The sequence below is a fragment of the Hakea prostrata genome, chromosome 8 (genome assembly GCF_041222555.1).
Source record: "Hakea prostrata isolate BN-2017 chromosome 8, UWA_Hpros_2, whole genome shotgun sequence".
Lineage (NCBI taxonomy): Eukaryota > Viridiplantae > Streptophyta > Magnoliopsida > Proteales > Proteaceae > Hakea > Hakea prostrata.
In genome coordinates, this window is record NC_142607.1 from 19,220,707 (window position 1) to 19,292,795 (window position 72,089).

The window sequence follows — 72,089 nt, forward strand, 5'->3', positions numbered from 1 at the left end:
ATAATAGTCTTTCGAATGGATAAGGAATCACTCAAACATGGAGTCAGCCACGTATGAGAACTCAGACTGTGCATTTGGTGGATCTTCCCATGAATGCAAAAGCAACAACTCTCGGGATGGCATGTCCAGAAACAAAGTATCGTATCAGATACATGTGAAAAATCAGATATCCATCCATGTTTGCGAAAGCAATAACTCTTAGCACAGCATGTTTGCTGTGTTAATCTCATTATTTTGGTGTCGCATATCAGTTTTTATGCTTGAGATGTTTAGTCCAAATTCCATGTATGCAAAAGCAGTAATTCTCAGTGTGGCATGTCCTAGGAAGGGGAAACGGAGATATTTCGCGGTTTTGGAGCTTAGTAATACAAAATGGAACAAGGATACGAGATTTACCCAAAATTGGCAATAAATCGCCGATAACTTCAAATATCGTGAGATTTTCTAAAAATATCAAATGTTTTAAAGTCCAAATTTGCGAATTGCTTCTCTTGCATTCTGTCTTTGGGTGACAAAATCACGTATGTGGTTGGAGATGGAAGAAATCACGAAGGAGGGTTTTTGGGGAGACACTTTTGCAGGGATGAATCACTGGGAATCTCAAGATCTGGCAGTCTGGATCTTCAGATTGTTGGATCATCAAAGTGAAGATAAAACAGATAGAGAAGAAATGATTGAACCGTTTTGAATTTTGTAGAATTGCAGATTACAAATTTACATTTAAGGTAAGGTTTGCCTTTCTTCATAGAGAGGATAACAAGTTGAGAAATGGGAAAGAACATGAAACTTTCGACGATTTTTCCTTCCAAGCTCTACACCCTTTTATCTTTCTCCCAATGTTTACATAATCTTCTCTCTTTCCCTCTCGATCTCTACCTCTTTGTCTCTCTTGTCTTTTTGCTTCTCAAATTCACACCTGCAAAAGCAACTCCAGCAAACTCCATTTAGATGTCGGCAAAATTTTGGAGTTACGGTGGTTTTGCCAGCCACCAACACCCCTTTTCGGCAAAATTTCGTACCTTCTGCTGTGTGAATCTCATTACCTTGTATTGCATATCATAAAATATGTGTAGTCGAAATTCCATGTACGTTGACCCTTCTCCAATAGTCAACTATACAATCATTCCTTTTACTTGTAAAAACAAGCGAAACTGAATGAAATGCAATCCATCACTCATCCATGAACGAAATGCTCAAATTTATGCGCAGGTAACAATTTTTCTTTAATTTCTTACGAGTCTTTCTCAACTATTGTGAAACTCTAGGCTATGTTTAGTATGAGTTCTTGGGGTAGGATTTTGGTTTAGAATAATAATTAAATAAAAACCAGGTTTGTAAATGTGAATCGAATCTAGACTAAATGGAAGAAAAACCTATCATCGATCAATTGCAGGATTGGGATAAAGAGGCTCAAGAAGGTTTCAAGCACCCTGATTTGGCAAAGAAATGCGCATATAGGCAGGGGCAGACCTATGTAGGGGCCGAGGGGGGCCATGGACCCCCGGATTTTTAAAATTTTTATATAAATTCCCTTAATTCTCTTGTTTTTTCCACTTTTTTCTCTTCCTATATGTGAATGTCGCTATTTGGCCCCCCAATATTGAGCACAATTTTTAAAGGTAAAATAATAGGCACATATGTCATTTCTAATTAAAAACTAATTTCTCAATATCTATTTATTCTCCCTACTATTCTCTTTTATCTTTTCTTCCTATTTATTCTCTTCTGTTTCTATAAACCTAGTTAAAGGAAATTTTTGAAAAAACATCTTATTAGGCATTCAAAATCAAAATGTCATTTATAATTAGAAAGTAACTCTTCAATCCTATTTATTCTCTTATATATCCTCTCTCCTCTCTCCTCTCTCCTCTCTCCTCTTGTCTTCTTATTTATTCTCTTCTTTTTCTTTCTTTCTATTTATTCTCTTCGCTTTCTATAAGCGTGGGTTAAGAAAATTTGGAAAAAAAATTTACTCCACAATTAGGTACTCTTTCTCTTTCTCAATTTATTTATCGTTTCTCTTTTTCTCCTTTTCTTAATTCTTTTTATTTGATTTTATATTCTATGTTTCGCAATTTTTGTTATTTGATTTTGAATTATGAATAAAATATTTATAGTTAGTAAGTAACAAATTGCTATTGGTTTGCATTTCTTACCTAAAAAAAATTTGGTTTACATATCCTACCAAAGAAGATATTGGCTTGCATCTAACTTTTTAGGGTTGAAGTCATGTATATATATATTTTCTATATTATTGTTTTAATTTTACCTAAATTTTGTTGGAAAAAAAAATCATTATCAATAATTTACCTTTTTTTTTTCAAATATGTGTGGTCCCACAAAATATATGTGGGTCTATTCTTTAATATAATAAAATCATTTAAAGGTGGGACCTCAAATGAATCTTATAAAGGCCCACATAATATGTGAGACAAAAAAGCATTAGTGTTTCCCTAACGAGAAGGTTATCTGGCTTTCATTCTTCGTCCCCCCTCCCCAATATTTCATCCTGGGTCCGCCCCTGCATATAGGCAGGTTTGATTAACTATTGGAGTTCATCCCTTAAATGCTATTTGCCATTTCTAAGTTTTAAAATTCTTGTATTTCTAAGCTTATCCTTTACAAGATTCATGTGGAAGGCAGAGGTTGGTCTGTTAGTGAGAAACACATTTTTGTCTGCAATTAAATGACATTGGTAGTGAAGCCTCGATACTACAATATTGAATAAACGGTTTAACCCTTTATGCATTAGAGAAAATTTATCATTCTTCAACCCTAGGTCTAGCATGAAATTTCCACTATTATATGTACGAAAGCATGCCAAAATTCATGAATTTGATCAAGCATCCAGATATTAAGAACAAAATTGCAAAAAAGTAAAGAGTAGATATTGTACTGCATGAAAAGAGAAAAATCAATACTTTAATTCATGTAAGAATCCATCTACACTCTAGTAGCAGATTTAGAATATGATAAAAGAAGAAGAAATCAAATATGAAGACATCACTCTAGACTGAATGGTTGAAGAAGAACTCCAGCTTGCCTCCAAGCTCCAGTGTCCCCAAGTAGTGCTCCCTCTGAAATTCGACCCCCTTGGTGTTGTTATGTCGCCCTGTTATAAAATTACTTAGGACTTCCTAGATTAATTAGGACAGGATTCCTTGAACTAATCAAATGCAAATAATCTCTTTCCTAATTTTATTAACCAAGGAAACTTCTTATAAACATAGTTCAATGATCTAGTGGTCAACACATTGGACTCTAAATTTAGTTTTCCGAGTTCAAATCTTGGTAGAAACTCTTTTTTGGGTTTCTTGCATAAAATGTCTCCAAAAATGCCCCTACAACTTGTTTATTCCTCCACTGATTTTCTTCCATAATTAACAAATTGAGACGAAGGGTATGACATGCATCAAAATAGTCAATAATGACCCAAAATAATACTCATAAAATACACCTATCAAATTACCCCCAACTTAAGAATTTGGTAGTCCTCGAGCAAACATCTAAATCAAGACAACTCTCATCTAAATTCTATATCCAATCTCAGCCAAGTTTAACCATTAAAAAGGTATAAAATAAACTAATCAAAAGATGAGTAACTAGAGCATCAAATCCTTAGACTTTGATCCATGTGGTAGTCCCTAACCAATCATGTGAAAAAACGTTGAGACCCCAAATTCAACCTACAACTCCCTAGTGCAAAATCAATTCTATGTCCAACCTATCATCCCTCCTCCCTAGTACAAAATCAATTCTATGTCTAGCCTATCATCCCTCTCTCCCCTAATGAAGAGCAACCACTTATCCAAGGTTAAGAGAACTAGTGAAGATGGAAATAATGTCGAAAAGGACTACTAGGATAACATAAATACATGGAGATGACAACATTAAGTAGGATAACATAAATACATGGAGATGACAACATTAAGGCACATTTTTTTTTCTTTTTCTTCTGTTGTTTTTCTTTTGAAGGACTAGTAAATATGCATGTGGGCTTTTTGCTTATATTCTCTTTAGATTGAAGATTAGGAAGTATAGATTTTCAATGGTAATGCATGATTTGGCATAAATAATCTTTAATTCTAGTCTATTTTCGTTTTCCAATAGAAATTCTTGTTTCTAGTGGAATGTGGGAGAATTTATGCAAAGATAATTCTGATTTAATTAAATTGAATTTCTTTATTTATTTGCTTATAGTTAGTTTAAAAACTGTGAGTTTCTTGGCAAAATATGTCACTTTCATTCCACCCAAAAAAAAAAAATGTTAATTCAATTACCTTGGTGTATAGTGCCAATATCTGACAAAACAACAGACAATAGGAGATTCTTTTTAAAAGAAAACTGACAGTAGGATATTGAATGTAGCATAATTTTAAGATATAGCGATATAGGAGGAACTTACCAAATTACACTTGCAGATTTTAGTGGGAACAAAGTATCTCCATTCAATTCTGCCTAAAAGACTAATCATACACTTGACATTTTTTGTCACTTCAAAGCTTAATTAAATGTCCAGATGTACAGAAAAAGCTATCTTCAACAACCAATGAAAGCCCTCCAAAAATAATTAATATAGTTCTAATTCTGTAGTTTGAAAATGTGGCTTTGTTCTTTCTTTGTTTACCTCTTTCTCCTTTTGAAAATCCCTTTTTATCTACAATTGATATTGCTTTATTTTGTCCACACCCCTCTTATACTTTCTTTTTTTTGAGAAAGGTAGCTTGTTACTATGGGGTGGGAACTAAATTACTAATATACGCCACCGAGTGGGTGCGAACCCAGAACCTCCCTGTGGGAGGGCTGGTCTTTAACCGCTTGACTAACCCATCCACCCCTCTTATACTTCCAAGCAAAAAACTTGATGATATCCACCCCGATGCTTGATTTAGAATGGGATTTAATAACATGAAATAATGAAATTCCAATAGTTGGAACTACTTGCTATTTGGAGTTGCTATAACCAGCTGCACCCCCACGAATGCTAGTTGAGTTCGCCATCATTATTGTCATATCCATCACTGTAATCTCCATTTTTAAAATAGTAATATGATTCTTTTTCCTTCAGGCTTCTCTTGGTATGGCCGTTAGTGCTAATTGTGGAACATAAGCAATTGTGAGACTTCTGGAAATTTTAGGGCTTTGAAAAAGATGTCGTTGTTTAGACTTCCACACATGTATAAAAATCTAAATTTAAGTTGTTTGACCTTCAAGGCCTTCCCAAATTGTTAAGAGAAACTTAATATATCATCAATCCTCAATGTGAGTGCTTTTGTTTGGGGGGGGGGGGGGTGGTGTGAAATCCAGCCCTAACCCTAACCAGGAAAACCTTTTGTTTGTAGGTCCGAAGACCGAAGTGATGATAGAAGGTAATTATGGGCCATCTCAATGGAAGATAGGGTGGTTGACCCAAAACCCAAGGAGATTGATAATGGAGTCCCATACTTGGAAACCTTGTCAGAGTTGGAGAAGAATCTGCTCCTTGAAGAAGAAGAGCTTGGTTGATCGGCTTGAAGCCTAATTGGACATGGTTTGAAGGCATCCCTCAATGCTAGGTGAGTTGCTTGATGAGTTGGGAGAAGCCCCATTGAAAATTTTGAGGTTTGGAACTTCAATTCCCTGATCTAAGCTTGCTGTCAGCCAGGGTCGACTAGGCCAATCGACCCACAGTGACAAGGGCTTAGTTGTGAACATCTGATTTTTAGGGTTTTGATGCTCTATTTAATGGGACTACGTGGTTTTCAGCAACAATTGTTTCTAAAGCCTCTGGTGAACGTGGGTAGCCTCTCTCAAGTCTATTCCTTCAAGTTGTGGAAGATCCTTTGCGAGTTCTCAAGTCTTTTGGCGATCATTCTTCATTAAGATTAGTAATGCTCATACTATTCATTGATCTAATCTCATATTGATTTCTTCTCATCTCTATGATTATAAAGATGGTTTTGTAAACTTGCAAACACCTCTTCTTCAATCTCTGTAGTTGTGAGTGAATCTCCATTCACTCCAATGCTTCTATGATCTACACAACATGATTTTAAGAAGAGATCTTGTGAAATCTTCATGAATGTGTGATCATTCTATTGTTTTGATTTCTAAAGCATTTTAGATTCATTCTTATGTTAGTTTCTAATTATGATCTACTATTGGTATTCTTCTAGAGTGAATTCTCATTCTCTCTAGCCTCTCCATAGAATTCACGGACTGTTTTCTCTGAAAACCTAGTTTTTGATTAAATTAGAATTCTATTCTTTTGATCAATGTTGATGTTTAATCTATGCTAGTTAGTCTTAGACTACTGTTCTTACGTTTCCCTTAAATTTTTGGAGTGTTTTGAATCCCATAAGTTGAGTTTCAGATCAAAATTAAGTTTTCTGCATCCGTAATGTTCATTGGGTTGACTGTCTGGGTCGAATGGACCAATCGACCCAGCCAATCAGCCCAAGCTGACAGTAGCTATGAAACCCAACCCTGACCTTGACCTGGAACCCCTGTTGTTTGTAGATTCGACCCGAAGTAAAGGAAGAAGCCAACTATGGGCCATCTCAATGGAAGACATGGTGTTTGACCCAGAACCCATGGAAGTTGATGATTGTGTTTCATACTTGGAAGCTTTGATAGATTTGGAAATGAAACTGCACCTTGATGATGTTGAGACTAGTTGATGGACTTAAAGTGTAGTTGGACATGATTTGAAGGCATTCCTCTATACTAGGTAAGTCACATGTTGTGTTGGGAGAAGCTCATTGGATTTGGATTTGATTTAGGACCTCATTTCCCTGTTTTGGCCTTACTGTCATGCTTGGTCGACTGGGTGGTCAATTGGGCCAATCGACCAACAAGGTTAGAATCTGCCAAAGATCCTCTGTTAGGTCTTTTGGTGCTCTATATAATAGAAGTATGTGTTTCTTAGCCTCCTTTGTTTCTAAAACCCTCAGAGAACGTGGAAAGCCTCTCTCAAAGCCTCTCCTTGGTGTTTGTAAAGAACTCTTGCAAGATCTCAAGTTCTTCATCTCTTGTTCATCTTCAAGGTTAGTAATCTCTTACTTTCTTATTGATTTACTCTTGCATGATCTAATCTCTGTACTATGATCATGAAGAAGGTATTGCATACTTGCAAACACCTCTTTTTACAGTATTCAAGATTGGGAATGAATCTCCATTCATTTCAATGATCTTCATACTTGATCATAGCTATGAATCTTGTGATTTCTTCATGAAGCCATGATCATTCTTTCGATTTGATTTCTCTAGCATACTAGATCTATTTTTCATGTTAGATTCATGTATGAACTACTGTTATGTTCTACTAGAATGAGATCTTATTATCTCTAGTTCTTCTCTTGAGTTCATAGCTTGTTTTCATCAAAGACTATGATTTTTACCGAATTAGAAAGTCATGTTTCCAAATTAGTAAGTATTGTTTTTTTATCATTGTTAGTGTCTAATCTATGCTAATTAGTATGAGATTACTGTTTTAGCGGTTTCCTCCAAGTTTCGTAGTGTTTTGGATCTTGTAGAATGAGTTTCGGATAAAAAATCAGATTTCTGTTGTGTACTGTTCAGGTGGTCGATTGCTTGGTCGATTGGACCAAGCTACTACCCAATCAACCAAGGCTGACAGTAGCTGTGTTCTTCATCCAATTTGATTTGTTTGACCACTGATCTTCTAGGCCTCTTTCCTAATGTTGTATTCATATTTGTTTAGGGTTTATTTGCTAAGTTTGGAACCATTCTCTTTGATCTTCGAATATTCATCGAAGCTATTTAAGGTAAGGACAGTTGTTTCCATATTAACATAGATTGCGTGAATCTTAGTTTCTATTTTGGGAATTTCATAGATGCACTACCATTCTTATACTTTCATAGTATGATGCTACTACCGTAAGTACTTCAAGTACAGTAGTACCTCGTTCATGTATTTCTTCATTACTTGAACCATGTATGATTATTTATCATTGTCATTTACATATGCAATTGATCATGTTTATATGTATCTTTCTGTATGATGAGATATCAGTTGTGTATGTTATGATTGAATTGGGAATGTGATTGATTAGGTATGATTTGGGATTGAGGAATGTCATTTTGACATTTCTATCCTTGGACATCAGTGGGAATAGTATAGGATATTTCCGATGGTGCCCTTTGACGCTTTCCCGGATTATTGGTTGTCATACCTAGGGCTTGTCTAGCGGTGTTTGACTAGGATATCCCTATTATATCACACCTGATTCGGAAGGGTATTAAGACCGAGTAACCCGTGATAGTAATGGGGATTTATGGGTGCTCAAGACTGGTAGCCAACCCGTGAGAGGACATGAATCACATTGTGGGGGTCATTTATTGGTAGGTTGCAAATAGTAGACTTGGGCTCATGGGCGCTCAAGACCGGTAGCCAACCCGTGAGAGGACATGAGAGCTTCCATTTTAATATTTGTGGATGACCAATAGGATTGATGAGTCCGTAGTCCGAGTTGGTTGTAGCCATAGGATACGCTGACTCTAGTGAGAAGGATACCAAAAAGGATCGCCCGGGGCGAGGAATGAATGTATCTAACTCTGACTTGATATAACCAAGTAGATGACTTGCATTTGGGTAGGCTTTACCTTGACATGTGCCAATACTTAGACCAATGGTGATGTGAGAAAGTGGTGACCTAAACCCCAACGATGGAATGTCCCGAAGGATGCAAGACCCAACTACCACCGGCAGAACCAAAGATACCTAAATGGTTGAGGGAGAATGACTTGACCTACCCAAAAGAAGTATGGTTCTATGACTTAAAGCATGTCTGCCTATAGAGACCAGCATACATAGAGTTAGATTCATACGTGCATTGTCTGTCTCATACCATATTGCATCTACTATGTTTTGCAATCATGTTATTTATCAAAGTTATGGAATAACTTGCCTTGCTGAGTTCTTTTGAACTCACTCCTTTTTGTGCAAATATCTTTGTTAGATTATCCTGTAGGTATTGAAGAATATGAAGGCCAGTACTACGAGGCGCAAACCGATGAAGCATACTTCACTCAAGGTGCTGGCGGTACGAAGATTACATTGAAGATCCCTCAAGTGATCATGTTGCGTACCAAGATTAGCCCTACTTTGGAATGGAAGTGGCATTGTTTAGTTTCTTTTGTTTATGTTTATGAAGACATTCTTTATAAGACAGAAGAGACCTTAGTTTAGTTTGATTATTTCTTTTCTTTCTCTCTTTTGAGAATCAGTTGTAATCTTTCCTTTTTAGTTTTCAAGCTACATTTCGATGTAATATGTGGTGTGATTTTTCATGCACTCTACATTTTGATATATTAGTATCTTTATTATGCACTCTGATTATATTGTCATTCTTTCTTATTATCTTGATCTCTTGTTTATATTATTACACATTGATTATATCTTGTTCATGATTATGCTATTGTGTATGTGGGAGGATGATTTCCTCGATACTTGTTCTTCGGGGCTATGGATCACACACTCGGGTATGCCACGTAGGGTACCAGCTAGGTGGATGTGACAGTGGTTGTTTTTCTTGTTTGTCTTGATCTGTTTGACTTCCGATCTTCAAGGGTTTGTCCCTAAGGATTGAACTATGCTTGTTTAGGGTTTATTTGCTAACCTTGGACCTATCCTCTTTGTTCCTCCGGAATTCTTTGAAGTTAATTAAGGTAAGGATGGTTGATTCTCTAATAACCTAAAATGCATGATCTATTGTTTATGATTTGGATTTGCATGATCTTACTACTGTTTATATAATTCTTTATAATTTAATTACTGTTGTAAGTACTGTAATTATAGTAGGTCTTGTTCATGTAATTCTTTTATTAAATTGAACATGTATGAATGATTATCTTTCTATGTATTGGATTATCAGTTGTGTATGTGAATGACTGATTTGGGAATGTGATTGCTTAAGTAAAATTTGGTAATGGGGAATGTCCTTTTGACATTTTTGTCTTTGGACATCAGTGGAAGTGATATGGGACATTTCCTATGGTGCCCCTTGACTCTCTCCCAGATTATTGGTTGACATACCTAGATCTTGTCTAGCAATGTTTGGCTAGGATGTTCCTGTTATATCAAATCTGATTCAGAAGGGTATTGAGACCGAGTAACCCGTAGCAGCAATAGGGGATTGTGGGCACTCAAGACCGGTAACCAACCCATGGAAGGACATGAATCACATTGTGGGGGTCATTCATTCGTAGGGTTGAAGTAGTAAACTTGGGCTCATGGGCGCTCAAGACCGATAACCAACCTGTGAAAGGACATGAGAGCTTCTCATTTATTATTTGTAGATAACTAATAGGATTGATGAGTCCGTAGTCCGAGTTGGTCGTAGCCATAGGATACGCTGACTCTAGTGAGAAGGACACCGGAAGGATTACGAGAACCGAGGAATGGAAGTATCTAACTCTGAGTTGATATAACTAAGTTTAACCTTGACATGCACCAATACTCAGAACAATGGTGATGTGAGAGAGCGGTGACCTAAACCCCAGCCATGGAATGTCTGAGAGGGATGCAGGACCCAATTACCACCGGAGAACCCAAGATACCGAGATGGTTGAGGGAGAGTGATTTGAGACCTACCCAGAGGAGTATGGTGCTATGACTTAAAGCATGTCTGCCAATAGAGACCAGCATACATAGAGTTAGAATCATACATGCATGTCTGTTTTATATCATCTTGCATCCTTTATGTTTTGCTATCATGTTTTACTATGTTATTATGGAATAAACTGCTTTGTTGTGTTCTTTTGAACTCACTTCTTTTTGCAAACATCTTTGTTAGATCTATATGCAAGTGTTGACGATTATGACGGAGCAACGTATGAGTTTGCATTGGATGACTCATACGACACCCAAGGTGCTGGCTACAATGACTACGACGGTGAAGAATATCACGGTGATGGAGGAGCATATCAGGATTAGTCATACTCATGTGTTAGTACAACATTATCTGGATATAGAGACCTTAACCTTTAGAAGTGTTCTCTACAGATTTGAAGAGACATTAGTTTAGATTTTGATTACCTCTTTTCTATTACTTTTATTTTGGGAATCGGTTGTAGTCTTTCTGTTTAGTTTCAATCTACATTTCCGCTGCTACTGTAGATTGATTTTCCGCTACACTCTACATTTGATTATACTATTGGTATCATTCTTTTTCTACACTCTGATTATGTTATTTATTCTTTTGAATCTTATCTTGATCTTTCACTTAATGTAGTTTAACGATGATTTAGTCTTGTTCTTGATTATATTATAGTAATTGTGGGAGTTTGATTTCCTCAATACTAATCTTTGGGGTTGTGGATCAAACACTTGGGTATGCCAGATAGGGTATTGGCTGGGTGGATGTGACAGAGTGCTAAGTGACTCGAGTTTTCTTAGAAGTGAATGGTAGAGCACTTTGGACTAGAAACATAAATAATGAAGCATAATATGTTGATTGAATAATGCACAATAATTATGAGTTAACAACTATAACTTAATGCAATAAAAGAAAAGGCATAATACGCAATAAGAAAAGTGAAACAAAATGAACTTCATTAATTTCTAGGATGGTTTTACAAAGATTTACATCAGTAAAAGCATAAATAGAAAATCCTAGTACAATTTATCTAGGAGACTGTCTTTGCTCTCTGAGTACTCTAACACCCTCCACAACTTGTGAAAGGTGAGCCTCCATCCTCTTCTGTCTGACCTCTATCCTCTCCAGAATAGAAGTCATAGTAAGCATCTGAGCATACAAGTCTGGTGCCTCAGGAACTATGTGGGAAGGACCTCCGACCTCGAAGTGTGATGGTGCGGGAATCTCATGATAACCTAGATTAGCCTCGCGCATCTTTGCATCCTCTCCTGCTTGGTCATCACTATTTGGACCAGCATCCTCCTCATCCTTTGTATCATGATCATCCTCGGACTTATCCTCATCCTCATCCTCACCCTCAGAACTCACAGCATGACTAAGCTGCATTTGTCCGATGGTCCTGCTTTCAATGTCGTAACCCAACTCTCGGGTACGCATCTCTGTGTCTTCCAAGTTCACCTCAAAGTGCCTGAAGACAAGTGTCAATAGTCGAACAAAGCAAAGGTTTTGCACTCCAGGATGCTCTACTATATATATCATGGTGTTATGGATGATGAAGGACAAGTTGATCTCGAATCCCATGTAGATGCGATAGATCACCAAAGCCTCCATCACTGACACCCTATGGTGATGTCCGACTTTCGGTATGATGTTTCGGCCCACAATGCGACCGATGACTCTGGCAGTAGGTATCATCCTAGCACTGGTACATGGACTATAACACCTCGTGTCGTTCCAAAGAGTAGCACAGATCTCGTGAAGCTTGAATGGAAGAAGAAAAGAGTCTACCTCAGCACCCATAGGTATCCATCTGCACTCATGTGGATAGTATGGTACCTAGAAGATGTGTGCTAGTACCTATGTGGTGAATCTAATCCGTGTCTCCTGGACCTGACTCTCAATAACTAGCTGAAGAAAACCCAAAGCTTTGCCCTCGCGGAAGGAAGACATGTTGCTGAAAAACAGTCTCACTAACTTTGGATAGACTAGTAGATCCTCAGTGAAAAGATGTGTCCACTGCATAGTATCGAACCTCTAACGGATCCAAAATGTCCTTAGGATTTCCATTTGCACCAATACGAGTCTCATTATGAAAGGTCATGAAACCCGTCATCATTTAATTGAACTGGTTAGCCTGCTACTGCATCATATTGCCCATGATGTTGGCAATATCATTGCAGCTTCCTATATTCGGGGCACCGGGAATGTCATTAGCATGAGTCTGCTGATCAGAACCACCATTAGGTATCTCTTCATTCCCAATGCAGCTGGACCCAATATGACGATTTCTTAAGACAACAATTCTGTGAAACCGAAAGATAACAAACACCAAAAATCAAAGATTTGTCAACAACCACTTGACCATATGATTAGAACACTTAAATCATGCTTAGAAACATCAATATAGTCAGCAATCAATCAAACATTGGTCAAAAATCAAAATTTCCAACAAAAACCAGCAGTCTAGCATTCAGCCATCAGCTAGTCGATTGGCTGGTTGATTGAGCAGTCGACCAGGCAGTTGACCAAGCCTTTGCTACACACGAAATTGGGGTTTTAAGCTTCATTTCCCACTTCAAAACTCATTTCAAACTCATTTGCTTTGAGGGCTCTGGGGAAAGGTCTTGCAAGAATTTCTAAGGTGATTCCAAGTTGTTTAGAGCTTCAACAACAACAACAACACAACATACATAGATCAACAACTCAAGGTAAACACTATTCATCATCTTCTCAAATCATTTTCTTCACTTAGATTTCTTGAAAAATTATGATATACTTTCTGTTCTAGGTTAGAATCATGACTATGCATGCTTAGTAGCATATTCCCATAGTTTTCTTACAATGCCAAGCCTTAAACATCAAGCACAAACACAAACAAACATTTTTCCATTGTTAACGCAACCGAAAATCCCCAATTTGGTAAAATTTCGATTACTCTCAAACCGCTAGGAATTTTAATACCATATCAGTTGCTACATGCTTGAAATGATATGCTACATGCTTGAAATGATATGCTACATGTACTTATTCAATTTGTTTCAACTAATTCCAATATTTCCAAAAATTCAAATTTGACCTAAAATGCAAAAATCCCTCTTTTGTAGTTGCTGAATTTTTTACTGTAGATCAAGATTTCGATGGATTTTCTTCAAATAAACATCCTTAACATTTTATTCCAAGTATTATGCACATGCTAGTATGTTCAAATTTCAATTTTTCCAAAATCAAAAATTTTTGAAAAATTATGAAAATGCCCTTCTTGCTGAATTTTTCATAATAACACTGACATTCAACTTCTTTCATCTTTTCTATAGATATACACATCATGCCACTGAGAGGATGACAAATTGGTGCTAGGAGAGGTAGAGGCAGGGGTAGGGTACCGCTACAGCCACGGGCTGAGGTCATCGATCAACACTGCTTTACCACACCACAAGCGGAGTCCTTGTACGAGGTGTACTTTGGACATTGCCGCATCGAGTATGGTCGGTTACCACGACTATGGGAGCTTCGGACTTTCAGGATCAGATAGAGGTTCGATGTTATGTAGTGGACACACTTGTTCACAGAGGATCTACCAGTATATCCAGAATTAGTGAGGTTGTTTTACAGCAACCTTACACCATTCGAGGAGGATTTAGGGGTGGATCTTCTTCAGCTGGTCGTAGCGAGTCAGGTCTGCGAGACACGGATCTGCTTCACTACACGTACATTGGAAGAGATTTTTGGTGTACGTTTCTATCCACATGCTTGTGTATGGATGCCAGCTAGCGCTGCGTTGGACAGATATCTTCTTCCTTATGAGCTTCATGAGATCTGTGCTACGCTTTGGGACGATGATCGCTATTACCGTCCACGGGTTAGTGGTAGGATGACTCCTTCGGATAGGGTCATCAGTCGGATCGTGGGTCGGAACATCATTCCTAAAGCCGGTCATCACCATAAGGTGTCAGTGATGGAGGCTTTAGTCAACTATCGGATCTACATGGGGTTCGAGGAGTATAAATCTCAAAAATGGCGCAAGGGCACTTCCACTCTATGGTCGGACTAAGCATCGTACGCAGCATAACCACCCGCGGAATCTTCAGTGTAATTGTCGTAACCGCAATTACCTTCCTGGAGATATGTCTCTTCTCCTTGCGCTTCCTCATATGAGCAGTCATTATACTTAGAAGCTGTAGAGGGATCTAACAATACATAGCACAAAAGGAATGAGTTTCAAAGAAACCCATAAGGCAGTTAATCCATAATAACATAAATAGCAGGATTTCAAAGCAGAGTAAGATGCTATATGATATGAAACACATGATGCAATATGATTCTAACTCTATGTATGCTAGTCTCTATTGGCAGACATGCTTTAAGTCATAGCACCGTACTTCTTTAGGAAGGTCTCAATCACTCATCATCAGTTGGTAATGGGTCCGGCATCCCTCGGGACATTCCATGGTTGGGGTTTAGGTCACCGCTCTCTCACATCACCATTGGTCTAAGTACTGGCGCATGTCAAGGTCAAAGCCTAGCCAAATGTAAGTCTCCTACTTAGTTACATCAAGTCAGATCCAGATACGTTCATTCCTAGCCCCTGGCGATCCTTTCCGGTACCCTTCACACTAGAGTCCTCATAGTCCCTGACTACAGACTCATCAACCCTATTGGTTATCCACATATGGTAAACGGGAAGCTCCCACGTCCCCTCACGGGTTGGTTACCGGTCTTGAGCGCCTGTGAGCCCAAGTCTATCCATATGCAACTCTACCAATAAATGGCCCCCACAATGTGATTCCTGTCTTCTCACGAGTTGGTTACCGGTCTTGAGCGCCCATGAATCTCCATTGCTACCACGGGTCGTTCGGTGTCAATACCCCTCCGATTAGGGTCTGACATAACGGGACATCCTAGCCCAACACTACTAGACAGTCCTAGATATGTCATCCAACAGTTTAGGAAGGTGTCCAGAGGGCATCTCCGGAAACATTCCATAATATTCTCGTAGTTGTCCAAGGACAGAAGTGTCAAAAGGACACCTCTCCTTTCCAAACCATACTTAAGCATACACAAGCATCAATTCATAACATCACATATATGGTAACTTCATATATGGAAAGAAATCAATAATTACAATTAACTTGTATATAACTGGTAAGTAAATCATACATGTTATAAAATAAAGAGAAAATATAGAATATAAAGAAGAAAGACAAGATCAATTCAGTTCTTCTATTGAATTAGTCATTACATATTTATAATGGAACTAGCATCTTCTCTGATATGGTAATATCAAAGTCTACAAAGAAATACAATATATGATTCTCATATAAAAGAAGATATTCTTGATATGGAAAGATAGATTGCCACCCAAGATAGAAGGTGCATAGAATGGAAATATTGACTGCCAACATTGTGTGTTGAGATCACTGTAATCTTCAATTAAGATGGGAATGTGAATCACCAAGATTGTATGCTGAGGTGGTTGAGATCTTCAATTTGAAGTATTGTCTATTGGGAGGTGATGGATATCTATAATTAATATTATTTATAACACTCCCCCTTGGATGTCCATCAATAGATAATGTACCTCATTAAAACCTTACTAAGAAAAAACCCTGTGGGAAAAAATCTTAGTGAAGGAAAAAGAATATACATATCTAAATAATACGTATTGGTAGCTGCCTCATTAAAAACCTTACCGGAAAACCCCAGTGGGACAAAACCTTGGTGAAGGGAAAAAGAGTGCAGCACGTATTTTACTCTCCCTGATGATAACATTATTGAGTATCTTTGAATACGCATATTCCAATATCATGTACCAGCCTCTCAAACTTTGAAGTAAGCAATGCCTCAGTAAATAAGTCTGTCAAATTATCAATTGCACGAATTCAATGAACATTGATTTCACCATTTTGTTGAAGATCATGAGTGAAGAAGAATTTCGATGAAATATGTATCGTTCTATCTCCTTTGATGTATCATCACTTCAATTGAGCTATGCATGCAGCATAATCTTCATATAATATTGTTCAAACCCCTTCTTCTGGTAGAAGACTGCATGCTTCCTGAATGTGTTGTATCATTGATCTAAACCAAATATAAAATAACTAACATTCACTTGTGAATAAATAGCCTGTTTGAGATCTAGCTGTATATAGATCAGATAAAAATCTTGCATCTACATAACAAGTAAGTTGATGTCTACATTCATAAAATAATATCATGTCAATAATTTCTCGAATATACTGAAATATATGTTTTATAACATTTCAGTGTCTTTGTATTAGAGAAGAGATAAATCTTGCTAATACATTTATAGAAAATGCTACATCCAATTGTGTTTTATCAGCAAGATACATTAATGCCCCAATTGCACTAAGATATGGTTCTTCAGGACCAATAAATTATTCACTGTATTATTGGGGTTGAAATGAATATTTCTTTATATTGAGCGATCTCACAACCATTGGGGTACTCAATGGACGTATTTTATTTAGATAAAATCGCTTCAAAATATTCCCTATAGAAGTTAATTGACGAAAGAATATTCTATTCGTCAAATGATCAATATTTTGTTTCTCCAAAATCTTTCATTTCAAATTCTTTCTTCGAATAGTATACTGCTTTTGGAAGCTCTTCAGAAGTTCCAATGATATTTAAATCATCATACATACTTATTAAAATTATATCCATATCCTTTAATAAAAACAGAATAATAAAATTGGATCATTTTTATACTCTTCATTTAGTAAATATCCACTAAATAAGTTATATCATATGTCATAATCATCTCTGAAGCCTTATTAAACAAACTTCCAAGGAATTTTTATGTGTTTCAGGCATTTTGAATCATTCAGGGATTTTCATATATATATTTCACACTCGAGTGAGACATATAAATAAACTGTAATAATATCCATTAGACTCATGTCAAAATTTTCATATACTGCCAGATTAATAACATATCTGAAGGTGATTGCATCCACCACAAGAGAACATGTTTCCATGTAATCAATGCCAGGCATCTGCGAAAATTCTTGTGCCACAATTAAGATTTCATTCATTTTCTCATTTCATTTTTCACAGAAAACTCAATTGTACCCCACTGGCTTTATACCTTCAGATGTTGGACTACAGGTCCAAAAAATTTATTTTTCAAGCGAATTCAATTCTGCTTGAATTGCGTCTCTACATTTTGGTCAATCATTTCTTGTTTTTTTTTTAGTGTCTTATATATTGATTAGGCATTTTTAACATTGAAATAATGAAAAGTATAGAACTCTAAATATCAACGTCAATTGTATTTGTTAGTCACTTTACTGTATAATACGTTTATAATAGACCAATATTTTTACGTGCTAAATTTATTCAAATTTGAACCACCGATTAAATTCAAAATTAACAAAAAGTCAGATTATGCATATCAATTATATATAGAACTCAATTTAATCAAACATAGGGACATGGACAAAGGTTTGAACCAATTAGGGGCAGGGACAGGGTGAAGAGCCAAGCCAATTAGGAACAAGTTCAAAACAAAGGCCAATTAGAGATAGGAAAAGGGTTAGGATCAAGGCCACCCCGTCTCGACCTGGCCCAACTAGGGACAATTAGGGCAGAAATGGACTTTAGGACCACGAGCAAGGATTCTAGGCCTTGAATTACGATTAAGACATAAGTTGACTTAGTTAAAACCATATAGCGTTGGGATTGGGATTGAGATTGGTATTAGAAAAACCCAACCCATCCCTATTGCAGCCCTACTCAAGGTCTGCACGCACATCTTCCTCGACATGCTAATCTCAACTCTACTCATACGTTGGGTTACCCAAAAAAAATGTTCTCTACTCTTCAGCTTGACAAGCATGTGCTTATCACACAACCTTCCTAAAAACTTCTCCATTTACACCTCTTCTTTAATTTGATGAAATAACACCTAGGAATGAAAACTCCACAAAGTAACCAGGTCATTTTCATTTTGTCTTTAATTCCGAATTGAACCCATTTTAGGGCTTGTAGACGGGGTATATAGATCCTCTTGTAGAACTGCTTGCATTATTCTAGTCATTCGACCACCCTCAACCCTCCTGGAAAGTCTGGAAAGTCCAGAAACATCAAATCCCTGCGATTCATTTGCTTTGGTTTCAGTCCCAAAAATTGGCAGACAATGTCTGACTAAAAAAGATATACGCTGGACCAAAAAAGTTTATAATACATCCTTTTTATCACTTAGTTGCAAGTCAGGAAACATGAAAAGGTTCAACACAAATTCACTTGTAAGAGATCTATCTTTTAACTACATTGAAATTATTGTTGAAGCGTTTACCAAAAATAATTATTGTTGAAGCACTTCAATAATGTGAAAGAAACTTCCATTTACGTTTGGCGAAGCTATTGCCCAACTCGGCCAGTATTAAAGCCCACTGCCTTTATCTTGGATGAAGCAGTTTCTATTCCTTGCTTTCCTGGTTGGCAGTAATATCCTTGATCTTTTCCTCCAGTTCCCCAGTCTACACATTGCATAAATTGGGGTTAGCACACAACCTTTAAAAGGTAAAACCAGCATATCATTATCATAACCAGTATTCACCTGGTGCATATTGAGAATAATGTCAGATCCTCCAACGAATTCTCCTTTAATAAATATCTGTGGGAATGTGGGCCAGTTGCTGCACCAAAATTAACAAACCACAGGGTTAGGGAAACATATAATTCAGAGTGTAGACAATAATAAATATTTGCTTTCTGGGGAAGGTAACACCTAGGATTGTTTGCATTCACCCGCCGGACTAGGCAGTTGTTACAAACATTTGGTCCAGCAATGATAAACATATTAGGTTGCATTTTGGAATTTTGTAGGGTAGAGCTCTGCGAACAGCCATTCAAAACTGAGTCTGAATTTTTTTGAGAAAGGTTAAAAAAATTCAAAAAAAATCAAAAACCTTTATAGTGATTATCTTTTCTTTCATTCTTTCTTTCTTCTTTTTTTTTTTTTTTTTTTTTTTTTTTTTTTTTGGGGGGGGGGCAGGGGGGTTGGTAAAGCAATACACATGCTCGCAAACCCTTCCCTCCAACATTTTATTTTATTTAAAGAAAAAAAAGAAGAAGAAGATTCTCTTCACTCAGAATCTCAAGGCGCACCACCATGCTTTTGATATAATTTCTAGATCAACCTCAGGATCTATAATTTATATCATTGATCAATGAACTTGGAAACTTCCTATCTGCCAATAGAAATTTGGCCTACTTCTACACCGGATATCCATTTATGGAGATTTTATTTAAAGATTGAAAAACAACTAAATTCAGGCCAAGCAACTACAAATGGCCAAATAGATAATCTATTAGTAGGAGGAGTAACATCATCTAATGGAATGTAGGAAGTTGCGTTGTCAACAATACAAACCATAAACAGAATTACTATAGAATCCAATGTAAGCTTTCCCTGAACAAAAATGACACCAATCTGTTTTAAAGCCAACTAACCTGAAGTGTTTGCTAATCACATACTCATTCAAACAGAACTTAGCATAGGGAGTTTCCTCAAAACACGGTAACTAGAATCAGCAAGATGTAAACTAAGGTTAAATTGAGGTCCAACCAGCTTCTTTAAGAACAGTTGTGTTGAAGAACAATCTCATAACTGATTTACAGAACAGATCCATAAAGCTTTTTGGAGATCTTATGAAGTCTTCTAAAACTAGGAAGTTCGACAACTACTAGTCTTTGGAGTAGTTTGTTTCGAAAGCCAAAAATCAGATAGGACTTTATTTAATGGTAAAAACAAATTTATGTTCATAGCTTTACGCAGAAATAGCAACTTACCTGAAAGCTTTTACAGCAGTCTTCAGTTCGGTGTCTTCCAAAATGTTTCTAGAACTGAAAGGAACATCTACAGGCAACAGTTGTCGGCAAGTAAATTTAAGTAGCATTTGATTAAAAATAGACTCCAAATAAAATGGGAAAACAAAAGATATTCACAAGGATAAGATACTCTTTCTTGAATAGATTGCCACTTTGGATTGAGTATTAATTATGTACGACATCTATTAAAATAGAGTTTAATTTTATGCGATAGCAAGGCAACCAAAGTGTTGGAAGGGGAAACACCAACAACACAAGCAAGGTGTTCAAGTTGACAAGGTCACAAACAGGCAAGTATCAAACATGCTTCTTGAAGCCTAATGTTTGAACAAAGGTGAGAGAATCAAGAATTATTTAGAATGAGAATATTTTTTTCAGTTAAAGGTCAACTATATTAAGAAAAGAAGAAAAAAAAGAAATTTGTGTACAAAGTAAGGTTTAAAAGCTTCTGATGAAGATAAAATCCTCTATTCCTGAAAACCGTTCTCCAGAATCAGAAGAATAAGCATAAACTAAATAAAATCTGAACCACGGCCTCTGAATTGCATCCCATTCCGTCTCCAAATAAACATCGCTTGATCGTATTGGCCATCTGTTCATCATGCTGGACCTGACCTGCTAAACCTCCAACGACCTGCCCTGCCGGTGACTGCGACGAACCATGTCAATCCTTCCCTTCCTCCCCCTCAGCACCTCCTTATTCTCCCCCCCCCCCCCCTGGCTACACCCAGCCCTTGGTCCTCCCTATTCTCTGCCTCTGAATCACCTTCTTTCCTGTGGCAATAAGTTCTGCTACATTCCCCCCACTGATGATGACCTTTCTGCTCATGCTCACTGCCCTGCCTCTGATCCAGAACAAGGCATACTGAAATGGCAATATGCCCCTGTTGGCCAATTACATGGTCCTCAACCCCCCCACCCCCACCCTCCTTTTTAACATTGCAAGATCCTCTGTCCAAACAGGGGAAGGTTCTCAACAACCTAGAAGTCTTTCTCCTTGACAACAACATCCTCCTCTTCAAGTTTCTCTCCTTGCTGCTAAGGGCCTCGCCCTTGAAGGTACTCCCTAGTTGGTAGCGAACTGATTTTCGTATGGCAATGGGAACATTCATCTCAGCTTCCACAGGATCAACTTCAGTTCATTTCCCTTGTGGATCTCTCTCCTGGGACTCTCTCTAAAATACTGGAATGTCAAATACCTCAGTCAAATAGGCTTGCTGATTGGACTCTCCCTCCACTCTGATGCCCATACCCAGCGAATGGATTGCCTATCCTCCGGGAAAATGTGTAGACCACTCTGCAACTTAACCACCCCCAATCATTGATCTCCATACTAGACAACGACGGCTCTTCATTTGATCAGCCGATGAAATATGATCCACTGACCCCACAATGTTACGCATGCAAGGATTTAGGGCACCACGCTGACAACTGCAAGAATTTTTTGCTGTGCCATGGAAGTTGGAAGCTCCTTTCACCACCCCATCTTGATTGGCTCCTCTGATGCTGCAAACCATCTGCCAATTGCAACTGAAGCTAGAATGGTGCCTGCTAAGGGGTGCAGGTACACCTGACTGCCACTACATCCTAATATCCCTCATGACCCAAGCCGCAGCAGGAGACACTCTCGCTGCCAACAACATCATGAACAAAGACGCAAGCTTCAAGCTTTCCACTAGGCAAGCACAGCGCTGCAACATGACGCCTAACGATGGACAACCCTCAGACACTACAAACTCCTACCCTCCAAAGGTTGCAAACCCTGTAGACCAATGTCCAACTGCTGCTCCACCACGTATGGTGGTCGCTTTTACTGATGTAGTCACCATGGTCTTGTCTTCAAATGAGATAGTGCCTGCCCCTTCTATTTTGGGGCCTGGACCACAACAACTTCACCTCCCTGCAATCCTCTCTACTCCTCAGCCTGCCACCATCCTGCTTCTGTCCCCGCAGCCCCTTCCCCCTCCCAAACCTTTCCCCTTCCTCTCTTTCTCCCTCTGCAAACCCTATCGAAGGCAAGAACCCCATCCCCTTTTTTCCATATTTCTCCCCCCCCCCACAAAACTCATCCTCATTGATGACTTCTTTGTGCCTCATCCTACTCCCTTTTCCCTTCTCTTATTTCTCCTATTTCTTTTCATTCCCATCTGCGTTGTTGACCACTTTGTACACCACCGCAATTCCTTTTCCCCTTCTCTCTTTTTTCTCATTTTCTCTCATCCCCCTTCTTTGTCGACAGCCACTTTATGCCTCACACCCACTTCCCTTTCCCCTTCTTTGATTTGACCATCCATTACTCCCTGAGCCCCACAGCCCCCACCTCCACTTCCTTAGCTCCTCCCTTGACACAAATTCTTATCACCCTCTGGGTCCCACCACTTCTTCCCTTCTCCCTTGATGATTTCCATTGTATCCTCTCTGAGCCCCACCATCTTCATATCTCCTCCTCCTACCCTAGATTCCTATGCAACTTCTCCGGGACCCATTGTAACCTCCTTGCTACCCACCGCTATGGTTTTGGACCTACCACAAATCAACCCAACCAACCCTCTCTTGCTCCTATGGCCCAACCAAGACAAACCAAAACCCAACCCCTCAAAGCCCCTATTCCCCCAACCATCCAACTAAGACCTTCCCCACCCCCCATTCTCAACTGATCTCTTATTCCTCAACTCCAGCCAACCATGTGCAATCATTTGGACTGTGGACAACCATTTAGTTTTAAAAGCTTTGCTAACCCCTTTTCCATTACTCATCCCCTAGCGACTCCAATTGCAGGCCGCCTATCTCTAGTAATAAGGATCTTTCTATGTTACGTGACAAGCACATCTTTGGTGGTGCTCCCAAGATCGGGGATCCCTACCCCTTTGTCTCTGATAGTGAGGGTTGTAAGAGAAGCAATCAAATCACCAAGGGACATTACCAAGCTGATGGAGATTTCGTTGTTGACTTCAAGTCCCCAAGAAATATGAAGAAAAAGAATAGACAGAAAAATAAGTTTTATTTGCTTAGTGATTTGGGCTTTCTTTTTCCTTCACTGCTCGACCTTTTAGCTTCGTCGGGCCTATGTTTCTTTCTTGCTTTTGGCTGGCTTTGCCCTTTGATTTTCTATTGTAGTCTTTCCCTCCGCTTCTCCCTCCTTTAGGTTAATGAATGTTTTATTCATCTAAAAGCAAAACACTGCCCATCCCTTCACAGTTTCGGATGTTTGCAATTTTGCCACTGAATGCAATAAATAGTCTGCAGCCCTATTGGTTTTTCTAAAACAATAACTGATTGTCTAGTTGATTGCATTTAGATACATTTTAGGCATCAAAACAAATGAATATTTTATCACACTGTCGTTGTTTAGCAATGTTTTCATCATATTAAAATTTATGATAGTTTAGACTTGGTAAAAACCTTAACATTTGAAGGTTGAAAACTGTACATACCAATAGAAATCCAGTTTCTCTTCCCCCCCCCCCCGGCGGTAAAACTGGAGGATAGAGCTTTTCTCCGTCTTGAACTTTGATTTTATTTTTTTTTAACTGTTTTCATTGGATCCAAACAGGAGGAGTTTGCTTCTTTATGAACGGAATTATAATAAGTAATTTCACAAAGCATTTATTTGAATGATGTTAAGTATATATCCTAGTTCCCAATCATTGTCCAATAAAAATATACACTGTCAACCTTGGGTCAAAACCACAAGTATCGTTATAAGTACCTGTTGTAAGAAGAAAGAAAAAAACAGAACACTCGTGTATAGAAGTCAAAAAGAGGTTGCATTCCAATAATGATCTCTCAAACCATTGATTATGCCTCAAAACCAGCAGGTCAAGCTGGCTAGGAAAAAAATACCAGGTGCCCTACTTGTGCATATCTCAGTTTCTCCATGGGATAAACCCATGGTCGGCACCAATTTCTTTTTCCTTTCTCATAGTTCTTATTGTGTACTTCGATCATATATGATGTAGCTTCAACTGAATGAAGGACCTCGACCCAAAAAAAAAAAAAAAAACTGAATGAGGGGCAATTCTCCCAAGCTCGTTAAGAAAACCAACTCATATGAGGTGGATAGGCTTGCTGTTTTAGTAGAGTGAGAAATCTGTAGTTCAAATATGTCAACCAACTCATATGTTTAACCATATGGGTTATAAGAAAACCAACTCATATTCCTAAATAGCTTCTGTTCAACAATTGCCAAAGCTTTTTCTATACCTAATCTGACCCTGATGTAGAAGATACAACTTCTCCTCCAGTCTTCTTCCTCTTTTTCTTCTACAAGCATCTTTGATATGACATTGATGGAAGGCTTGTAGTCAAGGTACTCTTGATCATAGGGGTCTTTGAGATCAGTTCCTACTTCCTCCATTTTAACAATATGTTGATTCCTCCATGGCTCTGACTATTATTGATTCATGCTAACTCTAATACCAAATGATGTAACCCAAGGTCTGGGCCAGTCTTCAAGATCATCACAAATTGAAGCGGAAGCAAATTAGGGTTTAAATTTGATGTTCTGGGTCTGATTTCAGTCGAAGTCTCAATGAACGCAGCTAATTAGGGCTTCTACCCATGCTGTTCGGATCTGGATTTCAAGGACAGTAGCTGGATTGTATTTACAACACTCAAGGGTCCCTACAGCTAGCTTGATTGGGTTTGCAACTCTTAGATCTACATATAGGTAAGTCTAGATTGATTTGGATAGGGGTTTAGGGTTCAGCTAGGTTAGGATTAGGTCTGAAATTAGAAGAAAATATTCTGTTTTACACAAACTATAATTTTTGAAAATCCCCAAGTTAGGGTTTGTAAAATTAGGTCTCCTATGTGTATAGGACTCTTGGTTAGGGTTAGGGATTGGCGGGGAGGTAGAGAAGGCGTAGGAGAAACTGAGAAAGTAATCCTAAAAGGGTTTAGGTTTGGTTGAGGGATTTGGGAATTATGAGAGTTCTAGTAAATGTAGGGTTTCTAGATCTAGAGGTTGAACATGAATTGCAGAAAGATTCAAAAACTAATGAAGAATGGGGCTGTGGTGTAGTGTAAATTAAAGGTAGATTAGAGTGGGAAAGGAAGGTCTGATCCTAATGGAGGAAGGAGAGGTGAAAGGGGTGGGAGACATAGGGTTTTTGCTGATGGGAAGGTACCGCTGCTGTGCTTTCATCCACAAGGATGAAGGAGGGCTGGGGGTGTTCTGCGCAAGGGTTAGGGAGGGTAAAGGGTTGGGGAAGGGGATGGGGCTTCACATAATGGGGATGGAAGATCACTCGAAGGTTGCTGAACTTGACTATCTCTGGTGCTGCCACAAGCTTAAGGAAGAAGAAACAATTGCAGAAAATGAGAAACTCTCAAAACCCAGGTTGTAAGGCTCCCTCCCATGACTACAAGTCTTCTTTCAACATTGGATCTTTTATTCATTCATAACTTGATTTGTTACATACTTACAAGACGGGGATCTGTATGTATAGCCATACATTGAATGGGGAAAAAAATCAGGACTTCGAAAAAGAAAACCAATTTGAACACAACTTGGGGAGTCTAATTTGGATTAGATTTCCTTATTTCTATGGTTGTCAAAGCATCCACCTAGGTGGCCAGCTAGGCACCTAAGCCCATGATGTGAACATGAGGAAGAGGCCAACTAGAAGCTGGAAGGGGAATTAGGTCCTCCCTGGTCCATGCACACCCCTTTGGGGGTATTTTTGTCTGTTCCGAGTTATTTCTTTATTTTCAATGTTTGTTTCACATTAGGAGTGGTTTGTTTCAGTTTTGGACTCTATATTTGTTTTAAGAATCCCAGCTAGAGTCTTTTAATTAAGTTATTATCAGGATAAGATTAGTAGATAAAGTTCCTAACTAGGTAAGGAAACCTAAGTTAAGGTCAATTAGGATCTGAGTTTGATTATGTTTCTAAGTTAAGGCTATAATTCTCAAGCCTCCTACAGAAATTTTCAGTTTTGAATGAATAAAGAAATCTGAGAGTTCACAGCCAAGGAGGTGCCAGGGCTCCTTTGAGGGGAACCCTGCAGTTGTCCAAGTTATTGCATTTTGATTTTCAAAGTTCAGTTCTAGATTCCAGCCTTCAAGCATCAACTTCAGCAAGGGATCTCAATTTCAAACTGCAGAATTTGAGAGCAATTAATTCCAAGTAACTCCAGCCCACTTTTTTCCCCATGGTAGACTCACCCTTTCTTCACCCTTTCCTCCCCTGTTCCTGCGCAACTCAGAGAATGCCATCCCAGTCCTTCGCAGCCGCTCTAGAGGCCTTTTCCCCTTCTTTCAGTTTAGGAAATTCTTCCCCAGTCCCCTGCGACTCTTCTAGAGTTGATCCCCCCCTCCCCTCTTCCCAACCCCACGATGCCCTTCAATTTACCACCCTCTTACTCGGTCCCCTGTTCTTGGCGGAAAAAACAGAAAAAGAAAAGAAAAAACAGGAAAGACAGATTAAAAAAAAAAAAAAAGAAGAAAGAAAGAAAATGAGCCCAAAAAAAAAAAGATAAGAAGAAAGGCAAGAAAAGAGAGACTCTTGGAGAAGTTCCCAGTCCTTCCCTACGAGTCCTACCTCATTCCATAGGCATTTCAGACCCCTCCCACACATCCCTGGATGGTTTATACCAAAAGTCAAACCCCTTTGGAAGCTTCCATGGCTTTTCAAATTTACCCAACCCAAACCCAAAACCCTAGAAATACCCAAAACAAGGAAATTATGCAATTTCATGGATCCCTTCCTCCTTGGTTTATGTCAGCCATGTTTAGGTCAAGGAGAACTAGCGTCACCTTGGTTTTGGTTGCCCTCTGTCGCTTTGCCTCGCCTTAGTGCCTTGACAACCATGTTTATTACAACTACACTTAACTTTCTAAACTAGAAAAAAACTCTTAAGTCTTAAGTAAGAGCTCCTAAACATACAACTTGTAAAATAAAAAACCAACTTCTAGAAAGAATCCTACTTGAAAATTGGATTCCAATTGTGACTCCTACTCAAACAAAGACTCTTCAATAACTTGTTAACCGACGACTCGAACTCAAACCAAAAGTAGACATAAACTCCTTGTAGTTAGAGTACAACAAGGGAGATCCCTTCTCTAATTGGGACTCCTAACCGGACAAGGACTCTAACCGACCAAATGAGGAAGAAAAAAAACAGAGTAGATCCTTGCTCCTAAAATTATTCTGGATTCTTATGGAGTACTGTTAGGACCCTAGGGATGAGGCCTTGTGGAATGAGGGTTAGTTAGGGTTACCCTAGGGATGAGGCCTTCTGGAATGAGGGTTAGTTAGGGCTATTTGAGATAATAAATAGAGGGAAAGAGGGAAGAGAGAGGAAATCGAATTTTGGAGAGTCTTGTGGGCAGTCGTAGGCTGAGGGAACACCGTGAGGTGTGGGGCGTGACTGGCAACATAGAAACCAGTGTTATCTTGTTATTTCTTGCATTCTTGTATGAATTTTTAGGAAATATTATTAGGGTTTCATCAAGTACTTTGGAGCCCAAAGGAAGTGGGGAAATTACCAAAATACCCCTAGGGTAATTTGGCAAACTCTTGGTGTCACTTCATTGTGGCCTGAATTTGGGCCAAAAATATGAAAGGCCCTATGGTTGCCAATGCTGATTACATCATTCTGGTAGGGGAGGTACTTCTTAAGGCACATCTCCAGCCAGTGTTGTTGCTTCAATCTAGTTCCTGAAACTTGTTGCAGCACCTTCTTCAGCTGTTATGACCTTTTCATCAAGAGTTTGAATCAGCTCTGAGTCCCCCACTATTTTGGCCTTGTTGTTCTCATCAGTCTCTTCTGGCACTAACTCTAGAAAGAGCTTCTCGATTGGTGGAGGCAGTTCATCCTCTAGTTGTGAAGTAAAGCTCTAGTTGCTTCCCCTTTTTTCAGTAAGTTCTGGTTGCTTTCTTTACTGGGTCCTTTAGATTTTGTGTGTGGAACAACTAAGTGCTGTAGTTAGGTGCTGGAGTCCTGATAGGTTTTGATGCCTGTTTTTTCTTAAATTTTTTCAGGAAGGTTTAGAGGAAGGAGTACAATTCTCTGACCTTTATGCATTTCCTTACCCATGATTGTAACATCATTGTCATATAACCATGGTCTCTCTAGAATAATATCTTACAATTTCAAGGGGACTACATCATACCAAATTTCCTCAGAATAAGAGCGGAGACTAACAGGGACTAAACATCTAAATTTTACCTCCGGTCTGTCATCATTGAGGAGAGACACTTGATAGGGTTGGGAATGTATTTCAGTATTAAGTTTGGCTTTGTTGATTAAGCTTTGAGATACTGCGTTAACACTGCTACCACTGTCTACAATTACCTTAGCTGAGAATTCTCCTGATTTGAGGCTGGTGTAAAAGACACAACTTCTCTTCTAGTCTTCTTCTATTTCAGTCACAAGGATATTGTATATAACATTCAGGGAACGGCTGTAGCTAAACAATTCTTCATCATATAGGCTTTCAAGTTCTTCTCCTTCTCTATAGTTGTCTGCTGAGTCATCCATGGTTCTAGCTAGATGATTAGCTCTGATACCAATTTGATGTGAACTAGGATCTAGGGTTTGGTTGATTGAGGTAATGCCCTAGATCTAGGTCCACTCCAGGATCCTCTTTCTGAGAATCAGCGGTTTTCTAGGGTTTGCAACACCCTACAGTTAAGGGGCTAGTTAAGGGATTCTAGGTTCGGTAAGGGGTTAGGGTTAGGTTCGGCTGGACTTAAAGTCTAGGATTTGGGAAACCAAGCAAAAAACCTTAATGTAATTTAAATTTCAGAATTAAATATTCAGTTCTAGGGTTTTGAAAATTAGAATTTCTTAAGAATCTAGGGTTTTAGGGTTTGAACTAGGGTTAGGGTTAAGGTCAAGTGTCTCTTTGGGTTGGGTGAAGTTAATTCTGGAAGAACTTAGGATTAGGAAGAATAGTTGAAAAAAATTAAGAATTTGAAATTTAAGCATTTTAGGGTTTCTAATGAAGAAGATGAAGTTTATATCATACTAGGGTTTCTGAGGTAATGGAAGGGCTGTAAATTAGTAAACGTAGGGTACGGGGAGGAGAGTCTAAATCCAAATGAGGATGGGTATAGGTTTAGGGGTTAGGGCAATCTAAGGGTTAGGGTGTGGCTGCAATTCTGAAATTTTATGAATTCTGGAAATTCCAGAACTGCCGCAAGCTAGAGGAAGAAGAAGAAGAAGAAAACAAAGAAGAGCGGGGCTGGGATTGCATGCCTAAGGTTTGGAAGGGATGGGGTGACGTTAATAGGGTTGCTGCTGCAGAGTAGAGGAAGAAGGGGGGGAGGGAGTGATTCTCAATGGTGAAGGAGCTGTAATGGCAGAACTAGGGCTAGGGATGGTGGAGGAAATGTGCGTATGGGAGAGGAAGAGAGGGGAAGGGTAGGCTAGGGGTGGGGGTGTCTTGTACGTACTTGGAGAGGAGGAAAGAAGCTGGAATATCAAAATTCTGCAGAAATTCTCCATTCAATGGCTGCCACAAGTCCCCTACATGGGAACCCATGACTTCTTACTCTTGCTCCTTCAATCTCAGCTTTATTTCATTAATCATAATGTGTCCATTACTATCTAGAGAGGCGTATTTATAGCCTTTAAGAAGGAACTCACAAGAGGACACTACCATAGAAGATAAATCGAACTAAAAAACCTATTTGACTATAGACTCTTACTCATACAAGGAACCTTCATATCTCACTCTAGAGGAATCCAATATAAATTCTAAAAGTAGATACAGAATCCTTGCAAAGAGTATGAAACACTAGAGGAGGCTCCTTCACAACTTGGGGATCTTACCCTAATCAGGACTCCCTAATATCTTGACAAATAAGGACTCAAAATTAAAAATAAAATTAGATCCAGGGTCCCACAAACATACTGGACCCTACAAGACCCTAATTTGGACTCTAACAAAAAAATTACCAAAATACCCCTATGCTTGGATGGAATTGCCAGGGTCGCTGGTAGGGCTGCAGGATACTGCTAAGCCCCCTGGGCCCTTTTTGGGTGGTCTTGGATCTCGCTCAGATCTCTAGGTATCTATAACTTTCACTTTGCATCATCTCCTTATTATCAATTTTCACCACCTCCCTTTCAATCCTATTGTTTCTAAAGTTGCAATCTTTTCATTAGATCTGGTATCAAAAACTTATCAAGAGGCATAATGAGCAATCAATGGATTTTGGAGAAAAATGTATTGCAAAATATTGTAAATATTATGGAGTTTTTTTTTTTTTGGGGTACTTGACAGTTGACACTCGTAGTATGGAAATTTTGCAAAATTTAAATGCGGGCACTTTGAAATAAGGAAAGCAAGATTGAAGAAACAAGGAAAGCATGAAAATTGCAAAACTTGCTATGGAGAACGGAAGAATTTCAATAAACGAGCCCAACAGGCAAAACTGGAGAGATACATGCAAATGTAATACTTACTGTATGTTTTCAGTACTCTAACTGCCAGTGAACTAAACCCACATTGCGGCATATCAGGAACTCCTTTTATATAAATCATCACAGGATTTTCCTTGATATCCTATATGCCAAAGAGTAACCACAAACCATACATGAGGAACACAAGAATAAAGAAGCTTTCCTAGAGGAACAATTGAAAGTTAATCGTGGTCAATTGAAATGTGTCATGTACCAACTGCTCATAGGAGATTGCCAACACATACCTGTTCAACAATGGCCTCTTTAGAAAGCCCAGGTTCAAGCTTGCTGGTGGGCCTGAAATCTTCATGGGTATCAGGATCATTGGTCACATTACTAGAATAGGTCATGACATGATGATAAGAAGATCCTGCCACCTATTTGTACAAACAACAATCAGTCCAAGGATTAAAATTCATCTCCATGGAAAGAACATAAACACTAAGTGGAAAAATTAAAACAAGTGTGAATGTCATGAAAAGTAGGGGCACTTAATATCACTCCCCTAAATTCACCCTATACTAACTCGAAGTCCCCTACCTTAAAGTTATTTTCTGATTCCCCTAGAAAAGTTTAGAAGAATCCAAACATCTCAGAAACAGATAGAGAGGAAGGAATTTATTCAACGAATTGCACTTCTTTAGTTGTGAAATACAGAAAGAAAAAGAATCTTTGATACACAGAAACATAATGTTCTACCCTACGTTCTCCCACCCTGATATTTATATATACCCAAGGTACCCCCTCTCCCCCAAAGCAGCAATTGGTTCTTCATGAATTGTTGTCAAATAATTGCCTAAAAGGAGAAAATTGCTTAATTCTTTCATATGGAATTTCGTAATCGAAATTTGTTTGATCAACAATTTCAAAGACTAATTCTTGAACCACTATCCTCCTGAAAATGGTCGCCTAATTTGAGTTAGGCGTACTTGAAAAGCTTTTCTCCTTCCGCCAAAATGCTTTTTCCACAGCGAGTTTAGCTTTTCTTGCCATTTGATGGGAACTCCTTTAAATTGATGACATTCTGTTATTTGATATTCATTTTTTGGCTTTTCTTCCTCGTGTAGGGATTCTGCCAAAAATTGCTTCACCTGTGATGAAGTCGGAAATGGATCTTGAAAGTCTTGAAAAATGTCCTTCTGTAGGCTTTTCTTTGGAGTACTCCATGCCCTAGATTGAACATCATAGGCTTGAAATTCTCTAAACATTCTAGCGAATGCTTTCCATGGATTGTCCAAGGAAGACAAGCCAAGGTACCCTGATATTTATATATACCCAAGGTACCCCATCCCTGCCTCTTCCTCCTTGCCCCAACCCCTTTTTGTGTACAACTCAAACGTATTAAAAACAATTTTCTATTTTCACTTTTTTTAAGATACACCAATAAAAATGAAATGAGTAATGATCTGAATCCACTACCGTTGAAGCCAATGCTGAATCAGACTATTTCATTCCCTTAGAATGCCTAACAATTCTAACAATAGCGAATGCAATATTCTTACTGTTTAATCAATCATACTGACGCAGATCCAGCACCGAATTGGACTATTTTCCTTGAAATCACAACCTACGGTTGATAGATATGCGTGTTGGGGTCAGGTCATGAGCCTATTCTGGAGGTCTCAAAGTTAAGTCCCTAGGCAAAGTATGGAAATAGGTCAATTAATTACTTTAGTTGGTCTATTTATTAAATTCTGCCAACTCAAGTTATAACGCCAGAATAATCTTTTCTTATATTTTCTATTTTAGTTTTAAATGTCCAAGTCTAAGTTAGTTAGAAGTTAGTTAGGGTTCCAGTCCAAATAGAACTCTTTTATTTGTTTGTCAGGAGATTTATTCCCATTAGAACTCCAAGATTTTTGTCATAAACAGCCTATCCCATTCGACAAAATGCTATGCATCTTAGATTATTAATAAAGTTTCATGAGCATGGTGGGAGATCTCGCGAGATATCTCGTTTTTTTCACCTTGGCGAGACGGGATGGAGGGCGAGAGCAGAGAGTTGGGATATCTCACTCAAGATCTCTCTATATCTCGTCATATCTCGCCCTGGATCTCGCTGGAACTCTCAATTTTTACCTTTTTTGTGGATTTTGGCTGAATTTTCACTTGCAACTACTCTTAGCACATCTACAACAAGGAAGATCAATCATTCTCTACTTGTCTTATGAATTTATGATTTAATGACTTGTATAGAACTTCTAATGGTTGTATAATTATTTTATACAACCATTATGGGGCGTTTGGTTCCGCAATTCCCTGGAATCCGCTTCTGTAGGGAATCATGAGTCTATGGAATTAGGTTCTGTAGAATCATATTCGTAAAAAAACTATTTGGTTACCCTGATTCTGGAAAGTAAATCTGTCTGAATCTTTCACCATAATGGTGATTCTATGGGAATCAACCATATTTATATTTGGGGTTGAATTAGGTGAGTCTGTTTGGAAACCACCTCAAGAGGTGGTTTCCAGTGGATTCAGTTTTTTAGTGTAAATTGTGGATTCCTGGTGATTCTTGAAGAATCTGGATTCCGACTCAACGTGTGAACCAAACGATTTATTTTATTGGAGTCATGATTCCCTGGAATCTGATTCTAGAGAATTGCGGAACCAAACGCCCCCTAAGGTTCTAAGGTGAGATCAAGCCTAGATCTGTCCTGTGGCTGAATGAAAGCCTAAAAACTCCATTTCATAAACTCCACAACTCTATAAGGATCCGATAAGATTCCTCAACTCAAATATGAAATTCAATATCAAAACAGAGAAATTAATAAGATATTATGGCTTTGGTGGTGCCAGTCACCTCTACACTGAATGGTGGCCTGAGCCAAAGGCTGCCCTAACACTCACATCAAATACCCGATATCCTTTTCTCACAACTTCATGTCGTGCACAAAATCTTCAACTAAAATAGAACTCAACTTAGTCATTCTAGAAATTCCATGCATTAGCAAAGAAAGAAGCCTACTTGAAGAAGGCTGCCAAGAGGAGCAAGCCAACAACTTTCATAAACTTGGGGGCTAAGGATGTGAGTGGATAACTGAAATCCGTTTTAGAGTCCACATTCATATCCACTTAGGAGAACCCAAATCTATCTCTAAACGAATACTGATATGGTAATCACTATGGATCAGAATCTTGGTTTCGACCAGGACAGAAACCAAGATATGGTTGTTTTACGAGAAATTTTGGCTGAAACCTAGAGCTTTTCCCAGTTTCAGCTCTTTTTTAATGAGTTTTTCATTTGTTATTCTGCCTACTACCTATTGAAAGCATAATTGATGTGAAACCCAATTTTAGGGTCAGGGTTTCTTGAATTGATTCCCTAAAATTGAGGGTCGCACAAAATCTTTCAGCAAATAAACCAACACTTCTATGGGATTGCCTATGGGTTGCCCTGAAACTGGAAGTTGGAGGGAAATACTAGCAAACAGTTTATGGAGTCTATAGGATGATGGGAAAAACTTAGATTGTCAACGAATTCCCATAGGATGATTTTGAGATGTCCAAAATCAATATGGGATGTCACAAACAATATGGGGTGTATCATGGATGCCTAGGAAATCTGCGGTTGGGTATGGGAAGGTTTTAGGGATGTTCTTGGGATGGATATGGGTTAGGACTTTGAAAGGGAAAAGGATCTTTTCTATTTCTTCCTTGACTTTTCTCTTATTTTCTTCTTTCTTTTCTAACTTCTTTATTTTCTTTTTTCTTCTTTGTTTCTGACTTGCCGCAAGGAATAAGAGAAAGAGAGAGAGGCCAAGAGACTTAGAAAGGGGAGGAGAGGAGCCATAGGGTAGGGGAGTGGTAGGAGAGAGGCTAAAGGAGGTCATATGGGGTACAGGAAGGGGTTAGGGTTGTCATGGGGGCCCAGGGGAGCAGCAAGGGGGAGGGGGTTTTAGAGCAGCGCAGAACAGGGGAGGGTCTTGTGATGGGAATGAAGATGTGGGGGAGAGTGCGGGGGCTGCTACGATGGAAGGGGAAGGGGAGGGGAGGGCCAGCGAAGGCGAGGGAGAGAGGGGAACAGGGCTGGGGATCATTTACTTGAATCTTGCTGGAATTTCTAGAAGAAGAGAACTAGACATAATGCTGTTGCTGATCTTTGAAGAAGAAATTAAACTTTAAATTCGCCATGGCCCCTAAACATGAACCACATTCCTTAACTCAATTAATCTTGTTCAAAATAATCAGACTTAAGAACTTTACAACGAAAGAATAGGCTTACTTATATTTATAGTCTATTAAAAGACTCTAAGTGGGGCCCTTTATAGATTAGGATCCCCTTACAAATTATCTCAACGTCCAAATATATAAGTAATTAAAGATCTAATGGAATCTTCTTAAAAATAGATTCCCCCTAAGACACAACCACAAATAAAACAAACCATTTGGAAATAACAGCTAATTATCCAAAAGGAATCTTACGTTAAATACATTCCAATTGGAGCTCTCTAAATTTGACTAAGTATTTCGACCCCCACCCCCCAAAAAACTCAAAATCTAACCTTAGAGGACTCCGATCCGACAACTAAAGATAGATCCATGACCCTTGAATCAAGGGGGTTCCAACCATACCCTTCTTGAGCCCCAAAAGGGCTCAAAAATTACCAAAATACCCCTATGGCATTCGGCCAGCTTTGGATCTGGATTTTGGGCCCAATTATAGGGGGTCAACCTGGTACACATCAATAATGAACACAATAGAACTGGAACACAATAGAACTGAATTTTGCAAAAAAAAATAAATGAAAAGTTATTATTCAAGTACATTAACACATGAGAGGTTCCAAGAAAAACAAACTTTGTAAAACTGATCAATACTCAATTATAGATCATAGTACTAGAGTAAAGATATATTAGTCTCACATGCATACAAGACCTTTTAAGCCATCAACAAAAGCAAAAATCAAAAAGTAGGAAGTTTGGAACAAACCCTGCAAAAATCTTCCAAAATCCAGGAAGGCGAAACAAATGGTGTGATGGAAGATAGAGTGACTGAAATTGGGTGAAAAATATGCTGAAAGCACAAAAAATCAGCAAAAAAGGGGGTTGGGGGATCAAAACCAGGCAAAAAGAATCGCATCTGCAACATCTTGCCGGTTTCAATTCACCATAGTTCTCGTCTCGGTTTTCTAAAAAGCTGAGATTTTGACCGAAGTTTCACAAATTTCATTGAAATTTGTACCACGGTAACTACCAATTGATATCCAATTAATTTACCATATTAAATTTTTTTTTATAATTTTATAAATAACAATATATATAAATGCACAAGGGGATGCCTTAGACTGAGTTTACCACAGAAGATGGCCGGAGTTTAATTGCACAAGTTTCAGGGAAGGGGTGTGGTGGGTGCGGGAGGTGGGAAGGGGCTGAGGGAGGCTGCAATGGTAGGGGAGAAGGGGGAAGGGGCTATCAAGTTTTAAAGTATCGTTATTGGGTATTGTGTTGGTCAGGTATTTTAAGAGACATATCGTCTTGTATCGAGTATTGTAATCCAACAGAGAAACGTATCGATATGTATCGTATCAGTTGTATCCAATATGGTTATTGGATACGTATGAGCTATTATCCTATCATATCGTGGGATACTTTAAACTTTGGGGGCTGTAACTGTTGTACTTACTTGAAAACCTGCTGTGATTGTTGATGGATGCTGGAGAATGGAAGAAGATGTTGGAATTATTGATAGAAATGCTGATCCTTGAATAAAACTCTCAAATACTCAACAGTGGCCCCCTCGACAAGGCCATGATCCTTAACTCAATTTTATTCAATAATCAGATTTAAGGAATGTAAAGAAAGAATAGGCTATTTCTAGCCTACTAAAAGACCCTAACTTTAAGTGGGATTCCTTTATAGATTAGGATCCCACCACGTTAAACACAACCATTGAAATAATATAAATAATAAAAGATCTTATAGAACCTCCTTGAAAATAGATTCCACCTAAGACTTAAGGCACCAAAGGAACTCTTCTTGTAAATAACAGCTGCTGGGAATCTTAGTGTTAAAGAAAAGTCACAAGACTTAAGAAGTCTTACTTAACTTAAAATAGACTTCCTCCTAACTGACTGAAACTCTTTAACAATATTGAAAATAAACCAGCAACTAAGTTAGGGGCCTTAGGGCCAGCAACCAAAATACCCATCCTAGAGGGTTCAAGCAGCCCTGGTGCACCTTTGGGAGTATCCGCAGGGCCCACTCTAGGGTTTCAGCCAAGGGGAGAAATTTGATTCTCATCAACACCCAGCCACTACCTCTAGTTGTCTCCATCAAAGATTTTGAAGGTCCCAAGGAGCAGCGTAGTGAGATGCTACCACTAGCTACTAAGTTAAAGGCTCCTCAACCTAAAGTAGATCCATCATAACAAGTCCAGAACCTCCTCAAAGACTTCTCAGACTTAGTTCCAGAAGGTGAAACCAGGAAGAGACTACCCTGAAGCACCTCAGAAGGATCCCAGTACAAAAATGCAGCATTTGGCGGTTATAGAATCTGAAGGACCTGGTCAAGAAAGCAACCAAGGCCTAACTCCACCAAAGGAATCTAAAGGAAACGATCAGGGGAAAAATTCAAAGCTCCACCACAATCACAAGGGCCGAAATTCCACCATTTGAAGGTGAACCCTCTCCACTGATCTAGAGGTTCCTACTAAAAGGAAGATCAAGAGTTGGTTCAAGACCTTGATGAAAGGCTCATGAAAGGAGAATATTTTGCAACAACAGAATATAGGAAAGAGATCAAAGTAATAACACTAGTCAAAGACGCATTTGAAGAAGTATGTTCTCCACCAGATGATCACCATGCCCTTAATTAGGAAGGCATAGAATTGCTGCCCCAAAAATTCAACGTGACACCAAAGAAGTTACTTGATCTAACTCCTACTCCGTGCAACAATGACCCCATCTTTCTTTTCAAAGAGATTCTTGAAGAAATCAAGTACGGAGATGACACTACAGGAGTTCACAAGGCATAGCCAAGGCAGCAGTAATGGCAAAAGCAGTAGAACAAGCAGACCCCAAGGGTGCATGCAGTAACTTTCAGCCATGGACCCCTTGGTTCTTTGAAAAGAAGGTACCTAGACTCGAAGACTACATTCCTTACATTGCCAGTGCGCTAGAGTTTTGCCTGTAATTGGTGCTATCAACAATACACATGCTACTCATCCCCACTGCAAGATGCAAGAACGAGTTCACACCAAAGATCTCCAGAGGATCGATCTTGCAGCACACAAGAAGCACATCATCAGAAGATAAAGTTTTCAAGAAGGAAAGAGCTGATATAATCAGGATCAGCAAGCATAGGGCACTTCATATTTTGAGCCCAAAACAGCACCCCGAACCAGGCAACACCAACAGCTGGCCAAATATGACCAAGAGTATTTTGGTTGTTTTCACACCCCCACACCCCTCCTAGGGGTCTCAAGAGTCCAATTAGATTCCTTGTGCCGTCAAGAGTCAATATCTACTTCTTTTTTAAGTTGATAATGTCATGGTCAACTTATTAAAGAGTCTTAGTCCAAGTGTAGCCCTTAGAAAAGAGGGAATAATCTGCAGTCAATTGAATGAAGCCCACACTCATTAAGGCAGTAGAAAATTTGGCGAACCAATTACGAGAAGCCTGCTTTAAACCATAGAGAGATTTGTGGAGGCGGCAAACAACGTTCTCCCCCTTACGATGATAACCAGGAGGTAAGAGTCATATATACTTCTTCGTCAAGATCACCATGCAAGAAGGCGTTATTAACGTCAACTTGATAAAGTGACCAATTTTTAATTGAGGCAAGAGCAAGCAAGACGCGTACAGTAACGAGTTTGGCCACAGGAGCAAAAGTCTCATGAAAATCAACACCTTCAGTTTGGGTGTACCCCTTGGCCACCAAACGTGCTTTGTACCGTTCAATAGAACCATCAGAGTGTCGTTTAATTTTGTAGACCCATTTACAACCAATGGCTTTCTTTTGAGGCGGCAAAGGAACAAGTGACCAAGTGTTATTGGTTTCAAGAGCCTCAATCTCTGACTGCATGGCATCTTTCCAGTCAGGTGACAACATTGCTTTGGCAAAGCTAGTGGGTTCTTCAGAAGAGGAAAGAGACCTGATAAACTTAAGATGAGAAGGTGAGACCTTTTTATAAGATATAGATGAATCAAGAGGAAAGAGTTTACCGGCATCCGAAGAAGATGATGTGGCGTGAGTAGCCGAGCATGTAGTCCTTCAAATGGGAGGGGGGATTATGCGACCGGGCAGAGCGACGTGGCAACAACACAACTGGAGGTGGGGAAGGGTTGTGTGGTGGGGTTGGCGGGTCTAATGGTGGAGATGGGAAAACTGGATTGGTTGGGATGGAGGAGGATTCAAAATCAGGAACTGGAACAGGGAGGGTAGGGTTAATAGATGAAGGGGAAGTCTTTAGGGGGTAAGGAAAAATATGTTCAATAAACACAACGTCTCTACTTGTGTAAACCTTGTGAGAAGTGAGATCAAAAATTTTATAACCTTTTTGAGCAAAAGGGTATCCAAGGAAAATTCCTGGAGAAGCACGGGGGTCAAATTTGTGCTTGATGGTGGAATGGTTGTGTCCATAGCACAAAGAACCAAAAGTACGAAGATGAACATATGTGGGGGTTTTATTAAAAAGAAGTTCAAAAGGAGTTTTCTCTTTTAAAAGTTTGGTAGGCAACCTGTTAATAATGTGTGTGGCCGTAAGAATGCAATCACCCCAAAAATCTTGTGGAAGATTGGCCTGAAATAAAAGGGCCCGACCAACATTGAGTAGGTGTCGGTGTTTGCGTTCAACAACACCATTTTGTTGTGGGGTGTCAACACAACTATGTTCATGGATAACTCCATGGTTGGGAAAAAATGAGGTGGTGGAGTGATTAAAAAATTCACGAGCATTATCAGTGCGAATTTTTTTTATTTGAAAATTGAATTGAGTTTTAACCATTGCAAAAAAATCATGCAAATAAGACCAAGTGTCAGATTTGAAGTTCATTAGAAAAACCCAAGTATAGCGAGATGGGTGGCCTAAGTGTCAATGCCACACATCAAAGGAGTGGGAATGAGTGGATGAGGCTGCAATAATGGAGGGAAGCAACTCCAAATAATATAAGCCATTATGCTCTTTACCCAATCCAATCATCTTCTTCGTTGGTAAGTTCTGAAAGACACAATGATGAGGAAAAAATGTTACCAAACAATTGAGAGCTTTAGTGATTTGACTAACAGATAATAAATTAAAACGGAATGAAGGAACATATAAGACATTATTAAGAGAGATGGAAGGGGTGGGGGTGCAAGTCCCTAAATGGGACACAAGGGTTGTTTCACCATTGGGTAATGTAATCGGAGATGTATAAGGAACCACCGTATCAGTGTTAAAGAATTGTAACTTAGAAGCCATATGAAAATTTGCCCCAGAATCAATAACCCATGGGGAAGGGGAATTACCTGCATCATTTGCTAAAGGAGTGGGATTACCCGATTCGATCAATGCCAATAATTGATGATACTGTGCCGAAGTAAAGGAGGGGGCAGAATTTGTTCCTGGGTTGATGGCAGCAAAGGATCGAGCAGAGAGTCCAGGTGATGTTGATTTAATGTGTGTATTGTTGCTCTTGGGAGAATAACCGTGTTTCTTAAAACAACGGGAATCTGAATGGCTGTCCATGCCACAAAAATCACAGTGATACATAGGCTTCTTACCATTTTTAGAATGTGTACGAGGAGCCGTGGCTGCAAGGGCAGATTGATGCAATGATGGATTCGGTAACTCATGGAGGGAGCGATGACACTCCTCTTGCAATAGAAGAGAATAAGCACGATTGATGTTAGGCAAGGGTTCCATCAAAAGGAGTTGACTTCGAACAGAAGAATAAGAATCATTAAGGCCCATTAAAAATTCAAGTAAGCGATCTTGTCGTTGAAGATCAGTGTGTTTTGACAAAAGACCACAAGTGCAGGGTGGGAAAGAGTTGTATTTGTCGACTTCATCCCAAAAACCCTTGAGAATAGTATAATAAGATGCCAAAGAAGAGGTTCCTTGACGATGATTAGAAATGCTACGTCGGATCTCAAAAATTCGAGGAGCATTTTTTTGAGAAAAACGATCACGAAGATCATCCCAAACCTCGTGGGCAGTAGAGATGTAAAGAATGCTATTAGCAATATCAGGTGAGAGGCATTTAGCAACCAAGAAAGGACCATGTTGTTGCATCGTGTCCATGCGTAAGGAGCCATCGATAAATGCAAGCTTATGTTTGGCCTCAAGAGTCATCCGCATTGCACAATTCCAAGTGGGATAATTATCGCCGCGTAAAAGCTGCGTGACGAGTATAGCACCAGGATTATCCGAATGATGTAGAAAATATGGAGAAGAACCATCAAAGTTGATGGAAACAGCATTAGTGGAAGCAACAGCAGCTGTAGCAAGAGCATTGATAGATGGATCAGTCATTGTAAAGGCAGCGGAAAGAAAACAACAACGTAGGGATCGTTGACTGCTCTTAAAAAAAAAAAAAATAGCGTCACTTGAAAAGGTTTGGATTGTCCTAAACTGATATGATCTTTAACGACAAGATCGCTTACTTGAATTTTTAATGGGCCTTAATGATTCTTATTCTTCTGTTCGAAGTCAACTCCTTTTGATGGAACCCTTGCCTAACAACAATCGTGCTTATTCTCTTCTATTGCAAGAGGAGCGTCATCGCTCCCTCCATGAGTTACCGAATCCATCATTGCATCAATCTGCCCTTGCAGCCACGGCTCCTCGTACACATTCTAAAAATGGTAAGAAGCCTATGTATCACTGTGATTTTTGTGGCATGGACGGCCATTCAGATTCTCGTTGTTTTAAGAAACACGGTTATCCTCAGAGCAACAATACACACATTAAATCAACATCACCTGAAATCTTTGCTCGATCCTTTGCTGCCATCAACCCAGGAACAAATTTTGCCCCCTCCTTTACTTCGACACAGTATCATCAATTATTGGCATTGATCGAATCGGGTAATCCCACTCCTTTAGCAAATGTTGCAGGTAATTCCCCTTCCCCATGGGTTATTGATTCTGGGGCAAATTTTCATATGGCTTCTAAGTTACAATTCTTTAACACTGATACGGTGGTTCCTTATACATCTCCGATTACATTACCCAATGGTGAAACAACCCTTGTGTCCCATTTAGGGACTCGCACCCCTACCCCTTCCATCTCTCTTAATAATGTCTTATATGTTCCTTCATTCCGTTTTAATTTATTATCTGTTAGTCAAATCACTAAAGCTCTCAATTGTTCGGTAACATTTTTTCCTCATCATTGTGTCTTTCAGGACTTACCAACGAAGAAGATGATTGGATTGGGTAAAGAGCATAATGGCTTATATTATTTGGAGTTGCTTCCCTCCATTATTGCAGCCTCATCCACTCATTCCCACTCCTTTGATGTGTGGCATTGGCGCTTAGGCCACCCATCTCGCAACATTATTAATTCTTTATCACGTTTTAATTCTTACATTTCAGTTTCTAAAAAATGTGTTTGCACTATTTGCCCTTTGGCAAAACAAACCCGGCTACCTTTCCCATCTAGCTCCATATCCACTTCATCTTCTTTTGATTTAATACATTGCGATGTTTGGGGTCCTTATTATATTCCTTCTATATGTGGTGCTAAATATTTTTTGACTATTGTGGATGACTATTCTCGCTATACTTGGGTTTTTTCTAATGAACTTCAAATCTGACACTTAGGTCTTATTTGCATGATTTTTTTGCAATGGTTAAAACTCAATTCAATTTTCAAATAAAAAAAATTCGCACTGATAATGCTCGTGAATTTTTTAATCACTCCACCACCTCATTTTTTTCCCAACCATGGAGTTATCCATGAACATAGTTGTGTTGACACCCCACAACAAAATGGTGTTGTTGAACGCAAACACCGACACCTACTCAATGTTGGTCGGGCCCTTTTATTTCAGGCCAATCTTCCACAAGATTTTTGGGGTGATTGCATTCTTACGGCCACACACATTATTAACAGATTGCCTACCAAACTTTTAAAAAAGAAAACTCCTTTTGAACTTCTTTTTAATAAAACCCCCACATATGTTCATCTTCGTACTTTTGGTTCTTTGTGCTATGGACACAACCATTCCACCATCAAGCACAAATTTGACCCCCGTGCTTCTCCAGGAATTTTCCTTGGATACCCTTTTGCTCAAAAAGGTTATAAAATTTTTGATCTCACTTCTCACAAGGTTTACACAAGTAGAGACGTTGTGTTTATTGAACATATTTTTCCTTACCACCTAAAGACTTCCCCTTCATTTATTAACCCTACCCTCCCTGTTCCAGTTCCTGATTTTGAATCCTCCTCCATCCCAACCAACCCAGTTTTTCCATCTCCACCATTAGACCCGCCAACCCCACCACACAACCCTTCCCCACCTCCAGTTGTGTTGTTGCCACGTCGCTCCGCCCGGTCGCATAATCCCCTCTCCCATTTGAAGGACTACATATGCTCGGCTACTCACGCCACATCATCTTCTTCGGATGCCGATAAACTCTTTCCTCTTGATTCTTCTATATCTTATAAAAAGGTCTCACCTTCTCATCTTAAGTTTATCAGGTCTCTTTCCTCTTCTGAAGAACCCACTAGCTTTGCCAAAGCAATGTTGTCACCTGACTGGAAAGATGCCATGCAGTCAGAGATTGAGGCTCTTGAAACCAATAACACTTGGTCACTTGTTCCTTTACCGCCTCAAAAGAAAGCCATTGGTTGTAAATGGGTCTACAAAATTAAACGACACTCTAATGGTTCTATTGAACGGTACAAAGCACGTTTGGTGGCCAAGGGGTACACCCAAACTGAAGGTGTTGATTTTCATGAGACTTTTGCTCATGTGGCCAAACTCGTTACTGTACACGTCTTGTTTGCTCTTGCCTCAATTAAAAATTGGTCACTTCATCAAGTTGACGTTAATAACGCCTTCTTGCATGGTGATCTTGACGAAGAAGTATATATGACTCTACCTCCTGGTTATCATCGTAAGAGGGAGAACGTTGTTTGCCACCTCCACAAATCTCTCTATGGTTTAAAGCAGGCTTCTTGTAATTGGTTTGCCAAATTTTCTACTGACTTAATGAGTGTGGGCTTCATTCAATTGAATGCAAATTATTCCCTCTTTTCTAAGGGCTACGGGAATTCAACCATCTTTGTATTAGTATATGTGGATGACATCCTTATTGCTGGTTCTGACGCTTTGGCGATTTCCACCTTAAGGAGTTTCCTTCACCAATAATTTCGTATCAAAGATCTTGGCCCCATGAAATATTTTCTTGGTCTTGAACTGGCTCGCTCACAAAAAGGTATTTTCCTCAATCAACGAAAATACACTTTGGATATATTATCAGATGTCGGCCTTACCGGTGCTCACCCAACTTCATTTCCAATGGAACAAAATCTCAAGCTTACGGACTCCGATGGTGATATCCTTCCTGAACCTGCATCTTATCGTTGTTTGATTGGACGGTTGATTTATCTCACCATCACTCGTCCAAATATTGTGCACACTGTCAACATTCTTAGCCAGTTTATGCACCAACCTCGCAAACCACATATGGACGCTGCAACTCGCGTTCTTCGATACCTTCACAACTCACCTGGCCAGGGTATTTTACTTCCAGCTAATAGCACCTTATCACTTCGTGCTTTTTGCGACTCTGATTGGGCCAATTGTCCCATGACTCGCCGCTCCACCACCGGTTACTGTGTTTTTCTTGGTTTTAGCCCTATCTCTTGAAAGACTAAGAAACAACATACAGTTTCTCGATCCTCTGCCAAGGCAGAATATCGAGCCATGGCAATGGCCACTTGCGAGCTAATTTGGTTAACTTCGCTCCTTCAAGATTTTGGTGTTCATTTGAAGCAGCCAATCCCTCTTTTTTGTGACAATCAAACGGCCATCCACATTGCCGCCAATCATGTGTTTCATGAGCGTACCAAACATATTGAAATTGATTGTCATGTCATCCGTGATAAGATACGCTCTGGCCTCATCCGCACCGTTCACACTTCTAGTTCTACCCAAATTGCTGACATTTTCACCAAATCCCTTGGCAAAGATTCTTTTCTATTCCTCAAGGACAAGTTGGGAGTTCTTGATATTCACTCTCCAACTTGAGGGGGAGTATTAGCCATCATATGACCGTTGGAGATCTTTGGAAAATATGACCGTTGGAGAGAATATGACCGTTGGAGATAATATGACCATTGGAGATCTTAGATTATATGACCGTTGCAAATAATTTCTTTCCTTATGTATAGCATGTTACATTTATTTTATTCTTTACTTGATTGTATTATATATATATACATGAAGAAGTAATACAAAATCACTCCTACACAAAATCATCTTAACAGTGGGAGTCCTAGTTGGAAATTATTTTCCTTCTAAAAAATTGTTATTTTATTTTTTAATTTTTGAGGTCCTTAAGACCCCCCCCCTTTTTAAGTTGTAAGTTAGTTACTAAGTTGTTTATTAGTAGCAATTGAGTTGTTGGTTTTTAAGGGATACCCAATCCAAATTGGATTCCCAATTAGCGTCCAAGTTTGTTAATTAAGCAGTTTGAGTCCAAGTGCCTTTCCTTCTTCGACATTGGCTATCCAAAAGTCCCCACACCCAGCATTACAATTTAGACCGGATTAAAAACTAAAGAGCATTGAAGGAATTAGAGTTGTGGGCTCTAAGGAGAATCCCTGTGGCTGAGTGTGAGTTATTTTCTGCAATTGTCATCATCTTCATCTTCAAGCTCTCTTTCACGAGAGCCTATCAACCTCTTCTACAACAGCCTAAGAGTGTCCCAGTCCACTCCCATCAAGTACCACCCCAGCCACTCCCTATCCCTTGTGCAACCCAACCCCTCCCTCTTCTAACCTTTGTGGCAACCCTTTCCCAGCGCTCCCCCTCTTTCCTCCATCTTCTTTTCCCTTTCTTTGTCTTGGGGCAGTTGAGAAAAACAGAAAAGAAAGAAAGATAAGAACGAAAGGAAAATAAAAAGATAGCAAGAAGGAAGCCCAAGATCCAATCAAGATTCAAAGGCAATCACTTACCATCACTCCTAGACCCGTACAGCCCCAACCGCAAGCTTCTAGAGCTCCCTCCCTTTCCCCCAAATCTCCCACCCCTTCTCTAAGTTGTTAAAAATCCTAATCCATCCCCACCCCTTTGATTCAGTCCTTTATTTTCCAATCCCATACCACCTGGGGTGTGTCTGGATATCCTAAAACCATCCCATACTGATATTATGACACCCTAACACTCTCAAAACTTTTCCCTCTTAGTTGGTTGAAAACTTCATTTTCCCTAATCCTTCCCAAAACCAAATACAACTTCCCAAACCCATCCCAAGTTGTTAATCGAATTTCCCCATTTTCTTCATCAAAACCATCTCATATTGGATGCAGATAAAACCCTAACTGCAGGGAGAGCTTAATTGATAGATGGTTCGATTTAACAAAGATCCTGAAGGCTGGCCCAGAACCTGGGTTATATCATGTCCTCCGTCTATAATTGTGTCATATTCTCCTACAGTCAATGGTGGTTGTTTGACTGCAAGGCACAACATCAGGGGGTACGCTAATCCCTATTCTGTCAAGCACAAAACAAAACCATGAATATTCTTCCCAATAAAGATAATGTAACCAGCCCCCAATCAGACCCAAAAGAGCCAAGAAGAGGGCTCAAGCCCATCCAAAAGAAGGCCAAAGCCAGGGGGGAGCCGAATCTGTCCAAGGGAAGAATGGTCATTTTCCTACCCCTGGATCAACTTAAATATTTGACCAAGTCCACTTTTATTTTTGAATTTAAATTCTTTTTATCTCCTAATTTGGAGTCTTAGTAGTATTTTAATTTTGGTATATGGTTGCTGGTCTGATAGGGTTTTATTTTAGAAAGTCCAGTTTTGATAAGTGATCAGATTCCTATTTAGTAGGGAATTCATTGGTTGAGTCCTAAATAGGTAAGTCTTGGTTACTTGGGAACCAAGTATCATTGATTGAGTCTGTTTGAGTTAAGTGGCTATAAATAGCCTAGTCTTACTGGAATTTTTCAGATTTGATGGTTACTGAATTGATTGAGTGAAAACTTGGCTTGAGAAGTCATGGGATTCCTGGAAGGGTGACTTGCGGCTGGGTTCAAGTTATTGTTTCTGCAAAGTTCAAAGTTGTTTCTTCTTCCAGCACTGAAGCAACAACTAGAGCAATCTTTCTCAACATACAAGCAAGTACAGCCCATTTTCCCCATCATCTCCAGCCCCTTCTTCTGTCCACAAGCCTCTCCACCCCCTCCTGCACCTTGCACAAATTTCCCAGCCCCTCTCCCCTTGTCTGACCCTAACCACCACCCCAAACCCATCACAAATCATCGCACCCCCTTCCCCTTCAAGTTCCTGCAACTCCAGCCCTTTTCCCAAATCCTAGAAACCATCCCCCTTCTCCTTCTTCTTCCCATGACTTCAAATCCCACCCTAACTAGGACTCCCTCATTCCTGCCCTAAAACCCTTTGTTATACCCTTCCTAGAGTCGCCCAAGCCTATAGAACCTAGTCCTAATCTTAAAATCCCCGAAGCAGCCCTAAATCTGGTGTTCAGAATTTCTGTACTTCATCTTCTTCCTTGAGAAGAGTTGCAGAATTTTCAATTCCAGAAAATTTCTCAAGCACCTCAAATCTCAGTCCCACTTACCTAAACCAATTCCTAAACTGCAGAACCGTCCTTCTCTAGTCCTAAGCTGCTGAACAACACAGCCCAAACCCTCCAAACCCTAACCCTACCCAAATCCCAGTTCAACTAGGATTTGAAAATCAAGTTTGAGTTCTAAATTCTCATCCAATTTCACATTTGAAATACTATTCCCAGCAGGTTCTTAGACCTCTAAACCCCTTGGCTGAAACATCTAGAGGCCCTAATTGTGTGATGGTTTTACTTTAGAAGATCCTGAAATCCAACCCTAAACCCTAGGTTACATAGAAGATCTCTTGGGGACTCAACTTTTTGTTCAAGTGGAATTACAAGAGCTGTAGTTCCAATATGGAAATGATAGTCGGTGCTCCACAAGACTTATTGGACCAGTGAACTATTGTTGGAGGTCCAGAGCTGGATCCGCTCAACTCATCGGTATTCGATGTTTTTATTTCCAGCGCTCAATTTTTGGATTTTTCTAAGATTACAGTTTTTTTATAAATAAGTTCACTTCAGTACTTCTCCAGGTTCATTTTCAATCAAAAACTGCTTACTTCGCTCTCTTCCTTTCTAATACTAGGGTTTCTTTTACCTTGTGGACTTGGGGTTAGTTAGGACTAGAATGACATCTAGCCCACCAAACTTCCAACTGTGCTGCAGTCACTATGCATACAAATATAATTAAAGTATACATCAACCAAAATTACATTCCAGAAGTAATTGCAAGAATCGCTGAATTCATGGAAACATTGCATTATCCTGAAATTTATGTATTCATTTTCCATATCAACCCCAAAGCATGAGTACACAACCTCTCATATCTTCCAGAGTGGTTTTCTAAGTTCCTATTACAAATTGTGACTTACATAAACCTCTCCAGTTGAAGTTCCTTGAATCGATACCTCCACAATTTCTTAGGACTGAGTCATGTGTCTTTCATCTATTCTATTATCTGACCATCTCCTCCAGAAACACAATCAGAACTAACAGACATGAAACCATCACCAGAATACTTCAAGGACTCCTATTAAGGAATAAAATCAACCAGAAGAATTATATGGACAAAATATAGCTCATCAGCTATTTCTTTGAGATTGCATCCATCTGGATTCAGATGTATCACTCATGTCTTCATATAAGCAAGCCTTTGACTCTATGATTGTAACCCTAGCCTGGAAGTTTGCGAAAGGTTTCAACATTTTGACATGTTTCACATTACTTGCCTCCCATTATAAGTTGAGCTTCTTGTTCACTAAAGCTCTATTGCCTTCATTTCTTTTTCCTCATGCAGTTCTTCCTGAACTTCTAGCGGTAAAGAAGACACGAGAAAGGAGGCTTATAAATCTGTGTTTCTGGATTCTAGAACCCGATTCTAGGTAGATAGTGACAAGAAGGTAATACTTAGCATCTTTAAACAAATCTTGTAGACTGAGGAAGCAAATTGTACAAGCACTGGAAAGTGTCTCTTACCGCTGTCCGAAAGGAATTCGCAGCTGGAAGACCCGTGACACCCTTGAAGAGTAAACTAGATAATGATCTAGCCATTACTATATATGTATGGAGATTCAAAGCTTCAGCCCTTGTAGTTAGGTGAGCACAAACCAATGTGCAAATGAAAGAATGTAAGTGTACCTAAACCCACCAAAAATAGAAAAGGCAATTAGTTTGACAGGTAAAGTTCACATGGTTTCAAATAGTTCTCAGTTCAAGAGGAAGCAAATGAATAACAGAATGTCTGAAGCATCTATGAAACTAATCGTCATTAATATCAGTCAACTCTTCAAGGAAGTCCACAACATCAGGCAGGAAGCATGAAACTTGATATCGAAAACAGAATTTTTGACCATTTCCATAAGAGATAATATCTCCAAGGGCAAAAGCATAATCCTAGTTTAAACTTTGGACAATTGAAGACTAATGGATAAATCCTAGAATTAATGCACGTCTAGAAATCTCTGTAATATTATGAATCCTTGGACTTTCACCATATCAGCACCAACAATATGATTAATTCCTATATCTGCAAAGCCATATCTCGACAGATGTTTGAAAATTTAATTTCACGTACAATCTATTGAATCATAAGATACTACGGAATGAACAATATCTACTTATTTATATCTATCATGAGCTTCGAAATTGCTGTTAATATGCAGTACAAGAACTTCAATGCTTTTCCACATCATTTTCTTTCTTCTTCTTCTTCTTCTTTTTTTTTTTTTTTTTTTTTTGGGGGGGTGAAATTTCCACACCATTTTCAGGAATAAAATATATTATAACTTTCAAAAGCAAACAACAAGTAAACCAAAAGGATCCCACCTTCCTTGCTCTACAGTCACCAAAACCCACATACTTCAAACAAATATCGCAGCAATTTCCCTTAACAATATGCATATCAAAACAAACAATCAAAATGTAACCTAATTATGATTTGTAATATATATATCCTTTTAGTTGACAGATCAAAAAAAAAAAGCAAAAAATCAAAATCATCCACTCTTTCTGCTTTCCACTCATCATTCCCTCTCCCGCTCTATCAAAATTAAAAATAATAAACAGTAATCAATACAGGAAGCAAAACACCACCTGATACGGACCAATTACAAGCTAGAATCTACAGAAATTCTCCGAACCATTCGTACTTGAGAACAATACCTACTTGAAAGATCAACGTGAGAAGATTTACCAGATTTCTCGAAAGCTCAAGGTCAGAATCAGCGATTAAATCTGTGTGAGGATTTTAACTTGTAGGATTCTCGTGAAAGACTAACAAAACTTCCACTCGGCCTGCAGAGAGAGAGAAAAACGAATTTTAGGGCATCCACTCCCTTCGTTGGATGCACACGTCCAAATGGCTGACTTGGCAGACATTCAAATGTGTCCCTAACTCCGAATCTGATCTGGAGCGTGTGCAGTAAAGGGCAGGATAACACGTGTAAAACGAAAAGAAAAGATACACCCTTAGAGTTGCACATAATTATGTTTACCATCCTTTAGTTATTTAAATTGCAAAGGTGCCCTTAATGCTTGACCGCCTTACTTTTAAGTTAGAAAAAAGGTTAGGAAAAGACATAATTGCTCTTCAATTTTTCTTTTAGACGTTCCTATATTTTATTATAAGAAGCTAAAAAAGCAAGCCTTTTAGTAAATAAAAAACGTAGGCATTTCAAATATCTTTGAGAATGTTTTTGGGTCTTAAATATTTGGGATGAGGATATTTTCAAGGTTTTAAAATATTTGGAATGATGATATTTTTGTGTTCTTAAAATTAGAAGGGAAATTTTGAGAGTTCGCATTCTTAAAATATTTAGGAGGGAAATCTTGAGAACCACCCTGATGCGTCCAAAATCTGCTTAGCCCTTTGATCACTAGTGAATGACTTGCAAAACAACGTCAGACGTGGCCCGACCGTGGGGGTCAGGAAGCCACATCCGAAGGCTAAATTAGTTAAGGAACTGGTCACAATGCTCTGGCTAGTTGCACAGCGTAAATTTGAATACGAATATTGGGACTATGATTCAGTTTCCTTCTTTGTACATAGGTTGTGGTTTATATAGTTTTTACCTTCTAATCCCATCCGTTGGATTCGTTCGAGCCTTCTCTTGGTAGCCATCGGATCTTTACGATTAGACCTCTTTCTTGGAGTAGTGGATAACTTCCCTTAATCACACAATCATTTACTGAGGGTATGGTAGTTACCCTGTCTTGCACGATCGTCCACTTCTGTGAGTGTTAATAACCACCCCTTGGTGGATTATTTATCCCGAGTTTCCTAGGCGTGTGCTTGCCTTCTGGAGCTGCAAGGTTCCTTCCTTAACACGTTATCCTTTAACCCGGTTAATTAGAATCTGAGATGGTCGGGTCGTTCCCGATTGGGTCAAGGATTGAACCGAGGGTGGACCCGATTCAATCATGATTTTCCTGTATCATGAGCCCCCCAGACCAAGCGTTCGGGAACGCCGAGGGCTTGGTTTGGTTCAAACCGAACATGAATATCTGATGAAGAATCCGAACGGTTTGACGCTCGCTTGAATGTCAAGTCGCATTTATTATGCTGCGTCATTGTTTTCCCTAGGCCACCCAAACGTCTTCATTTTTCATGCGGGGGCCACCACGTGTCTGCTTCAGCCACAATCATCATTGTTCTCAAATTCGAAACGACAGTTTTTTTTCCAAACGTCAATTCCGATTTGATCCTGTTTACGATCCTTCGAAATGTCTCCAAATCGCGATCGTTGATTTAGATTGATCCTGATCCTACACGCATTCGTTCATTTGCTTATTTAAAGTCCGTTCGCCTTTTTCGAATTTCATTTTCTTGTCTACATTTTGAACCTTGTCGCTGTCTCCTCTGCAATTTGCCAGTCTTCCTATTCCTCAAGCTTTCTTCTTCTCCGGTGAACAAGAAAGTTCATTGACTCCTTTCTGCCTTCTTTACTTGCTTTAGTTACTCCTTTCGTTTTCGTACTCTCATTTTCTTCTAATTTACAAACAAAAACCAGACTTTCCTTGTAATGGGAAGCGATAGAACTTCTAACGAGGGATCCTCTGAACATAATGCTGGTCAAGGCGATTCCGATGATGAGGCTACTGCTTCTCTCTCCGTTGAACAATCTGGTAATGAGGAGCAGAAAATAACTGATTGCTGGCTTGAAGAAGTGAACCAAAAGAAAAAACCTAAGGTTCCAACCCTACCCCCTACTCCAGATCGTCAAAAACTTCAAAATCTGCCGCCAAGGCCTCCCGACCATCCAAAAGACCTTCACAAGGTCCAGGCTTTTTGTTTCTAGCTATACCGAAGCCGAATTGGTATTGGCGTCCGAACACTATTCTTTTCCTCATTCCTATTTCCTTCGAATTCCTAATCCCGATGAGAGGGTTAATTCGAATTCTTGCTATACTTGATACCTTGGAGAGTGGGGTTCGGTTTTCGTTTTTTAACCCTTTATTTTCCGTAGTCCTGAATCACTGGGATATTTGTCCTGGAATGCTCCTCCCTAACAGTTGGCGTCACATCATTGGCTTCCTCGGTCTATGCTTCGAGCTTAGCATTAAGCCCTCTCTTGCTTTGTTTGTACATTTCTATACTTTGTCTCAATCCAACCCTCCGGGTTGGCTTTTTCTTTCCAAGCGTAACAAGACCGACCTTGGATGGTTGGGTAGCATCCTAGCCAAGGGTACTTCCCCTTCTAACCACAAAGGGTGGTGTAATCGGTAATTTTTCTGCCAAGCACCCATATCAGATCTAAACTTCCCGATTGCTTGGAACCAGCTTGATTCTTATACCGAAGCCAACTATGCTCTCCCATTGACCGATGTTGAACAAACGGTTGCTAAAAAGACTAAGTCAATCGCATGGTACCAAGAGATTCATGGTTTGGAGATGGAATATAAAGCTATCCTTCAATTTGGGGGCAGGCCCCTTGTGAGCTTCCTAATCTCTGTGCTCTACCTGATCATAATACAACTTCATCGAGTTCTCTAACTTTGGCTTTCTTCACAGTGCCTCCAAAATACAATCTGGATGCCGTTCGGGCCAACGCTGTCACACCCCGCCCGCCGGCCTCGGTTACCCGCCCGACAACCCATGGGTGCGATCCGTCACAGGATCCACGATTTTAGTCTATGAATAATAATAAATACAAATACATGTAACCAAGAGCAAGAATAGTGCAATAATTAATAAAAAGGTTACAGGAGTCCAAATACTCCAATAAATATCCAAGAAATAGTCAAAGGAAAGAATCAAGAATCAAATGTAATATCGAGTTCAGCGGAAGCAAAATAAATAAACTAAATAATCCTCTCTTTGGTTTTCTTTTCTAAATCGAAAAACTAGTTTTCTAAATTAGCAAGTAAAGATATCCTCCAATCTTTCTCCACACGATCATCAAAATCCTGGGAATCTGCCTCCGTCGGCCATCAATGGGTGCTAAAAGTGCACACAAGCATCTTCAGGAGGCTCCATGCTCTGCAAGTCCATGTACCACTGTCTGTCTCACATCAGCTTCATACGAGAAGGCTCTTTCATATGAATCATCTCCAACTTCTGACGTTGAGCCACCATCTGTACAACTCATATAATATATACAATGAAAGGAGTGAGTTTTGACGAACTTAGTAAGGAACAGACAATTTTCATATCTATGTCAATACAATCCATGAATGCATGCATGAAATGATATGAATGGTATGCAAAAATATGAATGCTACTAAGATCTAACTATGCAAGTCTTTAATAGCTGACATGCTTTAAGATATACACCACCCCTCCTCTGGGTAGGTCTAGTCTCTCTGATCCGGCAAGGACTGGTTACCTCTGTAGGGATCCTGGGCAAAGGGGTAAGTCCACACCTGGCTCTCAAACCATGGCTGGGGGTTAAGTCAACACTCTCTCCCCGCCCCCGGGGGGGGGGGGGGGGGGGGGGGGGGGGGGGCCACCAAAGCCAGGCTGGTTTGTGGTTTTTTTTTTGTGGGGGGGGGGTTTTCCCCCTTTGGCCCCACCCCCCTTGGTTGTGTTTTTCTCCCCCGCGGGGGGGGGGGCCGGCGGCGCGGCGGTTGTCGCTTTGGTTTTTCCCCTTTTGTTTGTTGTGGTTGGGGGCCCGCCCCCGGCCCCGGGTCCTGGGGGTGGGGGCGGGGCGGGGGGTCGGGGGTCTGGTGTTTGGGTTTCCTCATCATAAATAAAAAAAAAAATAAAAATAAATATAAGAGGGGGGGAGGGGGGGGGGGGGGGATAAATCATAGATCTAATAAAGAAAGAATGAATCATAAATGAATCGGAATAATAGATGTAATCGAGTATCAAACAGATAAGTAAAGTGAGGCAAAAATCCCACTCTACAACCAGCGGAAAAGTAGCTCTAAAGAGAATAAACTAAATAAAATCTAATCCCAGTAGCTAGTACATTGGGTAACTAAATTGTTCTCCACTTTATAGACAACATCCTTGTAAGTGTAAATCTCATAAATGGCACAAGGACGCTTCCACTCGATGGTCGGACTAAGCATCGTACGGAGCATAACCACTCGCGGAATCTTCTGAGTAATTGTGGTAACCGCAATCACCTTCCCGGAGATATGCCTCTTGGCCTTGCGCTTCTTCATAGGGACCGTCATAGTACTCGGTACACTGCAGGATAGTCTAACAACATTGTACAATAAAGGAATGAGTTTCAAAGAAACTCGGTAAAGGCGATTAAAAATCCATAATAACATAAATGGCGGGATTCTAGATCAATCATGAATGCGGTATGATATGAGACAAGCAATGAATGAATGAATCTAACTCTATGTATGCTTTGGTCTCTATTGGCGGACATGCTTTAAGTCATAGCACCGTACTTCTTTAGGAAAGTCTACTCACATCCTCAACCATTTAAGATATCTTGGATTCTCTCACGGATCATTTCACCGGTCTTGAGCAGCCGATTGGTAATGGGTCCTTCATCCCTCAGGACAAACCTTGGCAGGGGGTTAAGTCAACACACTCTCTCACAACCATTTGGTATAAATCTTGGCGCATGTCAGGGTAAAACCTAGCCAAATGCAAGTCTTCTACTTAGTTACATCAAGTCGGATCCGAGATACTTCCATTCCTCGTCCCCGACGATCCTTTCCGGTATCCTTCACACTAGAGTCCTCATAGTCCCCGACTACGGACTCATCAACCCTATTGATCATCCACATATGGTAAACGGGAAGCTCTCACGTCCTCTCACCGGGTTGGTTACCGGTCTTAAGCGCCCGTGAGCCCAAGTCTAACCATATGCGACCCTACCAATAAATGGGCCCCCCAAGGGGGGGGGGGGCCCCGGGGGGGGGGGGGGGGGGGGGGGGGGGGGGGCCGGATCCCCGTTGGGGGGGGGGGGGGGGGGGGGGGCCCCCCCCCGGGGGGGGGGGGGTAAGAAAAACCAATCCTAGCCAAACACTACTAGACAATCCTAGATATGTCATCCAACAGTTTAGGAAGGTGTCCAGAGGGCATCTCCGGAAACATCCCATAATATTCCCGTAGTAGTCCAAGAACGAAGTGTCAAAAGGACACCTCTCCTTTCCAAACCATACTTAAGCATACACATGCATCAATTCATATCATCACATATATGGTAACTTCATATATGGAAAGAAATCAATAATTACAATCACTTGTATATAATTGGTAAGTAAATCATACATGAATCAATTCAATATGAATAAGTAATGCTACTGTAATCAAAGTTATGCAACAGTAGTATATCATTGTAAGAATCTAATTTAGGAATCATATCTATGATATTCAAATATAGAAACTAGATTCATGCTATCTATGTAATTAAGGAAATAACCATCCTTACCTTTTATAACTCGCAAAGGAATCCTAAGAAGTCAAGTAAGATCTCGGCAAACTTGAGAAGAAGGTCCTAAACAAGTATATACAACATATTAGGAAAGATCCCTAACAGAAAAGATACCAAAACATCCAACATAGACCAATTCGGAGTTGCTTTGAACTCATTGGTCGAGTGGATTGGTCGATTGGTCGATCGACCAATCGATCGACCAATGCAGACGATAACCTAAAAAAAACAGAGTTTTAAGATATGAAATCCGAATTTGGTGGTTCAAAAGGGTACTAATCAAGGGGTAAACTACATCAGTAGTATTCTAACATATAGGGGACCTCAAAACACCAATCAAATCAAGATATCAAGATCCAAATTAGGAAACAAAAAGTTACCATAATTAGATCAACCATGGATCTTGATGAATTTGAAATAGAAAACAAAGACAAGAACAATAGAAGGATGGATCATTGCTTTCGGTAATGGTATCATGAAAACATACTTAGATCTTCAAGGAATAAGGCTTAGAAGCATAAATCTAAATAAGGAAATAAAACCTACCATATATGTAACTACCATGCATCATGAAGAACACATAGTATGGTAGAAGAGAACACTAGAGATCTATAGATTATGGATCATGGAAAGAAAACACAGTAATTAACTACTAACATGATCAATAAAGAAGATCAAAAGAGATTAGAATTCAAATCAGAAGTTTAACAAGATTAGATCATGGTTTGATCATGATTCCTTCAAAAGCTTGCAATGATCATGGTTAAGATCATTGTTCTAGCCTCAAATCCTTAGGATGATCATGAGAACATGTCCAGAGATGTTTGCAACAGAGAATGCAGCATCTCTTCTACTGTCTCAACTCAAAAAGGAAAGAAAAACAAAGATGGAGGAGAAGAAAAGAGAGTAGACATACCTTTTGATGCAAAAAGAAGAGTTTCGACGAAGATCCGTCAAGAAAACACCAAGGATGCAAGAGAGATGACTTGTAGAGGTCTTTGGTTCGTTCCAGAGAGTTTGGAGGCAGCAAATACGAAGTGGACTCGAGATTGGACTTAAATAGAGCAAGAACAACCTAATTGCCAAAGACAACACTCATTGGTCGAGTGGATTGGTCGATCGCCCCGATCGACCAATCAGTCGACCAATGCTGACAGCAAGACCAAAACAGGGAATTGAAGGTCCAGATCAAATCCAATCCTAAAGGGGTTTTGCACACAAGTCAAGTGACTTACCTAATAGGTAGAAATGCCTTCAAACCAAGATAGAGAGCACTCCAAGTCCATCAACTAATCAGATCTTCATCAGGATTCAGTTTCCATAAATAGAACCTCACCATCAACTTTCATGGATTGAAAGCCGGACACCAAGTCCTCTCTTTGGGATGGCCCAAAGCTGACTTCTTACTTTACTTCGGGTCATCGGACCTACAAATAACAAGGTTTCCGGGTCAAGGTTAGGGCTGGGTTTTACATTCTCCCCCCCTTAAAGAAATTTCGTCCCCGAAATTGAAAGCGTACCTGTGCTTCCAAAGAGGTAAGGAAACTTCTCCTTCATATCTTCTTCCTTCTCCCAAGAAGCTTCTTCGAGGGGTATGGTTCTTCCACCGAATCTTCACCAAAGGAATGGTGCGATTCCGCAGCTGCTTGTCCTTCCTATCCAAGATTTCGGCCGGTTCTTCATCATAGGTCAAATCAGCACTAAGTCCTTCGAGTGCTTGCTGCAAAATGTGTTCCGGATTCTCTATGTATTTTCGGAGCATCGAAATATAAAACACATTGTGAACACCAGCAAGAGGCGGAGGTAATGCTAATCGATACGCAACAGGTCCAACCTTTTCCAAAATCTCGAAAGGTCCAATGTAACGAGGGCTAAGCTTTCCCTTAACATTGAATCTCATCACACCCTTCATTGGTGAGACCTTCGAAAGACTTTCTCTCCAACTTGAAATTCCAAATCGGTCCTTCTCTTATCAGCATAAGATTTCCGTCTTGATAGGCGAGACTTAATCCTTTCTCTTATCATATCTACCATCGCACTCGTAGCTTCAATCATCTCGGGACCTAAGACTTTTCTTTCACTGTCTCGAGTCCGGTACAAAGGTGTCCTACAAGTCTTGCCATACAAAGCCTTGAATGGAGCCATGCCTATTGTTGCTTGATAAGCTGTTGTTATAGGCAAACTCAACCAAACTAGGTGTTCATCCCAATTACCACCCATATCCACCACACAAGATCCGAGCATGTCTTCCAATGTCTGAATTGTCCGCTCGGATTGTCCATCGACTGTGGATGATGAGCTGTACTCAAGTTCAATTGGGTTCCCAAGGCCTTACGCAAACTATTCCAAAACCTTGAGGTGAACCGGGATCACGATCCGAAACAATACTCAATGGCACACCATGCAGACGAACCACATTATCCACATAAAGCCTTGCTAGCTTATCCGGAGTATGAGTGATCTTCATAGGAATGAAATGGGCTGATTTGGTCAACCTATCAACAATCACCCACACAAAGTGTCATTGCCTTTACTTGTCCGAGGCAAGCTAGTCACAAAGTCCATGGAGATATCCTCCCACTTCCAACTAGGAATAGGAAGAGGCTGAAGTAATCCAGATGGAGGTTGTTGAACGGCTTTCACACGTTGGCAAGTCTCACACTTGGCAACAAAATCATCAACATCCGCCTTTAGACCAATCCACCAAAAATGTTCCTTCAAGTCCTTGTACATCTTGGTGCTTCCGGGTGTATAGTAAAAGACCTGACTGGTGTGCTTCCTTCAATATTTCTTTCTTAACTTCTTCATTTGCAGGCACACACAATCTTCCTCTAAACAACAAAGCACCATCCATGGATATACCAAAGTCGGGGTCCGACTCGGGATTCGAAGAAATCTTCTCAACTTTGATCAAAAACTCTTGTCGATCGAACTGCTGTGAGCAACAATCTTATCTCTAAGACCAGATCTTGCCGTCATGGCGAAAGAATAAAATCAGAATTCTCGGGGACGATTTCCAAATCAAAACTCTCAATAGAAGACCACAATGGTAAACTCAAAGCATTCAAATCCAAAGTCTTCTTCGGTTCTTCCTACTAAGAGCATCAGCAACAACATTTGCTTTCCCAGGATGATATCTTGAATATCACAATCATAATCGGAGACTAGTTCCAACCATCTCCTTTGCCTCATGTTCAACTCCTTTTGGGTAAAGAAGTATTTCAAACTCTTATGATCCGTGAAAATGGCAATCTTCTCACCGTAAAGATAATGTCTCCAAATCTTCAAAGCAAAGACAACGGCGGCAAGTTCTAGATCGTGAGTGGGGTAATTCCGCTCATAATCCTTCAATTGCCGAGAAGCATAGGCTACGACCTTGCCATGTTGCATCAATACACAACCCAAACCAATCTTTGACGCATCGGTATAAACTGTCATACCACCGGAACTATCAGGTATAGTCAAAACCGGGGCACTTGTCAATCTATCCTTCAACTCTTGGAAATTCTTCTCACAGGCGTCAGACCAAACAAACTTTTCTTCTTTCCTGGTCAACTTAGTCATAGGAGCAGCCAACCGAGAAAAATTCTCAATAAACCTTCTGTAGTAACCCGCCAATCCAAGAAAACTTCTTATTTCCGTTCTCGACTTCGGTCTTTCCCAATCAGCCTGACTTGGACCTTTTCAGGATCGACACGAATACCTTCGGCTGAAACTACATGACCAAGGAATACCACTCTCTTAAGCCAGAAATCACACTTGCTAAACTTAGCGAACAACTTCTTTTCTCGCAACCTTTGCAAAGTGAAACTTAGATGACTCGCATGCTCTTCATCGCTCTTCGAATAGATCAAGATGTCATCAATGAAAACAATCACGAACTTATCAAGCACATCATGAAATACTCGGTTCATGAGGTCCATGAACACCGCAGGAGCATTGGTCAATCCGAAGGGCATGACTCTAAACTCGTAGTGACCATACCGCGTTCGGAAAGCTGTCTTGAAGATATCACTAGAGTTCACTTTCAATTGGTGATATCCGGACCTTAAGTCAATCTTTGAGAACACAACTGCACCCTTCAACCGATCGAAGAGATCATCGATTACGGGCAGCGGATATCTATTCTTGATAGTCAACTTATTCAACTCACGGTAGTCGATGCACAAGCGCATACTACCGTCTTTCTTCTTGACGAACAAGACCGGAGCTCCCCAAGGTGACACACTAGGCTGCACGAAACCTCTATCAATGAGCTCATTCAACTGATTTTGCAACTCTTTCAACTCAGTAGGAGCCATCCTATACGGAGCTTTAGATACCGGAGCGGCACCAGGGACGAGATCAATAGAAAATTCGACATCTCTGTCCGGAGGCACTCCTGATAGATCATCGGGGAAGACATCAACAAAGTCGCAGACAACTCGACTTCATCGACTCTTTTCTCCACTATACCCTTGCCTTCGGATGAAGCATCATCCACTAGGGCATAGACTTGCATCGGTGCTGAGACAGCACCTTCTTACAAACCCTTCTCTTTTCACCCCGAAATTCAAAGACCGGACTTCCACAAATATGGAACTGAATCTTCTTTGAGGAACAAAGGAACACAACTTTGTGGGCTGTCAACCGATCAATTCCCAAAATAACATCGAAGTCCTTCATGTCAAGAATCACAAAATTGGCTTCCAAGTTCTTCTCACCAATCAACACAGGACATTTAGATAACCCCTTATCTAGTTTCACAACAAGGACCAGTAGGTGTACTAATCAATAAACAACTAGACAACTTCTCGGGGCTTAGGTTAGTCTTCTTGATGAATGCGAGATGACATGAACGAATGAGATGCACCCGTATCAAATAAGACAAATGCAGAAATAGAAGCGACTAACAATGTACCCGTAATCACTTCATGGCTTGGATCCTGCTCAAGACCGGAAATACTGAAAACTCTACCGGAGGGAGGAGCAGGAGCACTCTTCACCACCAGGGGCGGCTGTCTTGGGCGGGCCGCCCGGACTGAGCACGAGCAAAATGACCATCTTGCTTGCAAGAGAAGCAAACAGGATTGCTTGGATCCAATAGGGGTAGCTGCAACAGAGGGCTTCCGAACAAAAGGCCTTGCACTTGCACTTGCACTTGCTGGTGGTCGGTTTCCGCCATCTTGTCTAAACGGCCGGTCTCGCTGAAAACCCGTGTTCTAACCTACACTCTTAGCCCGAAAGGTAGGAGTGGGGTAGGGTGTAGGTCTCACAAAACGACGGTCATTACGATCCATCAAACCAGAATTCCTTGACTGCCAAGGCTTTTGCACACGAGCACTTTCCTTCTCTGTTTCTTCCAACTTCTTCGAGTTCTCGCACCACTTGAGCATAGCTCACTATAGGCCGGATCGTGAGGTAAGCTTTAATGGCAGTGGCGCAGTCCTTTGAAGAACTTCTTTGCTTTCGCGAGGTCTTCCTTCAAAGAATCTGGAGCAAAGAAATGAAGCTCCTCAAACTTCTGTTGGTACTCCAACACAGACAGAGATCCTTGAGTAAGAATCATGAACTCAGCTTCCTTCGCATCTTTTACCGCCTCGGGAAAGTAATTCATACAAAAAGCCTCTTTGAATAACTCCCAAGTTACAACTCCTGCATGCAAACCTTCCAAAACAGGCCGAGTGGAGATCCACCATGCATCAACTTCTTGTTGCAACTTCGGTCTCAGCAAACAAAATCTTCGAGCTTCCGAGCATTGCGGATGTCGGAAAGCCTTCTCCAACTCACGAAGCCACTTGTTGGGAAACAAGGGGTCCTTTGTAACTCCAGTGAAAGTGGGTACTTGCATCTTCAGAAAACTCTCCATCAAGCGAGTATGAGGAGTTCCAGCCAAACCTCCCGCATTCAGGACTGCGGCATGAGGATTCACATTAGCACCAGCCCGGGTCTCATTATGCGAGTCATGAAACCCACCAACATCTGGTTGAACCGAGTTGCTTGCTGCTGCATCATATTGCCCATAATATTGGCAATATCTCTGAAACTTCCAACATTCGGGGCACCAGGTATCTCATGAGTACCCTGATCAACATTTGGTATCTCACCACCTCCATGAGGTACTTCGCCACCTCCCTGAGGTATTTCACCACCTCCATGACCACTGGATTCACCACGCCCACTTCTCAGAGTAACCATTCTGCAAAACCGAGAACATCAAAATACCGAATTTCGAAGATTCGACATAAACCACAAGTCCAAATGATTTGAAAACTTAAATCATGCTCAAATATATCCATATAGTCATAAAACAATATTCCATAAGGCAAAAATCACATTTTCAAAAAATTCAACAGCAAATGAGGTCTCTGTGACCATTGGTCGAGTGATTGGTCGACTGACCCAGTCGACCAATGAGTCGACCAATGCAGACAGAATGCGAAAATTCGCATTATAAGCCTCACTTTCACATTCCAACCTCATTCCAACTTCTTCCAAAGGTGAGAGGGCTCTAGGGAAAGTCTCCAAGAGTTCCCACAAGTGTTCTTGAGGTGATTTAGTGCTTCAACAACAACACCACAACACACCATCTTCACAAACAAGGTAAATTTCCCATTCTTTCTTCCATTTTCATCTTCTCATGCTTGCATTTCAATAAAACCATGCTTTACTTGTATCCAATGCTAGAAATCATGCTTAGGAATGCTTAGAAACATATTCCCTAGGTTTTAAACACAATGCCATGCATAGACAACAAGTTTTAACATGATGGTGTTCATCTCGCAAAGTTTTATACCGAAATCGATAACTTTAGAAAAATTTCGCTTCCTCTCAAACCGCTTGAAATTTTCGCACGAGATCAAATGCTACATGCTCAAGATGACATTGTAGGTAGGTCCATACAATTTGATTTAACCAATTTCAACTTTTCAAAAATCCAATTTTGACCTAAATTGCAAAATCCCCAAATTTCCTTCTTGCTGAATTTTTCGCTTTAATCCAAGTTTTCGATCGATTTTCACCAAACAAACTTCATAGACATGAAATTCCAAGTATTGCGCACATGCTGGTATGTTCAAATCAAATTTCCCCCAAATTTGAAATTTTCCGAAAAATTACGAAAATACCCTTTTGGCTCAAATCTTCAAATAGCACTAACTGGAATTGTCTCTTGTCTCTTTCACAGATACCCACTATGCAGAGGGGAGGGCGAGGACGAGGTAGAGGTCGTGGTCGCATCGTAGGTGCTCTTAGGGGCAGAGGTCAGGTTCCTTCAGAGCCTAGACAGGAGGTTAGGAGACCGGAAATGTTTGACACACCTCAGGCCGAGTTCCTATACGAGGCCTACTTCAGCCATCGCAATATCGAGATGGGACGTCTACTTCACTTACGCCAGCTCAGAGCCTTTAGGATTCGGCAGAGGTTCGACACATTGTAGTGGACTCATCTCTTCACCGAGGATCTGCCGGTATACCCGGAACTAGTGAGGTTGTTCTTCAGCAACCTTACCTACACAGAGGAGGCTCGAGGCCAAGGACATCCACTTAGACTTGTCCTCGGGAGCGGGTCTTCCGGACTCGGATTCGCTTCTCTACCCGGACACCGGCTGAGATCTTGCGGGTTCCTTACTATCCACAAGGCGGTGTGTGTGGATACCGCAGGAGCAGATCCGGACAGCCATCCGATGCCGTACGAGCTACGCGAGATATGCTCTACGCTATGGGATAGCCGTCGATGCTTCACACCGTGGACTAGCGGACGGATGACGGATTCTCGCACGGATTATCGGTCGCATAGTCGGCCGAAACATTATGCCGAAAGCCGGACATCACCATCGGGTCACGGTGATGGAGGCCTTAGTCATCTACCGCATCTACATGGGCTTCGAGATCGATCTCTCCTACATCATTCAGCAGGTCATGCTGGACTTAGTTTCTGCGGCCTAGCATGCGGAACCTTTGCTATGGGAGGCTACCGACTCGATCTTCGGGCATTTCGGGGTGAGTTTCGAGGATACACCAGTGGACACTGGATCACGGGGATACTCTATTGGGACTCGGACCATTCGTCGAGATGAGACTACGGCGATCGGAGAGATCTCCTGGTCCGAGAGGGTGAGGATGATGATGAATCGGAGGATGAGGATCGGGGATCGGAGGATGGAGGAGAGGATATCGGTCCCGATAGTGATGATCGGGCCGGAGATGATGCAGATATGCGCGAGGCTGAGCTCGTGCATCACGAGTTTCCTTCATCACACTTCGAGGCGGGTGGCCCTTCACATGCGGTTCCGGAGACTTCGGATCTTGGAGCACAGATGAGATCGATGACTTCCATGCTAGAGAGAATGGAGGTCGGACAGAGCAGATGTACGAGAGGATGGAGTCACGACAGGATAGGATAGAGCATCGGGTGACTCAGCTAGCATAGGAGTTCGGAGCATACGAGAGATCGGAGAAGATCACCTAGATAGATTGTACCTTAGGATTTCCATTTATGCATTTCAGATGTAATCGTTGTAAAAACTTTTGAAATTAATGAAGTTCATTTTGTTTCCCTTTAATTATTGTATATTATGCACCTTTCTTTTCCTTGCATTAGTGACATTCGTTCAAGTATAATTATGGTATGTTATTTGGAAATGTTCTGTTATGCTTCAAAGGTCAAGTTTCTAATTCAGTGTTCTATTATTCACTTCTAAGAGTAGAAGAGTCATTTCAGATCAATGACTCAGGAATGTTCAGTTATTGTCTTTTGTAGTTAGGATCTCCTCGAACCTTGGGCTCGATACCAATCATCACGCCCTCCCAGCCGGTACCCTATCTGGCATACCCGAGAGTGTGATCCACAGCCCGAAGATCAGGTATCGAGTGATCAACCTCCCACATGAACAATAACATAATCATGAACAATCATAACAAGAGTGCGGAAGATAAATCATAGATCTAATAAAGAAAGAATGAATCATAAATGAATCAGAATAATAGATGTAATCAGAGTATCAAACAGATAAGTAAAGTGAGGCAAAAATCCCACTCTACAACCAGCGGAAAAGTAGCTCTAAAGAGAATAAACTAAATAAAATCTAATCCCAGTAGCTAGTACATTGGGTAACTAAATTGTTCTCCACTTTATAGACAACATCCTTGTAAGTGTAAATCTCATAAATGGCACAAGGACGCTTCCACTCGATGGTCGGACTAAGCATCGTACGGAGCATAACCACTCGCGGAATCTTCAGAGTAATTGTGGTAACCGCAATCACCTTCCCGGAGATATGCCTCTTCGCCTTGCGCTTCTTCATAGGGACCGTCATAGTACTCAAGACTGCAGGGATAGTCTAACAACATTGTACAATAAAGGAATGAGTTTCAAAGAAACTCAGTAAGGCAGTTAAAAATCCATAATAACATAAATGGCAGGATTCTAGATCAATCATGAATGCAGTATGATATGAGACAAGCAATGAATGAATGAATCTAACTCTATGTATGCTGGTCTCTATTGGCAGACATGCTTTAAGTCATAGCACCATACTTCTTTAGGAAAGTCCACTCACATCCTCAACCATTTAAGATATCTTGGATTCTCTCACGGATCATTTCACCGGTCTTGAGCAGCCGATTGGTAATGGGTCCTTCATCCCTCGGGACAAACCTTGGCAGGGGGTTAAGTCAACACACTCTCTCACAACCATTTGGTATAAATCTTGGCGCATGTCGGGGTAAAACCTAGCCAAATGCAAGTCTTCTACTTAGTTACATCAAGTCAGATCCAGATACTTCCATTCCTCGTCCTTGACGATCCTTTCCGGTATCCTTCACACTAGAGTCCTCATAGTCCCTGACTACGGACTCATCAACCCTATTGATCATCCACATATGGTAAACGGGAAGCTCTCACGTCCTCTCACTGGGTTGGTTACCGGTCTTAAGCGCCCGTGAGCCCAAGTCTAACCATATGCAACCCTACCAATAAATGGCCCCCACAATGTGATTCCTGTCCTCTCACGGGTTGGTTACCGGTCTTGAGCGCCCATGAATCCCCATTGCTACCACGGGTCGTTCGGTCTCAATACCCCTCCGATTAGGGTCTGACATAACAGGACATCCTAGCCAAACACTACTAGACAATCCTAGATATGTCATCCAACAGTTTAAGAAGGTGTCCAGAGGGCATCTCCGGAAACATCCCATAATATTCCCGTAGTAGTCCAAGAACAGAAGTGTCAAAAGGACACCTCTCCTTTCCAAACCATACTTAAGCATACACATGCATCAATTCATATCATCACATATATGGTAACTTCATATATGGAAAGAAATCAATAATTACAATCACTTGTATATAATTGGTAAGTAAATCATACATGAATCAATTCAATATGAATAAGTAATGCTACTGTAATCAAAGTTATGCAACAGTAGTATATCATTGTAAGAATCTAATTTAGGAATCATATCTATGATATTCAAATATAGAAACTAGATTCATGCTATCTATGTAATTAAGGAAATAACCATCCTTACCTTTTATAACTCGCAAAGGAATCCTAAGAAGTCAAGTAAGATCTCGGCAAACTTGAGAAGAAGGTCCTAAACAAGTATATACAACATATTAGGAAAGATCCCTAACAGAAAAGATACCAAAACATCCAACATAGACCAATTCTGGAGTTGCTGAACTCATTGGTCGAGTGGATTGGTCGACTGGTCCAGTCGACCAATCAGTCGACCAATGCGAGATACGATAGCCTAAAAAAAACAGAGTTTTAAGATATGAAATCCAAATTTGGTGGTTCAAAAGGGTACTAATCAAGGGGTAAACTACATCAGTAGTATTCTAACATATAGGGGACCTCAAAACACCAATCAAATCAAGATATCAAGATCCAAATTAGGAAACAAAAAGTTACCATAATTAGATCAACCATGGATCTTGATGAATTTGAAATAGAAAACAAAGACAAGAACAATAGAAGGATGGATCATTGCTTTCGGTAATGGTATCATGAAAACATACTTAGATCTTCAAGGAATAAGGCTTAGAAGCATAAATCTAAATAAGGAAATAAAACCTACCATATATGTAACTACCATGCATCATGAAGAACACATAGTATGGTAGAAGAGAACACTAGAGATCTATAGATTATGGATCATGGAAAGAAAACACAGTAATTAACTACTAACATGATCAATAAAGAAGATCAAAAGAGATCAGAAATTCAAATCAGAAGTTTAACAAGATTAGATCATGGTTTGATCATGATTCCTTCAAAAGCTTGCAATGATCATGGTTAAGATCATTGTTCTAGCCTCAAATCCTTAGGATGATCATGAGAACATGTCCAGAGATGTTTGCAACAGAGAATGCAGCATCTCTTCTACTGTCTCAACTCAAAAAGGAAAGAAAAACAAAGATGGAGGAGAAGAAAAGAGAGTAGACATACCTTTTGATGCAAAAAGAAGAGTTTCGACGAAGATCCGTCAAGAAAACACCAAGGATGCAAGAGAGATGACTTGTAGAGGTCTTTGGTTCGTTCTAGAGAGTTTGGAGGCTGCAAATACGAAGTGGACTCGAGATTGGACTTAAATAGAGCAAGAACAACCTAATTGCCAAAGACAGCACTCATTGGTCGAGTGGATTGGTCGACTGGCCCGATCGACCAATCGGTCGACCAATGCTTGACAGCAAGACCAAAACAGGGAATTGAAGGTCCAGATCAAATCCAATCCTAAAGGGGTTTTGCACACAAGTCAAGTGACTTACCTAATAGGTAGAAATGCCTTCAAACCAAGATAGAGAGCACTCCAAGTCCATCAACTAATCAGATCTTCATCAGGATTCAGTTTCCATAAATAGAACCTCACCATCAACTTTCATGGATTGAAAGCCAGACACCAAGTCCTCTACTGGGATGGCCCAAAGCTGACTTCTTACTTTACTTCAGGTCATCGGACCTACAAATAACAAGGTTTCCAGGTCAAGGTTATGGCTGGGTTTTACAATGGTCATCCACATATTGTTGGGGCGGATGCTCTCATGACTCCTCACGACACTCGGTCCATTCCTTGGACGTCTATGAGCCCAACCCTAACATATGCAACCCTACCATTGCATGACCAACAGTGGACCACTAAGTCTCCGCACGGACTGGTTACCGCTGTAGGATGAAACAGAGTCACGTCACCATTGTCACGGGTCACCCAGCTTCAATTCCCCTGCCGAAAGGGTAATAGTATGTGGGGTACCTAGCCATGCAATTCTAGACTCTCCTAAGTATGTCATCCAGTAATCATGATAGTGCTAGAGGCATCAGTGAGCATGTGTCCCATACCACAGCTCTCTGATATCTCCAGCCAAGATATCCCAATGGAATACCCCTTCCATCACAACTACACTACATCACTCATTATCATACCATGAACAGTTGTGCAATATCATAAAAGATGAAGTATATCAAGGAACAGCACAAACAACAAATATACAATAAGATTCACATGCTTTATACAATTACAACAAGATACATGATCAAAGAATAGTAAATAGAACAGCTGAATCATCATGTATATGTACTTGCATATAAATAAGAATGCATGTCCTTACCTGTAATTTAGTAGAATTCCTCTAACTTGCAATCCAAAACTATTATAAGAATTTTATTTGAAACAGAGAACACCTAGGCATAGGGTTACAAGAATGTATAAGAGTCAAGAGTTAAAACAATTCAAAAATCAAACCTACACAGTCACTAAAAACCAGCCGGTTGCTTGTGCCGGTCGCTTAGGTTAAGCGACCTCCACAAGCGACCACCCCTATTTCAGACAGTTTCCAACTCCGAAAATCAGACTTTTGATCATCCGATTTCAATCCGTTTTGGGATGATCTTAGTCCGAATTTCAATCTTAATAGGTCTAGAACAAAGGGGTAACAAGAAACCCTAAAATTAACAAAGATCTATTACCCAAATCATTCCCTTTGATTAGATCCATCCATTAACAAATGCAGGGATTTGTTCCTGGACAGGATCTCATCAAGAACATTGAAAAGGGAGATACAACTAATCAATTGGGTAACCACTAACAAAATGGGGATGGGTTCATATCAATTAGAGGTTAGAAAGACGAGAATTGCAGATGGAGATTCATTACCTTAACTAGAATCACCAAGAATAGAAGAGAAAAGGTTTCAAATCATTAACAGCACTTCGCCCACCTTCCAGCACTTTTCCACTGCCGCCTAATCGCCCAAAATAGCAATCCCGAACATAATAATGCGTTAATAGGGCGAGGGATGCTATTTATTACGAACAGGGGGCAAAATAGGGCATTTTCCCGCAAGCAGAACTGGGCGGTCGCTTAAGGCGGTCGCTTGGTTTAATCAACCGCCCCCAAGTATATTGCTATACAAGGGTGCTTTGCTCAGGGGGTTGAAAGTCTTACCTTCATTCCAGACATCTCCAAACACCACTTGCCTTCTACCAGAGATCCAACTTCCCAGTAAGGCAGATTCTTCAACAAGAGAATCCAGATCCATGGGTTCTGGATATGGATCATGGACTTCTATCTGGACACTCCACAAAATAAATTCGACTAGACCTTCGGGTTCTCAGACCTGCAATACGGATTCCGGGTTAGAAAAACGGGGGTTGTTACAAACGCGATCCTCGTCTAGATGACCTGCAATTGACCCCTCCTTTGACACTACTCCTTTTCAGACAGTTTGTCATCCGGAAGTATTCAAGAAACTTCAAATGCCTTTTTCTGAGTGGGCTCTGGCTGATGACGATCCTCGTCTAGCTGACTTGGATATAGATCTTTATCTCAGTGATTCTCCAGCTCTCCCAAGATGAAGTGGTGTGTGAAAATCAAAACCCTCAGGAGCAACCCCTAGCGGTTGATCCTTTGGCCACGCCTGTTCACGAACCTGCTCAAGAATGAAATGTCTTCTTTTCCTTTTTCTTCTTTTTTTTTTTTTTTTTTTTTTTTTTTTTGTGTGTGTAAGGGTTGGCCCCCTATGGCCGCTTTATGCTGTAATGAAAAGATCTTTTGACTTCATTGTCTTTGGAATTTGTAATTGTAGTCATGATAAATCCATTGGGATTCCCTTTCATAGACATCCGGAATGTGGAAGCCTTACTCTTTGGAGCCTTGTTCGGGCGTGACCTTTGCTCCGTATTGAAGTCTTACTTGGACGCTTCCGAAGTCTACCTCTTGGAAGTCTATTCAGTTGAAATCGACGTTCGGTTAGGAGGTCTCATTCGGTTGTTCCCGAAGCCTCATTTTCGGAAGTCTCATTTGGTGATGCTTCATTCGAAGGTCTCATTCTGAATGTTCCCGAAGCCTCATACTTCTTGAAATTTCTTGGAGTTTCTCTAAGCTTTTGTTTTCTTTCCGCATTCCGATTCCCATTCTTGTCAGTCCGCCTTTACTTCTTTTGATTTTCCAAGTATTGCGTTCCGGTTAATCATCGCAATAAACTCAAACATTCCTTTCCATTTATTTCCAGGTTAATCATCCAAAGAAATATAAACGTCCCTTTGCATTTATTGCTTTGGTTGACAGTTCACTTCTCGAGTCGCACATCTTCGTAACAGGCCCCGGAACTTCAACGTGGATGCATATGATGGCTTTAATTTCTCCTTTTGTCAAATCTGAAGGGTCATTGATTGCTAGCCGTTGATCTTGGATTGAATGATCGGTATTTGAACCGTCACTCATTCTTTGCCCTTGATTTGATTGGATCATGTTTCCATGCCTTATTACTTGAGGTAATTTAAACCCATTTGTTGATCTTCGACTTTTGTTTCCTCATTTTGCGAACTCATCAATGTTTGAAGTCCCATAGCTTTTCTTCACGACTGTCTCTTTGTTTTGGTACTCTTCTTAGTTGAAGGTCTTCAGAAGTAAGTTCCTCCTTTCTTTTGTTCATTTCGTTGTTCCTTCATAACAGCCTTTTGATTTCTTCCCTTGGTTTTCCTTCTGAGGATTCCCAAAGCAGTGATTCTATCACTTTTCTACCTGAGGGTGCAGGTTCTATCAACCACTCGTGCACTTTGGATTACCTGGTAGTAAGTGAGAGAGTCATTGTTGGGTGCAGGAATCTCATCCCTTGGAAGCCAACGAACCTCTCACGAGTGTTTCCAAGAGAAAACCAGAATTTTCATTTCAACTTTCTTCTTGGTTGCCCCGTAGACCCTAGGATCTTGGCATTCTATTTTTTGAATAATGTTTTTTCTTCTTTTACAGTGCCTCCAAAATATAACCCTGCCGCCGTTCGGGCCAACGCTGCTAAGAAAGTTGCTTCGGCCAAGAAAAAGATCGTTCGGTCCGAAGATGATGGCGTGTGTTTGTGAAATTAAAAGTTACCGCAAGCGCATGACATCGTGTAGCTAATGGGTCGATCTCAAGGAGATATGCCACTTTAGAATTAACTTCTTAATGATAATGCGAGAGTGCAATGATTCAAATTTGTTAATTACTTAATTAAACTAAACGAACGGTCCTAATCCATACATCTAATGCAATCGAATTGAAACGAAAATTAAAGCAAACATAATCAATGTATAATTAATAAAGGTAGAAAAAATGCGAATAATAAATAAATAAAAATAAAAGGGAAGTGATCCGAGTGTTAGCTCTGGATCTGGGGAAGGGGAGTATAATTATAATGAATTTGACCGTGGACCCTTTGCCGTAGCTTACAGTCCACCGATCGGGGGAAAGGATATTAGAGAAAAAGAAATTGCAGAAAAGAAATAATTAAAGCAATAAAAGGAAAGGGAAACCTTACCAAAGAGAGGCACGACTGTAGGCATCTCTGATCAAGGACCTAGGGAAAGGGAGAACAATAAGTAAATTGCAGAAAGTAAATAACAGAGTAATAAAAGGAAAGGGAAACCTTAACCAAAGAGAGGCATGACTATAGGCATCTCTGATCAAGGACCCAAGGGAAGGGAGAACAATAAATAAATGCTGAAAGTAAATCCTAAATTAAGAATATGGAGGGGTAGATAGAAGTGAGAATGGAGGGAGGAGAGAAGATTATTGAAGAATATTATTTACTTGCGAATTGAACAAACGATTCGAATCTCAACCAACCCTAACAACTAGATCTAGATCTAGAATGATCTAGATTTGCAATTGCTAGACCCATAGAAAA

General features: G+C 40.1%; 1 protein-coding gene across 1 annotated transcript; it reads right to left on the reverse strand.

Annotated features, from left to right (window-relative positions):
• Nucleotides 1-18,693: 18,693 nt before the first annotated feature.
• LOC149007383 (monothiol glutaredoxin-S15, mitochondrial-like) lies at nt 18,694-50,491 on the reverse strand. Its single transcript, XM_089166498.1, has 7 exons — nt 50,297-50,491; nt 49,081-49,242; nt 31,114-31,245; nt 30,872-30,971; nt 20,415-20,481; nt 19,180-19,258; nt 18,694-19,099 (listed from the first exon to the last, which is right to left on the reverse strand). Exons 2-7 carry the CDS (start codon nt 49,153-49,155, stop codon nt 19,040-19,042), a joined length of 513 nt encoding a protein of 170 aa, XP_089022624.1. The 5' UTR covers nt 49,156-49,242; nt 50,297-50,491; the 3' UTR covers nt 18,694-19,039.
• Between the last annotated feature and the right edge of the window lie 21,598 nt (nt 50,492-72,089).

Coding starts and splice junctions, on each gene's coding strand:
- LOC149007383 (XM_089166498.1), bottom strand. CDS start 49,155: ATGGCTAGATCATTATCTAGTTTACTCTTCAAGGGTGTCACGGGTCTT. Junction 19,259..20,414: donor ACTGCTGTAAAAGCTTTCAG/GTAAGTTGCTAT, acceptor ATTTTGGTGCAG/CAACTGGCCCACATTCCCAC. Junction 19,100..19,179: donor TTATTCTCAATATGCACCAG/GTGAATACTGGT, acceptor TGCAATGTGTAG/ACTGGGGAACTGGAGGAAAA.